The sequence below is a fragment of the Grammomys surdaster genome, unplaced genomic scaffold, assembly GCF_004785775.1.
Source record: "Grammomys surdaster isolate TR1022 unplaced genomic scaffold, NIH_TR_1.0 373, whole genome shotgun sequence".
NCBI lineage: Eukaryota > Metazoa > Chordata > Mammalia > Rodentia > Muridae > Grammomys > Grammomys surdaster.
Genome location: NW_021604792.1, coordinates 9,083,595 through 9,155,683, shown reverse-complemented (window position 1 = coordinate 9,155,683; position 72,089 = coordinate 9,083,595). Strand labels below are relative to the sequence as shown.

At 36.0% G+C, this 72,089-nt stretch overlaps 4 protein-coding genes and 4 pseudogenes across 4 annotated transcripts; 5 read left to right on the top strand and 3 right to left on the bottom strand.

The window, feature by feature from the left end:
• Positions 1-804: 804 nt before the first annotated feature.
• LOC114632337 (taste receptor type 2 member 117-like) lies at positions 805-1,764 on the top strand. The gene has a single exon (XM_028780873.1). The coding sequence runs from the start codon at positions 805-807 to the stop codon at positions 1,762-1,764; it is 960 nt and encodes a 319-aa protein (XP_028636706.1).
• An 8,173-nt stretch (positions 1,765-9,937) lies between these two features.
• Positions 9,938-10,909, top strand: LOC114632405 (taste receptor type 2 member 42-like). The gene has a single exon (XM_028780914.1). The coding sequence runs from the start codon at positions 9,938-9,940 to the stop codon at positions 10,907-10,909; it is 972 nt and encodes a 323-aa protein (XP_028636747.1).
• A 6,086-nt stretch (positions 10,910-16,995) lies between these two features.
• LOC114632361 lies at positions 16,996-17,932 on the bottom strand (annotated as a pseudogene).
• Positions 17,933-31,082: 13,150 nt separating this feature from the next.
• Positions 31,083-32,018, top strand: LOC114632430 (taste receptor type 2 member 42-like). Its single transcript, XM_028780933.1, has one exon. It carries the CDS (start codon positions 31,083-31,085, stop codon positions 32,016-32,018), a length of 936 nt encoding a protein of 311 aa, XP_028636766.1.
• A 4,854-nt stretch (positions 32,019-36,872) lies between these two features.
• On the bottom strand, positions 36,873-37,809 carry LOC114632360 (annotated as a pseudogene).
• Positions 37,810-44,428: 6,619 nt separating this feature from the next.
• LOC114632404 lies at positions 44,429-45,381 on the top strand (annotated as a pseudogene).
• A 12,017-nt stretch (positions 45,382-57,398) lies between these two features.
• Positions 57,399-58,334, top strand: LOC114632431 (taste receptor type 2 member 42-like). The gene has a single exon (XM_028780934.1). It carries the CDS (start codon positions 57,399-57,401, stop codon positions 58,332-58,334), a length of 936 nt encoding a protein of 311 aa, XP_028636767.1.
• A 6,325-nt stretch (positions 58,335-64,659) lies between these two features.
• On the bottom strand, positions 64,660-71,801 carry LOC114632402 (annotated as a pseudogene).
• Between the last annotated feature and the right edge of the window lie 288 nt (positions 71,802-72,089).

Here is a 72,089-nt window from a genome sequence, read left to right as displayed (position 1 = left end):
GAGAAGACCTATTACACCAGGTAACATGTAAAGCATACCAAAAGTATGAGCTGATCAACTTGTACAATACTAAGCATGATCTATATGCATAACAAATATTGACCAATGTAAATATGTTATAGAAAAAATTTAAAAATATTTGAATCTCAAAAAAATATGTCCTTATGTGTGAGCATCATACATACATATTGATGCATGTGAGATAAAAAGGCAATATGATATTTACTCCTTAATATTGGAAGATTAAAGATCCTCATGATATTGTTAATCAGATCAGATTGTGAGCATTAAGGACATCATATGGCAAAGTCTCTGAAATTTTCAGTACTTATAAATCCTTATAGCTAAGAAAGTCCCATATCTGTTAATATTTTGTTGTTTTCTTATATATTTGAGAATTTCTAAAAGTGTCTTGCACAGAACACAATCATAACATAATACGTAGATTGTAGCAAATATACATAAGAGATAGAAATAATGTACTTTCACTTTCATACATGCATGTGCATTTCCAACCTTTCCTTTATCATTGTCTAGAAAATACAACAGGAGCTGTGTGTGAGCAAAGAAGTTCTGATCTGGCACTCCTGAGCTGTGTGAGGAAACACACTTTCATGGAAAGATATTCAGACTCTGACACTGTCAAACCTGTATGTTTGTTCCTTTGTTTGTATGTGGAGGACAGTTACGAATAATCATGTTATGTAATCAAACTCAGAGATTGTTAAAAATCATCTAAACAGTATTTTTAAAAATTATATTTCAAATTGATACATGAGCAAATCTTTATAACTAATATATAAAATGCAGTATCTTTGGAAGATAATATTTATTATCTCAAAGAGAACACTTGCAATCATTTTCTTCATAGAATTAGTTATTGGAGTTACAGGAAATGGTTTCGTGGCCCTGATATACTGTATGGACTGGGTTAAGAGAAAGAGAATGTCATTAGTTAATCAAATTCTCATTGCTTTGTCAATCTTCAGAATTGTTTATCTATGTTCATTGTTTATAAGTTTATTCATCTCTTTTTCATATCTAGATTTAAGTACAACTTCAGGAGTGATACATGTCATTAATAATGTTTGGATTATAGTCAACCATTTCTGCATCTGGCTTGTTACATGCCTCAGTGTCCTTTATTTTCTCAAGATATCCAATTTTTCTAACTCTCTTTTTCTTTATCTAAAGTGGAGAGTAGAAAAAGTAGTTTCAGTTAAATTGCTAGTGTCACTGGTCCTCCTGATTTTAAATATTTTACTCATGAACTTGGAAATTAACATATGCATAAATGAATGTCAAAGAAACATTTCTTGCAGTTTTGTTTCTTATTACCAAGCAAGATGTCACAGGCAAGTGTTAAGCGTTCACATTTTTTTCCTGTCTGTCCCCTTTGTTTTGTCCCTGACAACTTTTCTCCTTCTCATTTTCTCCCTATGGACACATCACAAGAGGATGCAGCAGCATGTTCAAGGATGCAGAGATGCCAGAACCATGGCCCACTTCAAAGCCTTGAAAACTGTGATTGCCTTTCTCCTGCTACATTCCATTTTTATTCTGTCCATCTTAATTCAAATTTGGAACTATGAATTAGTAACGAAACCTCATTTTATTGTATTTTGTCTGGTTGTACATGCAGCTTTTCCTTCATTCCATTCATATGTCTTGATTGTGGGTGACATGAAGCTGAGACAGGCCTGTCTTTCTGTATTGTGGTGGCTAAAATGCAGGCAAAATTATACAGAAACTTCAGATGTCTAAAACACTATAGATTGTGTTGTATATTCTAGACAAAGATTAACCGATACAAATATTATTTGTATTTTTCATTTTTTACATTTTTAAGTGTCCTTTGACTTTGACTGCATAAATTTGATTTTTGTTTGCAGCTATCATTGATTAAATTTATTACTAATTTAGATAGTTGTTTAAAAGGTTATGTCTTAATATGCATATCAAAAAAGACTTTAACCTAAGTCATAAATGCATCAAAATTTTACTATTTTTCTATCAAATATTAATCACAGAGATTTTGACTTATGGGCTATGTCTTTTAATATCCATAACAAGCTGTCATAAAAGAATATAACTGAAATGCTCTGAAATATAATATAAAACATGTGAATAAAATTTTAGAGAAGAAATGTATACTATAACATGAAAGTATAGACTAATGGAAATAAAGGTATTTTATTAAATACTGCGTTCAATCTGGAATTATTTTTTGCCAATTCTTTGGTGTCATGAGTCTCCTAAATTGAGTTATGTATATTTTTTATTAGTTTCATTATCAACCATTCTAAAATACTTTCATGATTGTTAAGAAAATGTAATTTATATTTCCTGGTGCAATGTATGCTAATTTATGGAAGATAGTATAATCTATTTTATTTTAATGAATAATTATAAAAAATAAAAGTTAACAATAGTTATAACATAATATTTTGAAATATTATTTGTGATAGATTTACCATATCATGTGTAATCACTTATTGCTGACCGTCATACAGTCAACACCAAATTTTCTTACATGTACCTGTTCTTAATATCTATTTTACATTAAAAATTAAAAACCTTTAAAGTTAAATGAATTTATGAAATAATGTCAAATAGTTAGTTGTACGATAAGATACATAGGTAGTAGGTCTTGGTGAGATGCCCAGTGTTGTTTGCAGTGAAATTGTCATTATAATATGATTCTGAATTTTATGGAGATGAAATATTCTTTGCTCAGTCATAATTTCATTATAAAAATTTCTGCATCAAATTTATAATGTTCTTTTCCATACTCTGACAAAATATACACTCATTTATTGAAAAATATTTATAGTTAATGTCTATCCATTTTAACATTTGGTCATATTTTAATGAGAAACAGAAACTCTGAAATGAAGAAATTTAACGTCTCCTACAAGCAGTTCCAAGGAGGGTTTATTCTCCTATTTGGCATGTTTTCTTTTGTTAGGATTTGTATTACTATTCTAAAATTCTAACACTACTTATCCAGCTTTACAACTGATGGAATAATATTATTCCCACATAACACATACAAAACATACAAACATAATTGTGTCTGGTAAAGTAAACAAAGAGTTATGGAATGTGTTCAGTAGCTGTCAGGTGTGACAGAACATGTCTGTATCCAAACCCTTGAAAAGCAGAGATAATGAAAACCTACAATTCAAGGCCAATTTAACTGGACAGTGACCTCCATTTCACTTAAAGATCCTAAGAACCAGCATAAACCTAAACAATAATTAATATGTAACAGTAATTATTTCTGTGTGATATCTTCAATTAATGTCTGTATCCGTATTTAAGATTTTAGAATAATGTTCAACAATAAATAAAACTTTTGACAATATTAAGGAGAAATGAAATGTTAAAATATAATTGATAAGATTAATTTATTGAGCTTTAAGATTCTATATGATTCTTACTTTCATATGTTATGAAGTGTCTATTTCCTGACATCTGCAATCTTAATGGCATGAGGGAATTACAGACAGAGTTCAGAATCAGAATCTCTGATAAATTATCTTCTTGGCTTTCTAAAATATGTTAAAAGATCTTCACGTACTGTCACTTGTAGGGATCTCTTATGTAGAGAATTTTCATTTCATTCAGAAATTATAGAAAGTAACTCTAGTGGAGATTGTTCTGTTAGAGCAAACTGGAATTTACTACAAATTAAATAGAATACATATTTTTACATATATTTTGTGTTTTCCTCTTTACCTCATTTAATTTTTTATCATGGATTGGTGATGATTATTTTTATACTCTAGACAATAAAATAAAAAATGTTAAAAGAATAATAATTATGAAAATAAGGGTAGAATTTTAATTGTCAAAGAATACTGAATTTATATAAAGATGTGATTATGAAGGTGGACAAAATTTTACACTTCCAAATTTGATAGCTTCACAGGTCACACATAAGTATATAAGAGTGTAATCCACCCACCGTGAAAATGCTTTTGCACAATTAGCTTGTCATTACCAAACAACATTTGTAGAAGGACGTGTTGTGCTGTATTCCAGGGGAGACATTCATCCCAGATAAAACACTAATGACAAACCAAAGAAATGATTTCACTTATGTACATCTTATTGAACCATTGAGTTTATTTGAGTTCTTTATGAAAGGATTGGTATGGTTTTACTTACTTACAGAGTAATGGGTGTCTCAAGATAGCTACACCTATAAGAAATCTATCCCAGCAATAGTCAGCACTTTGGAAAGATGCACAACTTGCAGGTGTCTCAGAAGCAAAAATATTCTCCTCTCCCCAGTGTGTGTTGTTGCCTAAATAATCTTGGATAAGAGCCTTGTGCATTATTGGAGCATCCCTAACTTTTACATTCTTATTCCCCTGGTATCTTGAGCTTCTCTCATCCCTCTCAGTGAAACAACTTCAATCTAAAGGAGACAGCAGGCAGTAAGTCTGCCAATTTTCCACAGGTTTGGACTCAGCTCTTCTTGCATTAGGTTTAACAGGCTAAATAAAAGGAGTTATTAATGTTATAATTCCAAACCATACCACTCAACACACTCAAACAGATTTGTTTAAATAAGCATGAAAGCAGATAGAAGAGACAGGGTGGGGGAAGAAGATGAAGAGAGAGGAGGAGAAAGAGAGAGAGAGAGAGAGAGAGAGAGAGAGACAGAAATCCACAAAACTGCTGACATTTAGTTAATATTATTTAAAAAAAAAGTCTCATAACTTTTAACTTTGCTAAAATATTACTTGAAATGACCACTCTTTGTTCTCTTTGGGTTTTCATTTGAATTTATGATCCCTTGTTCTCCTTAACTTTATTCTGTCTATAAACCTAAAATCCATGCCCAGAATATCTTAATACACATTTAATTTTGAATGATGAAGACATTTAAAACTAGATTTTCAAATAAGAACCAATTCAGTTGTTTAAAGGTGTTGCAATATTGTCTCTGCATCATGGAATTGAAATAATGTAAAATCTAATTCCAAGTTAAACAGGAATTTCAAGAACTATGAATTGATCTCTGATTTCAGAGAGTTAAATGGAGATAATTTATCCTCCTAACCTGACTTTAAGAATATTACTGAGGTGAATTTCCTTAAGTCCTAGTCCAAAGATTGTTTTGACTTCTTCAGGACAACAAGTCATCAAGATCAACAGGAAAAAATATACATGTCCTCTAGCCTGTGATGTCCAACTCATGACAGGGATTAGTTTTCTGTTTTCTTCTGTTGCTAAGCTTGTATCTGACATTGATCAAATGTAGAGTCACTTGCAGAGAGTGTCGGGTTCATAAGTAAAATACATGAAGTTTCTATAACAAAAATGATTGGTTATGTTTCTGTTATTCTAATATCTATTATTTGAGTTTTAGTGATAAGAATACATCGTGATCTCTCTTTTCTGAAGTATTTATTATTTATGACTTTAAAACAAGCAACTCTCCCAACAGGATAGATATCTTTAAGCAACAAGAATGAGGTAAAGCTTAATTTAATTACAAATGCGTCTTTTTTACATATTTATAAACTTAAAATCTTCCTGTGATTACTTTGGGAAAAAATTTAAGCTAACCAGCTTTGAAGTTTTCTTAGGCTTTGTCATGATTCAGATTTACACTGGGAATGGTCCAGAGAAGCTATGCTTTGTAACATAGTCCATTCCTTTTAAAGGGTCTGAGTAAAATTGTGTTATATTTAGAGAAACTAAAATTTAGATAAATTTGATGATTTGAGACATTTTTGCCTGTAGAAAACAAAACAAGCACTCCCAGGAGTGACAACCCTATGCCATGGTTCTATTCTCTTTATTAGAAATGAATTAAATCAAGCTCACACTCAAGGGCACAGCATAGCTTACACAAATAAATGGAAAGCAAGAGGCAATCTCATTCCAGATCCTCTACTACACTCACTGAGTGAGAAAAAATATCATTCAGATGTTGACTTTCTGGTCTATTTTAGTGTTCTATATAAAAAATTTGCATTTTTTAAACAAAAGCCAAGAACAAGGAAACAGGGTGTATGCAGATTCTTGTTTGAAAGATGTTGCCTGTCATGCTCATGCAATTGGGATCCACTGTCTAATATGACATTCTATCATTATTTGGTTGTCAGTAATCTGTTAAAGTTCTTTTCTTTAATTATTTGACCCACTTCAAACAAAAAAGAACAGCACTGTGACATACAGTGCTTTCAATGCTAGCTTATTATTCCTAAAAGAGAACAAATTTGCCCCTCTTCATGAATATCATATTTTGTATTTTTCATCTTTCAAGGTTAAGGTTTCACTTGAAGCTAATAATCTCATTTACTCACATGCAGAAGAAGCAAATTTTCTTGCATTTTACTGTTGCATTTCTTTTTGCAAATCCATATATAGTTTTTGGATTTTTCATGTCACCTAGTAAAATTTTGAAACCCAGAACCTAGATCACAATAGAATAATTAAAATTTTCAGGAGGATCGTGATCATCTGAGATTTGCCTAAGTAAACTGCTATTACTGAGGTACCATGTTTTAAAACTATGTTCTTAGTGTTTGAGAATTTCATATATTATATTTTGATACATTTTACCCCTCACCCCAAGCCTTTCCAGATCCACTGATTTTCATATCTATCTAACTTTCTGTCATCCTTTCTCCTCAAACCTAACAATTCCATATTTTTTTGCCCATAAACTCTTTCAGTTCCCAACCATTTTCAGGTTGGATTTAAATACTATGATGTGAAAATACTCCTTTCTGGAAATGAAGAAGCATCTACTCACCCCTGTTTGGACCAGGTGACAAGTAAAAGTCTGAAATTTTAACTTAGGGACCAAATGAGTTTTATTGGTGTTACTAATGGAAATATGTATGAAAAGTTACTCACAGGAACATAAGTAACTCAAGGACAGTTACATTACTAAAATCTCACACTAGCATGGGTCCTTAAAGATTGAGACTTGGAGTGAATTGCATAACTTGCAAGGCTTGCAGACCAACATGTTGGAACATATGATCCTGGGGAAAGAATCTTTCTATACCAGTTGAGAGGTACATGTTGGAGGGTTTCCTTTCCTGGTGATTCAGGTGTCCTAAGCCGGGTGCAATTCACTCAGCTCGTCAGAGACTCTTCTAGTATCATAAAATAAATATTGATTGAAATATATACATCAAATTATAATTACTGGCATTCTTATTTTGGCATAGAGAAGTAAATAAAATTATAGTTGATTAAATTATTTGTTTATGAATTTTTGAATTTTGTGTAATCATTCTATCAAGCTGTCATAAATAAAAATTAAAATAATATACAATTAATTCTAGATAAAACAGATACATAAAAACTGTCTTTAGAATAGGTGAGGACACTTTGCTCTGAAGCACTCACTTTTGGGTTTTTTGTTTGTTTGTTTGTTTTTTGTTGTTGATGTTGTTTTTAGTTTTTTGAGACAAGGTTTCTCTGTGTAACCCTGGCTGTCCTCTGTAGAACATGCTGGCCTAGATCTCAGAAATCCTCCTGCCTCTGCCTCCCAAGTGCTGGGATTAAAGGCATGTGCCACCACTGCCTGGATGAGGCACTCACTTCTAAAGAAAATTCTGGAATATTGACTGATGAGTGACAAACAGTAAAGTATATCATTTCAAATGCACTGTATTCTGGATTTTGAATTCAAGCTGACTTTGTATTTTATTGTGTAGATAAAATTTTAAAATAATCCTGTGAGATGTTCTTAACTGGTATAGAAAGATTCTTTCCCTAGGAACTGTTGTGGTTCAGGAGGACACTATGACGATTCCACGCCAGAATGAAAGTTATCAGGATGTGATTCAAAATACTTCTTCCTTTAATGTCTTGGTTTAGTTACAAAGGACTATAGTAGTATTAAAGCCACGGGCCGGGGCAAATCACAAAATTTTCCCATTATTTACTTCTTTTTTAAAATAAATTTTCAGAAGTTCATAGCCTCTGGGGACATTTTTTTTACAAATAGTCTTTTTTTTTCTTTTCCGTTGACCTAGATAGTAAAGATATCTGGATTCAGTAGCCATCTGCCTCTGAGAAAATCACTCATAAAATCAATTGTAAAGCATTCTTCAGCAAAGGAAAGTTGCTGTGACATAGTAATGAGTTTCCCATTCATGAATTCAGAACTTCAATAATGGCATAATGCAGTAAGATAAATGATAGGAAAATTTCTATCACTTTTAGCAGCAAGATTCCAAACTCGACCCACTGCGCAAACTACAATGCCAATGCCACCTTTAATGTCTAAGTACACCTTTAATATGAGAACATTCATTTTCATGTTTCAGACAAGATTTTCTTTGAAGAGCAGCCCAGAAGATGATAGTATAATTTGGAATAAAAAAGGATTGATTTTAATAAAAATGCTTTTTGCTAAAATGTATATTATTTAAAGTGATTTTGGAACATCACATAGAAATTGTCAGATTCCATATTCTTTTCCTTCCAGGCTTTATTACTACTATAGTCCTTTGTAACTAAACCAAGACATTAAAGGAAGAAGTATTTTGAATCACATCCTGATAACTTTCATTCTGACGTGGAATCATCATAGTTTCCTCCTGAACCACAACAGATCCTAGGGAAAGAATCTTTCTATACCAGTTGAGAACATCTCACAAGATTATTTTAAAATTTTATCTACACAATAAAATACAAAGTCAGCTTGAATTCAAAATCCAGAATACAGTGCATTTGAAATGATATACTTTACTGTTTGTCACTCATCAGTCAATATTCCAGAATTTTCTTTAGAAGTGAGTGCCTCATCCAGGCAGTGGTGGCACATGCCTTTAATCCCAGCACTTGGGAGGCAGAGGCAGTCTTTAATTTTTTTCTAATTATTTCTTGGCCAAGTCATGATTGAGCAGAGCATTGTTTAGTTTCTATGTGTATGTTTTAAATCTAAATGTCCTCTGTTATGCCTCAGGCCAAAAACAAATGTAGCACAAGAAATGTTAGAGCTCAAAACTTGGGAATATATTTAATTGTGAAGACAAGTCAAACATACCCAAGAAACATCTATAAGGAAGCTATAAGAAATTACCAAAGATAAGGCTTTACTCTCAAAAAAATAGCTTTATTTTGGTAACTTTTTATAGTTTGCTTAGTTCATCCAAAATCTAACCTGTTAGTTCTCCATAAATTGTAAGTTTTTCCAAGATCCAATTATCACTCCTCTCCTTTCTCCTCTACAAAGATGCTTTAAGTACAGAGTTACTCCTTTTCTGTGTTTACACACAATTTTTTTTAAAAAGTGTTCACTCAATCTTCCTCTTATTGTTATTCTATGTGTTCCTTAATTTTATCTTTTTAAAAAGTTACTTTTATAAAATGTCATACACATAGCAAATACACTGCATATTAATGGAATCCATGACTAAATTATTGAGACTTCTCTTAGCACTTACTTTGAACAGTAACAAAGACATCTGGTTCCACAGAGTTTAGTGTTTCAGGTGAGGAGGAACATAGTACAATGAAAAAAATCTGATTCAAATTTGTATTTTAATATATTTGACTTTATTATTTCTGACATTACATCTATGTGAAATTTAAGGGTATATGAATGATGATATAGGCATAGAGACTATCTGGATTAGATTGTAATACTTCTTTTAAAACAACTTCAAATAAAAATATGGGGCTGTATTCATAGACAGATCTTTATAGATTTAGTGTGGGACTAAAGTTGAAAAAAGACAAAAACTTAGGTCTAAGAATTTACCTAAGTATATGTGAATATCTACTCAGTTGAAGGAGTTCCAATCAAAGCTAAAATTACAGTAGAAACAAGCAAGATAAATATGGAAAAGAGTCATTTTCTGTGAAAGTGTGTTTGAGAACTGATCAGCGAGGCAAATTGCTAGAAGTGTGGATTCCATTTTTCTATGTAACTGATTACAGGATTGATCAAATGTACCTGATACTGGTAATAGCAGTATTTATAACTGGAATGCTGGGGAATATGTTCATTGGACTGGTAAATTGCTCTGACTGGGTGAAGAACCAGAAAATCACCTTCATCAACTTCATCCTGCTCTGTCTGGCAGCTTCCAGAATCAGCTCTCTGTTGGTGGTATTTATTGATGTAACCATACTAGAACTAGCTCCTCATTTGTATTATTCTTACAGTCTAGCAAAGTGCTCTGACATATTCTGGATTATAACTGATCAACTGTCAACATGGCTTGCCACCTGCCTCAGCATTTTCTACTTATTCAAAATAGCCCTCTTCTCCCATCCTCTTTTCCTCTGGTTGAAGTGGAGATTGAGAGGAGTGCTTGTGGTTTTTCTTGTTTTTTCTTTGTTCTTATTGATCTTTTATTTTCTACTGGTTGAAATGTTTCCTATTTGGAGAGATATTTATGTGATACCTAAAAGCAATCTGACTTTCTTTTCAGACAAAACTGAGACCATTGGTTTTCAAAAGATAATTGTTTTTGATATGATGTATTTAGTCCCATTTCTTGTATCTCTAGCATCATTGCTTCTATTGTTTTTTTCCTTGGTGAATCGCTCCCGAAAACTTGTTTCGATTTCTACCACTTCTGAAGATTCCAGAACCAAGATCCATAAGAAGGCCTTGAAAATGCTGGTGTCTTTCCTCGTTCCCTTTATAATTCACATTTTTTGCATGCAGGTGGTACGGTGGTTATCAGTTTTGTTTCCATTGAACAGGCCAGTTAGTTTTGTCTGGTTAACATTAAACGTCTTTCCATTAACTCACTCAATTATTCTCATTCTGGGAAATAGCAAGCTTCGACAGAGAGCAATTCATGTCCTGCAACATCTTAAAAGACGGTTTCAAGAGCTGATCCTCTTCCTCCAGAGTCTCCAGTCTATACTAGGGGACAGATTAACAGGGATACTTGGATGGTCACGGTAAATTGTTCTTCTGCTCAGTTTTTTATGTACTTCTGAATATATATGGACTAGAGCATACTGCTTTTCATGAGAAAAACATAATATCACAGTCAGGTTATAACACACAAACCAATCTTTTTAGAATTCATTTACAAATTTTTGTTACTTTTAGGTTCAAATATTTTAAAGAGAATAGTTAATTTTATAGGCAAAAGATATGAAATTTCAATTTACAGGGAAGTTTTATGATTCATTAGATATCAAAGTTACTTGTAAGCCTCAATTGCGTAGAAGATGGGCAAAATGTTATATGAGATTAAGAAAATCTAAAGTTACAGAGAGAAAAATATCAACTCATATTTTAAATCATGTTAAAGCTGTTTCTCTCACGTTCTCTCTGTATTTATTTACTTTTTATATACAAATATTTTATTTGTGTCTATGTCTTTGAACCATATGTGTTTCTTGTATCTAGGGAGTTCACTAGAGGGAATCAGATTCTCTGGAAATACAGTTAAAAATTGCTGTGAATAACACTGTGGGTACTGGAAATGAACCTGAGTCCTCTGCCTGGACAAGCGCTCTTCCCTGCTGAGCCATCTTTTCAGTCTCCACAGCTCAGACCCATTGCTGTTTTGGTAATTGTGTAATGATGATGTTACAGTCTGAGGTTTGTATCATAAGGCGGATGGGCTGGTTATAATCATAGTCTAATGTTCTTATACAAACCCAAGTTTTGTTATTGATCGTATTCATTCATGAGTTTCTTCCCCCACAGCACTAATGTAGTATTTTTATCAATTATATGTGAATGTCCTACAATGCAATATGAAAATTCTTACTTTCTGCTTCTTGAAGGGCTATCCTCTCACCACTGCACAGCCCACACCACCCAAAAAGAGAGAAAACACCTAGTCCAATTTGGGTTTTCCACATATTCATTGGAGCATGTCCAAACTTCCAGTGGGCAGCCCCTTAAAGAAAACTGAGCCACCACCTCAACATAACCACCATAGGTCATCAAAGGCAAAAAACTTTAGGATTTTTATCACACTTTAAAGGGCAGTTTTCAATAGCTTCCTGCGTGGACTGTTTCTGTTTATTTTGTGGGATTGGGAGAATGTATCAAGAGGTTGTCACAGAAAATTTTGACACCTCTCATTCTCAGTTATGAATCTAAAGTCAAAATATTATAATACCACTGCAAAAGATATTTCCTGGCCTATACAAGCTTGCAGCAACATGGACCAGTGAGATCAACATTATGCCTAGCAACAAAGTGGACAACAAACATCATCAGGGACTCAGGTGGCCTTACAGACCATGGATATCAACATTACTTCTGGCAGCAAGAACCAGGGTATTTTCATGAGGCTTAATCCAGAAAATGAACTTTTTAAAATCTTAGATATCCAGATGTTGCTCAATCAGAGTGATAGTGTGGTTGGGCACCATATTTGGGGACAGACCTTCAAGAGTTCCAGGCTGCTGTATATAACCCTGTCTTTAGTGTCAGGTCCACTTAGTGTCAGGGCGTGGCCATCATGTGTGTAGCCTATGGGCAGCAATGCATCCTTGTATTTTCCAACCCCTAGCAGGTTAAGATGCAGTGAAGACCTCCGCAGAGGGGAGACCCTCACTCAAGTCTCAGAAAGTCGCGACCACCCAGTAATCTGCTCGAGACACCATGTACTGGAGCAATTGCAAGGTTGTTTATTAGGGCGTGTGACAACTAGCTGCCGGTCAATTCGTATGCCCACGCAGGAGCTGAATTGACCCCGACTGCCAGTTTGAAAGGGGTTTTAAAGGGAAAAACCACAAACCAAGGAAATGAGGAGGGGGTGAGGGGGTTGCTAGGGTGGTGTAACATGAAAATAGTGGAACATTCTAAAGGAACCCAACCTACGGGAGTCAGGGTCAGGTGAAAACTCTCTGTACGCTTATCTTTCTCAAGAATGTGGTCCTGCCCTGTTACTTCGGCCTTGCCCTGTCACTGCGGTTTCCAGCTTGGTTCCACCTAGTTTACTTACATTCTTTCCTAACTCTTTGCAGATAGGCCAGTTCCAGTAATGGTGACTGGTCTTTCCACATTCCTAAATTGTTTCATGCCTCAGTTTCTCCATGTCTTTATAAAGAAAGTTTAAAGAATACTTTATATGTCTAAAAAGAATTCTGTATATCCAGTATATATAATTTTTCACTCTACAGCAGCAGCATCAGTGGTTCCATAACTCTGGGCAGCCTATCAGGTATCACCTGGGCAAGGCAGGCTCAGTGGTGGACCAAGCTTCCATGTGGGATGAGGGCCAGCCCTACTTGGCAACAACATGTGACTTTGTCTGCACTCCCACATCTGTGGCTGCTATTCCTTTTCTAGTTCTGCTTCCCTCAGGTCTCACATGACTCCATTCCACCATCATTTCATCAAGTTCTACAAAATCAATTTTTTATAGCATGATCCTGAAGAATGAAAAACTATAAAGACCATTTTATAAAATATACATAGGTTCTTCTTTAGGTTTTTCTTTAAAGGTCATGGAAAATTTTCTCTGAAGCAGGCTAAGAATGTGGACAGGCTAGTTACGGGAACTGGCTAACCACAAAAAGAGAAGAAAAGAATGCAAGTCAGGTAGGTCTAACCAAGAAGCTGGTGACCACAATGACATGGCAAGGCCACAATGACATGGCAGGACCACATTTTTGAGAAGAATAGCTATACAGAGTGTTTTTCACATGACCCTGACTCATATAGGTTGGGTTCCTCTGGAATTTTCTGCTATTTTATGTTATGTCTCCTTAGCAACCCCCTTGCCCCCTCCTCACCCTGGTTTATGACATGTGTAAGATGTTTCCCACTCCCTACCTTGGTTTATGACTAACTACTGTCACTTCCTGGTTTCCCCCTTCAACCCCTGGTTTGCGATTTTCTCTTTTAAATATCCCTCGCTCCCCGAGCCTCGTGGTTGATGCTCCCCTTGTGAGCATCGGCCTCAGTTCGAAATCCGGAAATAAAGTCTTTTGTGGTTTGCATCCAGTTTTGGTGTCTTGCGAGTTATTAGATGATCATGACATCCCAAGACTTGAGTGAGGGTTTCCCCGGAGTGGGGGTCTTCAATCCTATAAGAACTGCCTTTTATAGTTTACTCTGGAGTTACTGCAGACTCTAAACTCTCATCCTCCGCTGCCTTCTTCTAAAAGGCTGTATGGACTTTCAGCCTTCCTGGAGTGGCCCCACAGCTTAAATTATTTCTCTCTCTCTCTCTCTCTCTCTCTCTCTCTCTCTCTCTCTCTCTCTGTGTGTGTGTTTTGTTCAGAAGCTAAATTTTAATAAACAGTCCATAAGATATTTCAACAAGGCTGCGTGAACCTCTCTATCTCTCTCTGTCTCTCTTTCTCTCTCTTCCTCCCTCTATTTTTTCCATCCCTCCCTCTCTTTTTTCGTCTTCTCTCCCTCACAAATGTTTTAAAATAAAATCCCAGGAGTCCTACTGAGAATCTGCCTCCCAGCCTCTGATTTTTATTTGTATTAAATCTGCTTTCTGCAACAATCAGGTGCACATATGGTGGAGTCACATGAACTAAATGGCTTCTTTTCTCAGCAAGCATTTGCATGAAGCTCATATAACATTTTAGTGAGTCAGAACAGAGGGAAAAGGCAATGCTGAGGTTTTATACATACCAAGTCTTTAGCTGTAAACTGTTCAGCCAAACTTTCCAAAAGACAAGTCTCAGTAATCTGAGGAAGTAGTAGTAACATTCCAACAAAATGAACTGAAAAAAAAAAAGTTAGTATTTTATCAAAGAAGGCAGGAAAAAAAGGCGAGCCTTTATTAATCCAATGAACATAACATAGAATCTAAATCTAATCTTACCCCATTTGTGAACGATATTATTTTTATTTTAACAGAGAAGAACACAGTTTAGAAAAGACAGAAATACATCCTTAAGGGAACTCTGTCCTTAAGCAGCAAGCAGCTTTTCTGAGCTAAGCCTTGTTATGCATAGTTAGCCAAGACTCTCTCAGTAATCAGCATACTGGACTCGAAAACTCAATTTTCATCCACTCAACTTTAACAGAGAGCCTTCCTTTTCTATTTTAAAAGAGTCACCAAGGTTCCAAATTAGTTGACACTGAGAGTCCTCCTGTGGAGTTCCTAGCCCCTTCAGGGCTCTCAATCCTTTCCCCAACTGTTTGTTTCATAATACTCCCTGAGTGCTGTGCTGATGTTTGGCTGTTGGGTCTCTGTATCTAGTTTAGTTATCTGCTGAGTAGAGCCACTCAGAGAACAGTCATGCTAGACTTTTGTAATGCAATTCCTTTCGGGTCTGGGACACCTCACTCAGGATGATAGTTTCTAGTTTCATCCATGAATTTGTAAAATTATGATGTTTTTGTATTTAATATCTATGTGGAATCCTATTTCTTTGTTCAAATAAACCACGATTTCTGTGTCCATTCTTTGGTTGAGGGAAATCTGGGTTACTTTCAGTTTTTGGCTATTAACAATAGAGCTGGTATAAATACAGTTCAGCAAGTGACTTTGTGGGATAATGGAACATTTTATTTATTTATTTATTTATTTATTTATTTATTTGGATATTTTATTTACATTTCAGATGTTCTCTTCTTGATCAGGGAACATTTTTTAGGTATATTCCCAGAAGTAGTATAGGTGGGTCTTGAGGTACCACTACTCCTAATTTTCTGAGAAACTGACAGATGGATTTCCAGAGTGGTTGTAGAACTTTGCACTCCCACCAAAAGAGGAATATTTTCTTTACTCCCTTACCAGCATGTGCAGTCACTTGAATTTTTGATCTTAGTCATTCTGGTTAGAGTATGGTGAAATCTCATGATCAGTTTGATTTTGACTTCCTTGATGACTAAGGACTTTCAACATTTCTTTAAGTTCTTCTTGGGCATTTTAAATTTCTCTGTTGTAAATTCCCTGTTTAGATCTGTACCTCATTTTATCTCCTTTTTAATTTTTAATTTTAATTTTATTTTTTACGTATTCACTTTAAATCTAGATTACTCCACCATTTAAGGTCCCCCCCGACTCTCACAGTCCTTCGTCCAAGCCTCCTTCTCCTTCTTTTCTGAGGGGAAGAAAAAACTTTAATTATAAAATAAGTACAATTATATGATACTGAACACAATATTTAACACCCTAAATAGAGGCGCAAATTGTGTTTCCCTCTGTTTCATATTTTAGAACATTTGAAACTTTTAAAATATATTTTGCACATTTATTTAATTTCTGCTGTTTATAATATTATAACAACATGTAAAATTAGATGAGTTAGGGATGATGAGCGAGAAACATTTCTTGCTGCCAAGACTAATGACACTTACTTGATCTTTAGAACCTACGTGGTGAAAAGAACCAAATTCACACTGTCTTCTAACTTTCATCTGTGTGTTTTATCATTTAAATGTATACACACACACACACACACCCCACTGTTTATATAACAAATGAATGATTTTAAAAGTTTGTGCTGATTATGTGTTGACCCACTCACAAAATATTGCAAATTTCTATTTCTTTGACAGTCAGTGGACTCTCAGCCCTGGTACATGATGACAAAAAGAAGCATCAATGTGTGTGTAATTAGCTCATCTCTCATGAGCTCTACTCATTTTACATTTTTAAAATTTAAACATAGTTATAGCACATGGCTGAAAAATGATATAAACATATAATGTATTTGCAAATATACATTATATAGTACTAAAATTATAATTTTATTTAAGAAAATTAAATTCTGAAACAAGTACTTTGGGTATCATAGTTATAATTAAGTAGCTCATGATTCTCAGCATCTTCCAAACTCTTTCTCAATTAAACATAAAACAAAAAATCATTTTAGTTAACCTGATATCTAAAATATGCTATATCTTATCTAACTTTATAATTTTAAATTATACGTGTATTGTGCTTCTCATGTGAAATATTTGCATATAACTTTTATCAAATATAACAAACAAAACTGATAAAGCAATGCAAAACAATTTCTTAAAGAAAATTAATAATCATGGAGAATTTCTTATCAGAAATTTCTCATCAGAATTTCTTATCAGGTTTTTTTTTAGAATATGCAAGATCATCTGCAATAAGTTTTAGGGACCCATGATGTGTACCTGTGCTTCAGCCACCATAGCACAGAGAGGTCCCTCTCAGGTTTGTGTTTCCCAAGATCAAGACACAAGAGTGTCCTGAAGGAAAAACTGGTGCAACAATCTCGTAGGAACAGATCAAAAGAATATTCTTCAATAATTCACTCCTCCAAATTTGCATGAAAAGAGCTAGACAAAAATGGCACAGAGAAGGACATAGGTGATCATTGTTTGCAAGATGTTGATGTGGGCCTTGGCCAGGGCATCTCTGCATCTTTGTGAATGCTGTTGCACCTTCTTGTAATGTCTCCATATGAGCAGGAGAAAAGTTGACTGGGAATGTGTAAAGGGTATGGAGGTGAAAATATAGTTTATGGCTATAATAATACTGTAAAGTGATGAAGTGTTATTCAAAGTGAAATCATATAGCAGAGGTCCTCTGTTGTCACGCATCTGGGTATCAATGTATGAGTTTATCAGAAAAGTGTTTAGAAACAAGAGGGCCAAAAACATGAGCCAAATCCCTGAAACAACCTGGTTAATTCTCATCTTTAAGTAAACAAAAATAGAGTTAGAAAAATTAGCTATATTAAGAAAATAAAAAGGGCAAGGCATGCAGCATGCCACATGCTAAAATGATTGCTGAAAATCAAATAGAAATTAATCAATTTAAGCACTCTTTTAGTTAAAAAGACATATAAGTACTATGTAGACACTGAAATATCAGTCAACACTGTCATAAGAATTCTGTCATAAGATTCTGGAGAAAGCCAAGGCTGTGAGTATTTGATTCAGTGCAGAGATCTTTCTTCTCTTGACCCAGTGCATGCAGTTCACCAGAGATACGAATCCATTTCCAATCTATCCTATTATTATTTCTACAATTACAATGAATATAAACATGCTCTGTATGATTCCATCCATTGTCTGTACTGTGGGACTGTGTAAGGGTATCCTGGGTCATGGCTGAGCAGGGTGCCTAGAACCCCGAGACTCTGATTGAGAACCGGCAGGAGTTCGGTGCTCCCCAGAATCCAGGGTCCTGAAAAGCAGTCACATCTCCATAGAATTACATTGTTCAGTCACATAGGCTAGAGGGTAGGCATCAGGGCCTAGGGATTTACATACTAATGAAGGCCAGAGGGCAGACCAAATTAAGCATGCCTCCCCAGATCCTCCCCCTTTCTCCCTCCCTATATAACTCAGGACTGCCCTGAGAGCACACCACCTTTCAAACTCATTGCCATGTCAATAAATCTAAATGCCTTCAGCTCCACTTGTCTCTTGAAATTCTGGACTCATTGTGTAAGTGGAAAACCCACTTGGCGGGGAGAGGGGGAGAGAAGCTTTTTCCGCCCGCCCCTGTGCTCTCTGTACTCTAGCGTCCACGGGACACTTTTTCTTGACAACAACAGCCTGTGTACTGTCTTCGTGGGGCCCCTGGCCAGCGCCATGTCCTGCACCCGGCGGCGTGCCTGCTCCCGGGACCCTGTGGTTGTCGGGGGCAGCATGTCGGATGTTTAGGCCTCACCGAGTGGGCAAGCCCCAAACCATCAAGAGAGAGTGTTGAGTGCCTCGGTTCCCGAGACGCCCCTGCCCGTGCCGTATCATGTCCGCACCACCGCCCGCGAACCCCGGGCGCGAGCTTTGACCCTTCACTGTAAGGCAAGTTATGATTGATGAGGTCACTGTAGAAAATTTAAAGAGTTCTACCTGAGTCTTGAATCCTCATAATATATTCAATTTTAAAAATGCTCTGTGTAGAAACAAATAGCAAAAATCAAGCTTTGACAATATTTGGCTCACAGTATATCTCTTCTGTGACAGCAACTTTTTTTTCCCATTCATTTTAACAAAGCTCCATCCAGAATACACTAATTCGACCAAGTGGTATGGAGTATTTTTGAGTTATAGTTTTAAATCTTCGGTGAACCTGTGGAGCTAGACAGGTGATAGATGTTTAGTCAGATAATTACTCCTAATGAATATGCATGTAAACATTCTTTGTTGTAAACTTCTATTTCAATTTATGATTTGAATTTTGGTGTGAACTTGTGATGAACCTTGTAACATTTGACCATGTACTCTGAAAGATGCATAAGTTCTGAAGACAAAGACAAAGAAGCAGTAGTCATAGCAGTAGTCATGGTAGTAGTAGAATAGAGTAGTCTTAAATGTAGAAGTTCATTAGGAGCCGCCCTTTCTCCCCTTTCTTTTTTCCTTGCTTAGAATTTCTCCACTTAGAATTTTTTCTTTGTTAGAATTTTTCCCTTTCCCCACCTAGGACCTTTCCACCTTTTCTCTTAGATAGCTTTCATGGGAAACTTTTTACACTTAATAATAAACTATAATGACTTATCTAAGTGTCTTTTCTTCCTGTGACCTCAAATTATCAGACCTGAGTTAGAGGCTAGCAGTGCCTGCCAAGAGAGAGTACAAAGGCTACTTGCCTAATTCTCTGCTGTCCCTGGGCTGAGGTAATAAGTGCTCACAGAAACTGCACTTTCTGGACAGAGAAGATACCAGAGGGCAGGCCAGCTAAAGTAGCCTAACCCTAGGTCTTATCCCCTGCCAATGATGCTCTTCACACCCCCCTTGGCTGCCTCAAGAAGAACCGAGGAGGAGAAAAAACAAGAGACCCCTTCCTTCTCCTCCCACCAAGCCCAGGCTGGCTCCTGGCAGGAAATGAAGCTGAGAATTGTTCTTTTCATGTCTGTGATGATTTGTGGTGGAAATTTTAAGGGAATTGGATTGAATCTGTAAATTGCTGATTGTAAGATGACTATTTTCACTATGATAATCCTATCTATCCATGAGCATGGGAGATCCTTTTCATCTTCTGAGGTCTTTTTCAATTTCTTTTTTCATGGATTGGAAGTTCTGGTTCAACAGATCTTACATTTGCTTGGTAAGAGTTATACCAAGATTCTTTATACTTTTTGTGGCTATTGTGAAGACTAATCTTTGTCTCAATCTGTTTACCATTTATATAAAGAAAGGCAGCTTATTTGCTTTAGTTAATTTATATCCTGCCACTTGGCTGAAGTTGTTTATCAGATGTAGGAGTTCTCTGGTGGAATTTTGGGGGTCACTTATGTATACTATCATATCATCTTCAAATAGTGGTACTTTGACCCCTTCCTTTCCAGTTTATATAACCTGTATATCCTTTTGTTGACTAATTGCTCTAGCTAGAACTTCAAGTACTATAGAGAACAGATAGGGAGAGTGTGGGCAACCTTGTCTCATAAAATATTTTAGTGGGATTGCTTCAAGTTTCTTTCCATTTAATTTGAGGTTGGCTGTTGATTTGCAATATATTACATTTTAAATTAATTTTTATTGGATATTTTATTTGTATTTCAGATGATATCACCTTTCTCCATTTCCCCCCACCCAGAAACTCCCTATCTCATTGCCCCTCCTCCTGCTTCTATGAGGATGTACCCCCACCCAACTTCCCACTCCCAACTCCAATGTCCATGCCCTTGAATTTCCCCATACTGGGGCATCCAGCCTTAATAGGACCAAGGATATCCTCTCCAACCTATGCCCTTTAGAGGGTAATACTTAAAAATATTAAGCTTGGCCTAGGCTTATTCTTAAGCAGCCATCATTTTCTTGACTAGAAGTGGCCAGAGGCCAAGAGCAGGTCTGAGATCCCACTCCTGGTTGGCTCAGATCTCAGCCCTTGCCAGCCAGAAGCACCAGCCCTGGCACCCAAGAATCGCCAGATCAGTGGTTGGCTCTGCCAATCAACCAGGCTGTCTCTACAATCTTTGACTGAACCCCTGATAATACCTGCCATACACAAGGTTCCCTGTAGAAATGAGACTCTAAACTTAATATTATCTAAAGGCTTTATTTATTTGGAAATGTTCAATTAACCAGATGCCCACACGATTAACATTGTTACCCAATACCTAACCTAGATATTATAACTGCCTTCGACTGATAGAAACATGCAGACATCCTCAGCCATCTTCTCCTCCTCTCCCTGTTCTCTCTCTCGATCCTCCTCTTTCTCTTCCTCTTCCTTCCTTCACTCCTCCCACATCGCTGAGCTATTGCAAATAATGTAGCAGTAGCAGGAAAGTATTCTGCTACATATCACCCTTCTTGTTTGAAAAGAAAAAACAACTTTTGCTCAAAATAGAAATAAAGCACAACTATACCAATTTTTAACAGTAAGGTATGAGATAGACCTAAAACCCAGTCCAATATATTATCAATAAAAAACCTTTGTCATATATCTTAACTTAAAAGACTATAGTTCTGTACCTGGCTTGTGTTTTGGCTTTAGAATGTATGCCATCTGCAAACCATCTCCTCAAATCCGTTCTCTCAAACTAAATATCCTGGGTTGGCTATGAGACTATAAATCTTCAATCCTGTCAGAAATCCAGAATGACTGAATTAACTGAAAATATGGGAAACACAAAGCATAGCTTCTAAAACTTAGCTCCCAGCTGCAGCTCTGGGATGTAGGGTTTTGGGAGAGGGTATTTACCCACTGCTCTGAGTTCAGTAGTTCCTCTAGGATGGGTCAGGATATGGTGTCTTCACAGGAGGAGACCAGCTAGGAGTCTTCCCCAGCAAAAATGCAATACGAAATTTTATTATGTTTAGGCATGTGGTTTGAATTTCTGATATCTCCATGACTTTAGGCATGAAGGAGTGTTGAGATGATCATGTCCTCTACTGCCTAGAGTTTATTTGTCTAGTGTATTACCTTGGGGGAATTTCATATATTGAAATATACCCGAATCCCTGGAATGAACCCTATAAAAAAAAAAAAAAACAAGAGAAAGCCCTCATATTCATGTAAACTTAAAGTGGTCAGGTAAGAAATAAAGAACAAAACCAAAGATTTCATAGAATTCTATGAAAATGAATACACATTATATCCATACTTACAAGAAAAAGTGAAAGCAGTGTTAAGAGGAAAAGTTATAGCACTAAGTGTCTTAGTAAAACAAATTGGATGGAGAGACCCCTTCCAGGAAACTTAATGGCACATCTGAACATTCTAAAACAGAAAAAACAAAGCCAAGTGAAGTAGACAGCAGGAAATAGTCAAAATCAGGGCTAAAATCAACCAGTTAAAAATGAAGAGAATGATACAAAGAATCAACAAAACCAAGAGCTAGTTCTTTGAGAAAATAAATAAGATTAACACTTACCCAGACTAACTAAAGGGCACAGAGACAGTATCCAACTTAACAAAATCAGAAATGAAAAGGGAGACATAAAAAACGATAATGAGGAGATTTTAAAAATCATCAGAACCTACTACAAAAGTCTATGTTCTACAAGACTGGAAAATCTAGAAGAAATGGATGATTTTCTAGACAGATACCATGTACCAACATTAAATCAAGATCAGGTAAATTATCTATACAGTTCAACAACCCTTAAGCAAATAGAAATTGTCATCAAAAACCTCACAGCCACAAAAAGCCCAGAGCCACATAGTTTTAGTGCAGAATTCTACTGGAACATCAAAGAAGAGATAATACTAATATTCTTCAAACTATTCTCAAAAATAGAACAGAGGGAACACTACAGAATTGGTTCTATGAAGCTAGTTACTCTGATACCTAAACCACACAAAGGTGCAATGAAGAAAGAGAACTTCAAACCAATCTCACTCATGAATATCAGTGCAAAAATACTAAATAAAAATTTCACAAACCAAATGCAAGAACACATCAAAACATTCCTTCACCTTGTTTTGGTTCTTTTATTCTTCTTCTATTTTTCTTGCCTTGCTAGAATGAGTAAAACATTGCAAAATAGAAAACAGTATATATGGGACGACAATTCATAAAACACTTTGTCTCAAAATCAAGAACAATGAATTCAGTGAGAGGTAAGCATCATATTTATTCTCAGCTTTTGTTGACAACTTTTTAATAAAGAAGAATTTATTTCTACTCTCCAGTTTTTAAGACTGTTATAATGTACATTGTACACTTAATCAACATTTATTTTCCATTATAGATTCTTTCATGAATCATTGTTTTCTTGAAATTTCACCTTTAATATATTACTATGTTTCATACTGTTCAGTTTCTTTATTGGGGCATCACTTACTCCTAAATTATAGCATATGGCTGCTAATAAACTAAACTGCTTAAACTAAATTAGACATCTGTTACTCGATGATCTGGTTTGTATATGGCCTGGCCTAATACCACATTTGTCACAAAGATTCATTGATTCTTCATCTCAGAGGTTGTCATCATTATGACTTTTTTCCCATCTTTATTTTTTTTATTGGATATTTTATTTACATTTCATATGTTATCCCCTTAACCCATCCCCCACCCACCCGGGAACCCCCCATCCCCTTACCCCTCCTCCTTCTTCTCTGTGGATGTAACCCCCACCTACCACTCGCACTCCCACTTCCCCAACCTCAAAATTCCCACCCCCTGGGGCGTCCAGCCTTCATGAGGTCAAGGATCTCATCTTCCACCTGTGCCCTGCAGGGCCCTCTACTCTTACATATTCAGGTGAAGCCCTGGATCCCTCCATAAGTGCTCCCAGGCTGGTGGTTAGGACCCTGGGAGCTGTGGTTGGTTGGTATTGTTGCTCTCCTCATGGTGCCACAAACACTTTCAGCTCCTTCAGTCCTCAATCTAACTCCTCCATTGAGAACCTCATGATCAGTTCAATGGCTAGTTGTGAGCATCTGCCTCTGAATATGTCAGACTCTTGAAGGCCTCTGAGGAGACATCCATATCAGGCCCTTATCGGCATGCACTTCATGACTTCCACATCAGCATCTACCTTTGGTGACTGCATATGGGGTGGATACTCAGGTGGAAAGGTCTTCAAATGGCCCCTCCTTCAGTTTCTGTCCCTCACTTTGTCTCCATGTTTGCTCCCTTGAGTATTTTGTTGCTCCTTCTAAGAAGAACTGAATCACCTCCACTTGGTCTTCCTTTATTATGAGCTTCATGTGGTCTGTGAGTTGCATCTTGGGCATTTCAAGGTTCTGGGCTAATATCCAATAATCAGTGAGTGAATACCATGAGTGTTCTTTTGTGATTGGCTTAATTCAATCAGGATGATAATTTCTAGTTCCGTCCATTTACCTAGGAACCTCTCGAATTCATTGTTTTTAATAGCTGAGTAGTACTCCATTGTGTAAATATACCACATTTTTTGAATCCATTCCTCAGTTGAAGGACATCTGGGTTCTTTCCAGCTCCTGGCTATTATAAATAAGGCTGCTATGAACATAGTTGAGCATATGTCCTTGTTATATGTTCGAGCATCTTCTGGGTATATGCCTAGGAGTGGTATAGCTGGATCCTCAGGTAATGCTATGTCCAATTTTCTGAGGAACTGCCACACTGATTTCCAAAGTGGTTGCACCATCTTGCAGTCCCACCAACAATGGAGGAGTGTTCCTCTTTCTCCACACCCTCGCCAGCATCTACTATCACCTGAGTTCTTAATCTTAGCCATTCTGACTGGTGTGAGATGGAATCTCAGAGTTGTTTTGATTTGCATTTCCCTGATGACTAAGGACATTGTACATTTCTTTAGGTGCTTCTCGGCCATTCGAGTTTCTTCCATTGAAAATTCTTTGTTAAGCTCTATACCCCATTTTTTAGTAGGGTAATTTGGTTGTCTGGAGTCTACTTTCTTGAGTTCTTTGTATATATTGGATATTAGCCCTCTATCAGATGTAGGATTGGTAAAGATCTTTTCCCAATTTGTTGGTTGTCGTTTTGTCCTATTGACAGTGTCCTTTGCCTTACAGAAACTTTGCAATTTTATGAAGTCCCATTTGTCAATACTTGATCTTAGAGCATATGCCATTGGTGTTCTGTTCAGGAACTTTTCCCCTGTGCCCAAGTATTCGAGGGTCTTCCCCACCTTCTCTTCTATTAGTTTCAGTGTATCTGGTTTTATGTGGAGGTCCTTTATCCACTTAGACTTGAGCTTTGTACAAGGAGATAAGAATGGATCAATTTTCATTCTTCTGCATGTTGTCCTCCAGTTGAACCAGCACCATTTGTTGAAAATGCTGTCCTTTTTCCACTGGACAGTTTTAGCTCCTTTGTCAAAGATCAAGTGACCATAGGAGTGTGGGTTCATTTCTGGGTCTTCAATTCTATTCCATTGATCTTCCTGCCTGTCTCTGTACCAATACCAGGTAGTTTTTATCACTATTGCTCTGTAGTACAGCTTGAGGTCAGGAATGGTGATTCCTCCATAAGTTCTTTTATAGTTGAGAATAGTTTTCGCTATCATGGGTTTTTTGTTATTCCATATGAATTTGAGAATTTCCTTTTCTAACTCTGTGAAGAATTGAGTTGGGATTTTAATGGGGATTGCATTGAATCTGTAGATTGCTTTTGGCAAGATGGCCATTTTTATTATATTATTCCTGCCAATCCATGAGCATGGGAGATCTTTCGATCTTCTGAGATCTTCTTCAATTTCTTTCTTCAGGGACTTGAAGTTCTTGTCATACAGGTCTTTCACTTGCTTGGTTAGATTCACACCAAGGTATTTTATACTATTTGCAACTATTGTGAAGGGTGTCATTTCCCTAATTTCATTTTCAGTCTGTTTATCTTTCATGTAGAGGAAGGCTACTGATTTGTTTGAGTTGATTTTATAACCAGCCACTTTGCTGAAGTTGTTTATCAGGTTTAGGAGTTCTCTGGTGGAAGTTTGGGGGTCAGTTAAGTATACTATCATATCATCTGCAAATACCGATATTTTGACTTCTTCCTTTCCTATTTGTATCTCTTTGACTTCTTTTTGTTGTCTAATTGCTCTGGCTAGGACTTCCAGTACTATATTGAATAGGTAGGGGGAGAGTGGGCAGCCTTGTCTAGTCCCTGATCTTAGTGGGATTGCTTTAAGTTTCTCTCCATTTAGCTTGATGTTGGCTACTGGTTTGCTGTAAATCGCTTTTACTATGTTTAGGTATGGGCCTTGAATTCCTGATCTTTCCAAGACTTTTATCATGAAGGTATGTTGAATTTTATCAAATGCTTTCTCAGCATCTAGTTAGATGGTCATGTGGTTTTTTTCTTTGAGTTTGTTTATATAGTGGATTACATTGATGGATTTCCGAATATTGAACCATCCCTGCATTCCTGGGATAAAACCTACTTGATCATGATGGATGATTGTTTTGATGTGTTCTTGGATTCGGTTTGCTAGAATTTTATTGAGTATTTTTGCATTGATGTTCATAAGGGAGATTGGTCTGAAGTTCTCTTTCTTTGTCGGGTCTTTGTGGGGTTTGGGTATGAGTGTAATTGTAGCTTCATAGAATGAATTTGGTAGTGTTCCTTCTGTTTCTATTTTGTGGAATAGTTTGAAGAGAATTGGTATTAGGTCTTCCTTGAAGGTCTGATAAAATTCAGCACTAAAACCATCTGGTCCTGGGCTTTTTTTAGTGGGGAGACTTTTAATGTCTGCTGCTATTTCCCTAGGGGTTATGGGACTATTTAGATGGTTTATCTGCTCCTGGTTAACTTTGGGACCTGGTATCTGTCTAGGAAATTGTCCATTTCTTCCAGGTTTTTCAGTTTTGTTGAGTATAGGCCTTTGTAGTAGGATCTGATGATTTTTTGAATTTCTTCAGTTTCTGTTGTTATGTCTCCCTTTTCAGTTCTGATTTTATTAATTTGGATACTGTCTCTGTGCCCTCTGGTTAATCTGGCTAATGGTTTATCTATCTTATTGATTTTCTCAAAGAACCAACTCCTGGTTTTATTGATATTTTATATTGTTCTTTTTGTTTCTATTTGGTTGATTTCCCTGAGTTTGATTATTTCCTGCCTTCTACTCCTCCTGCGTGTATTTGCTTCCTTTTGTTCTAGAGCTTTTAGTTGTGCAGTCAGCTTGTTAGTGTGTGCTCTTTCCAGTTTCTTTTTGTAGGCACTTAGAGCTATGAGCTTTCCGCTTAGCACTGCCTTCATGGAGTCCCACAAGTTTTGGTATGATGTGTCCTCATTTTCATTGAATTCTAAAAAGTCTTTTATTTCTTTCTTTATTTCTTCCTTGACCAAGTCATCATTGAGTAGAGAGTTGTTCAGTTTCCATGTGCATGTGGGTTTTCCATTGGTTTTGTCATTATTAAAGACCAGTCTTATTCCGTGGTGATCTGATAAGATGCAAGGGATTATTTCAATCTTTTTGTATCTGTAGAGGCTTGTTTTGTGACCAATTATATGGTCTATTTTGGAGAAGGTACCATGAGGTGCTGAGAAAAAGGTATATTCTTTTGTTTTAGGATGAAATGTTCTATAGATGTCTGTGAAGTCCATTTGTTTCATAACTTCTGTTAATGTCAAAGTGTCTCGGTTTAGTTTCTGTTTCCATGATCTGTCCATTGCTGAGAGTGGGGTGTTGAAATCCCCCACTATTATTGTATGAGGTGTAATGTGTGTTTTGAGCTTTAGTAAAGTTTCTTTTATGTATGTAGGTGCCCTTGCATTTGGAGCATAGATGTTCAGAATTGAGAGTTCACCTTGGTAGATTTTTCCTTTGATGAGTATGAAGTGTCCTTCCTTATCTTTTTTGATTAATTTTGGATGAAAGTTGATTTTATTTGATATTAGAATGGTTACTCCAGCTTGTTTCTTGGGACCATTGGCTTGGAAAATTGTTTTCCAACCTTTTATTCTGAGGTAGTGTCTGTCTTTGTCACTGAGATGTGTTTCTTATATGCAGCAAAATTCTGGGTCTTGTTTGTGTATCCAGTCTGATAGTCTGCGTCTTTTTATTGGGGAATTGAGACCATTGATGTTAAGAGATATTAAGGAAAAATGATTGTGGCTTCCTGTTATTTTTGCTATTAGAGGTAAAGTTATGTTTGTATAGTTATCTTCTTTTGGGGTTGTTGGAAGATTACTTCCTTGCTTTTTCTAGGTTGTAGTTTCCCTCCTTGTGTTGGCGTTTTCCATCAATTATCCTTTGAAGTGCTGGGTTTGTGGGAAGATATTGTGCAAATTTGGTTTTGTCATGGAATATCTTGGTTTTACCATCTATAGTGATTGAGAGTTTTGCTGGGTATAGTAATCTGGGCTGGCAATTGTGTTCTCTTAGGGTCTGTATGATGTCCGTCCAGGCTCTTCTGGCTTTTAGAGTCTCTGGTGAGAAGTCTGGTGTAATTCTTATAGGTCTGCCTTTGTATGTTACTTTACCTTTTTCCCTTACTGCTTTTAGTATTTTTTCTTTGTTTTGTGCATCTGATGTTTTGATTATTATGTGACGGGAGGTATTTCTTTTCTGGTCTATTCTATTTGGTGTTCTGTAGGCTTCTTGTATGTTTATGGGCATCTTGTTCTTTAGGTTAGGTAAGTTCTCCTCAATAATTTTGTTGAAGATATTTACTGTCCCTTTAAGTTGGGAATCTTCATTCTCATCTATACCTATTATCCTTAGATTTGGTCTTCTCATTGTGTCCTGGATTTCTTCGATGTTTTGAGTTAGGAGTTTTTAGCATTTTGCATTTTCTTTGACAACTGTCTCAATATTTTCCACCGTATCTTCTGCATTTGAGATTCTCTCTTCTATCTCTTGTATTCGGTTGGTGATGCTTGCATCTATGACTCCTGATCTCTTTCTTAAGTTTTCTATTTCCATGGTTGTCTCCCTTTGAGCTTTCTTTATTGTTTCTATTTCCATTTTCAGATCCTGAATGTTTTTGTTTAATTCCTTCTTTGTGTTTTCTTGCATTTCCTTAAGGGATTTATGTGATTCCTCTTTAAGGGCATCTATCTGTTTACTTGTACTTTCCTGTATTTCTTTAAGGGAGTTACTAAATTCCTTCTTATAATCCTCTATCATCATCATGAGAAGTGATTTTAATTCTGAATCCTGCTTTTCAGGTGTGATGGGGTGTTCAGCGCTTGCTATATTGGGAGAACTGGGTACTGATGATGCCAAGAAACTTTGGTTTCTGTTGCTTATGTTCTTGTGCTTGCCTTTCGCCATCTGGTTAACTCTAGTGTTGCCTGTCCTCACTGTGTAAGACTGGAGTCTGTATTTCCAATTATCTTGCTTGTTGCAGAGCTCCTCAGAGTCCAGATGTGTCTGTAGTCTTATGATTCTAATCTTGGTGTCTGCTGCTCTGATTGCAGTGGCTCCTCTTCTGCTCTGAGTGCAGTGGCTCCTCTAGGATGACTCAGGAGTCAGTATCTCCAGAGGACAGGAGTAGATCAAGTCAGTGTCAGCTGCTCTGAGTACAGTGGCTCCTCCGCTGCTCTGAGTGCAGTGGCTCCTCTAGGATGACTCAGGAGTCAGTATTTCCACAGGACAGGAGCAGACCAACTCTGTGTCTGCCCCAGCCCACAGGACCAGGCAGGGGAGGAAGGGAAGTGGAATTCCGGTGGAGCGGGGTTTGGGTAGCTGCTGTGTCCTGAATCGCCCTGGCTCCCAGATGTGTCTCTGGGTCTTAGGGAGTGAGATGGAGTTCTTACCGGCTGCTCTGAGTGCAGTGGCTCCCCTAGGATGACTCAGGAGTCAGTATCTCCACAGGACAGGAGCAGACCAATTCTGTGTCTGCCCCAGCCCACAGGACCAGGCAGAGTAGGAAGGGAAGTGGAATTCCGGAGGGGCGGGGTTTGGGTAGCTGCTGTGCCCTGAATGTCCCTGGCTCCCAGATGTGTCTCTGGGGCTTAGGGTGTGAGATGGAGTTCTTACCGGCTGCTCTGAGTGCAGTGGCTCCTCTAGGATGACTCAGGAGTCAGTATCTCCACAGGACAGGAGCAGACCAACTCTATTCTGCCCCAGCCTACAGGACCAGGCAGGGGAGGACTTTTCCCATCTTTATAGATGAATGTAACTGAAACTATTTTTTGTACTTAAAAAGTAAAAGTATAAAATTTCCTTACTTTCTTCTAGTTTTGCTCTAATATCATCACATACACAGACACATACACACACATGCAGACATACATATACACACACACACACACACACACCAACACCCACACCGACACACACACAATCACACACACAAGTGTGTCTCTCCTTTCCTTTAAAAAGTCTCACTTGAAGCAATTTTCTAGCTGTCTTTTAAATCAAAACTGCCACTGTAATGCCTCAAGCCAAAACAAATGTAACACAGAAAATGTTAGAGTTCAAAACTTGAGAACATATTTAATTGTGAAGACCACTCAAACATACCCAAGAAACATCTAGAAGGAAGCTATAAGAAATTATGAAAGAGAAGGGTTTATGCTCCGAAGAATAGCTTTTTGGGTATCTTTTTTAGGTTTTTAGATCATCTAAAATCTAACTGGTTAGTTCTCCATAAATTCTAAGTCTCTCCAAGATACAATTATCAATTCTCTCGTTTCTCTTCTAGAAAGATTTTTTAAGTACATACCTATTCATTTTCTGTATTTATACGCTATTTTTTATAAATAGTTCTCTCATTCATCCTCTTGTTGTTATTATATGTGTTCCTTAATTTTATCTTTTTAAAAACTTGCTTTTTATAAAATGCCATACACATGAGAAATACACTGCATATTTATGGGATCCATAACCAAGTTATTGAGAATTCTCTTAGCAGTAACTTTGAACACTAACAAAGACATCTGGTTCAACAGAGTTTAGTGTTTCAGGTGAGGAGGAACATATTACAAAGAAAAAAATCTGATTCAAATTTGTATTTTAATATATTTGACTTAATCATTTCAGACATCACATCAATGAAAAATTTAAGGGCATGTGGATGATGATGTAGGCATAGAGACTATATGTATTAGAATATAATATTTCTTTTAAAACAGCTTTAAGTAAAAATATGGGGCTGTTTTCATAAACAGATCTTTATAAATTAAGTGTGGGACAAACTTGAAAAGTGACAAAAAAGTAGGACTAAGATTTTTCTTGAGTATTTTTGAATATCTACTCAGTTGAAGGAGTTTTTAATCAAAGCTGAAATTACAGTAGAAACAAGCAAGATAAATATGGAAAAGAGTGATTTTCTGTGGAAGGTTGTTTGAGAACTGATCAGCGAGGCAAATTGCTAGAAGTGTGGATTCCATTTTTCTATGTAACTGATTACAGGATTGATCAAATGTATCTGATACTGGTAATAGCAGTATTTATAACTGGAATGCTGGGGAATATGTTCACTGTACTGGTAAACTGCTCTGACTGGGTCAAGAACCAGAAAATCACCTTCATCAACTTTATCCTGCTCTGTTTGTCAGCTTCCAGAATCAGCTCTCTGTTGGTGGTATTTATTAATGCAACTATACTAGAACTAGCTCCTCATTTGTATTATTCTTACAATGTAGCAAAGTACACTGATATATTCTGGTTTATAACTGATCAACTGTCAACATGGCTTGCCACCTGCCTCAGCATTTTCTACCTATTTCAAATCGCCCACTACTCCCATCCCCTTTTCCTCTGGTTGAAATGGAGATTGAGAGGAATACTGGTCATTTTTCTTGTATTTTATCTCCTCTTCTTGATTTTTTATTTTCTACTGCATGAAATACTTCCTCTTTGGAGAGATATTTATGTGATACCTAAAAGTAATCTGACTTCATTTTCAGATATAATTAAGAACATTGCTATTCAAAACATAATTGTTTTTGATATTATGTATTTAGTCCCATTTCTTGTGTCTCTAGCATCATTGCTCCTATTATTTTTTTCCTTGGTGAAGAGCTCCCAAAACCTTGTTCGGATTTCTACCAACTCTGAAGATTCCAGAACCAAGATCCACAAGAAAGCCATGAAAATGCTGGTGTCTTTCCTTGTTCTTTTTATAATTCACATTTTTTGCATGCATGTGGCACTGTGGTTAACATTTTTGTTTCCATTGAACAGGTCAATTAGTTTTGTCTGGTTAACATTAAACATCTTTCCATTAACTCACTCAATTATTCTCATCCTGGGAAATAGCAAGCTTCGACAGAGAGCAATTCATGTCCTGCAACATCTTAAAAGACAGCTTCAAGAGCTGATCCTTTCCCTCCACAGAGTCTCCAGTCTACACTAGGGGAACAGCTTAACAGGGAGACTTGGAAGGCATTGGTGAATTGTTGTTCTGCTTAGTTATTTTAAGTATTGCTGAACATGTATGGACTAGAGCATACTGCTTTCCCTGAGAAAAACACCATCTCACAGTCATATTATGACACACAAACCAATGTTTTTAAAATTCATTTACAATTTTTGTTACTTATAGACTCAAATATTTTTAAAAGATTTTTAATTTTTACAGGCAAAAGGTATGAAATTACAATTTACAAGGAAGCTTTATGATTCTTTATATATCAAAGTTACTTGTAAGCCTCAATAAGTAGAAGATGGGTAGAATGTTTATAGGAGATTAAGAAAATCTAAAGTTACAGAAAGAAAAAAAATCAACTCATGTTTTACATTATGTTAAATCTCTATCTATCTATCTATCTATATATTTATCTATCTCTATCTCTCGTTCTGTATTTATTTACTTTATATTTATAAATGTTTTGTCTGCATGTATGCCATTGCATGTATGTCTAGTATCCAGGGAGTTCACTAGAGGGAATCAGATTCTCTGGAAATAAGTTACAAATTGCTGTGAGTAACACTGTGGGTACTGGGAACTAACCTAAGTCCTCTGCCTGGACAAGTGCTCTTCCCTGCTGAGCCATCTTTTCAGTCTCCACAGCTCAGACCTATTGCTGTTTTGGTCATTGCATAATGATGAGGTTAGTCTGAGTTTGTATCATAAGGCAGATGTGCTGTCTGTAATCATATTCTAATGTTCTCATACAAACCCAAGTTTTGTTATTGATTGTATTCTCTCATGGGGCTCTTCCCCCACAGCACTAACGTAACATTTTTATAAATTATTTAGGAATGTCCCACAATGCATCCCAAAAATTCTTGCTTTGGACTCCTTGAAGGTCTATCCTCTCACCACTGCGCAGCCTGCTTGCCAAATAGAGAGAGAAAACACCTAGTCCAATTTGTGTTATCCACATATTCATTGGAGCATGGCCAACCTACCAGAGGAGGGCCTCTTAAAGAGAACTGAGCCACCTCCTCACCAGCACAAACATAGGGCATCAACAGTGAAGAGCTACACTTTAGCATTTTTATCACAACTTTAAAGGCAGTCTTTAATAGCTTCCTGTGTGGACTGTTTCTGTTATTTTGTGGGGTTAGGAGAAGGTATCAAGAGGTTGTCACAAAAACCTTTGATATTTCTTATTCTCAGTAATGAGTCTGAAGTCATGATAGTACAATACCTCTGCAAAAGAAATTTCCTTGCCTTTACAAGCTTGCAGCAGCATGGACCAGTGATATCAACATGATATCTGGCAACAACGTGGAACATAAACATCATCATGGTATCAGGTGGCCTTACAGACAATGGATATCAACATTATTTCTGGTAGCAAGAACCAGGATATTTTGAGGAGGCTTAATCCAGAAAATAAACTGTTCTACATCTTAGATATCCAGATGTTGCTGAATCTCGGTGAAAGTGTGATTGGCCATTATATTTGGGGACAGGACCTTCAAGAGTTCCAGGCTGCTGTATACCACCCTGTCTTTATTGTCAGGTCCACTTAGTGTCAGAGCATGATCATCATGTGTGTAGGCTGTGGGCAGCAATTCATAATTATACTTTCCTACCCCTAGCTGGGTGAGCAGCAGGAGGAGCAACTTCAGTGGTTCCATACCACTGGGAAGCCTATCAGGTATCACCTGAGCAAGGCAGGCCCAGTGGTGGACCAAGCTTCCAGGTGGCATGAGTGCCAGCCCTATTTGGCAACATGTATCTTTGTATGCACTTCTATATCTGTGGTTGCTACCCTTTCTCTAGTTCTTCTCTCATGTCTCATATGACTCCATTCCACCATCTTTTTATCCAGATCTACAAAACCAATTTTTAAAATCATCATCTCTCAAGACCTGCATTTATAGCTTTTTCTTGGGTTATTGCAGACTCTGAAAGGTCATCCTCTCCTGCCTTCTTCTAAAAGGCTGTATGGACTTCTCAGCCCTCCTGCAGTGGCCCCACAGCTTAAATTGTTTTTCTTTTTATTTATTGCTCTCTCTGTCTCTCTGTCTCTGTCTCTGTCTCCATTTCTCTTTGTCTCTCTGTCTCTCTGTCTCTCTGTCTCTCTCTCTCTCTCTCTCTCTCTCTCTCTTTCCCCCTCCCCTCTTTTGTTCAGAAGCTGAATTTTATTAGAAAGCCCATAAGAGTTTTGAACAAGGCTACGTGAACACCCCCCCTCTTTCCCTCTCTCTCTTCCTCACTCTAACTTTTCCCATCCCTTCCTTTCTTTATTCTTCCCTCCCTAACAAATGTTTAAAACAAAATGCCAGGAGTCCTATTGGGAATCTGACTCCCAGCTTCTGATTTTTGTTTTAAATCTGCTTTCTGAAACAATCATGGGCACATTTCATATGTTGGACACAAATGAACTAAATAGCTTCCTTCTTTCTCAATAATCATTTGCATGTAGCTCACGTAACATTTTAGTGAGTCAGAACAGAGGGAAAAGGGAGTGCAGTGGTTTTACATATACTAAATCCTTAGCTATAAACTCTTAAGCCATACTTTCCAAAAGACAAGTCTCAATAATCTAAGGAAGTAGTAACATTCAAACAGAGTGAACTGAAAAAACATTCGAGTTTTTTATCAAAGAAGGCAGAAAATAAAGGCAAGCCTTTATTAGTCCAATGAACATAACATAGAATCTAAATCTAACATTAAACCACTTGTAAATGATATTGTATTTATTTTAACAGAGCAGAACACAGTTTAGAAAAAACAGAAATAAATTCTTAAGGAAAATCTATTCTTAAGCAGCAAGCAGGTTTTCTGAGCTAAGCTTTGGTATGCATAGATAGCAAAGACTCTCAGTAATTAGCATACTGGACTGGCAAACTCAACTTTCATCCACTCAACTTTAAGAGACAACTTTCTTTTTCTATTTTAATACAGCTATCAAGGATCCAGATTAGTTGTCCCAAGTGGTCTCCCTGTGGAGTTCCTATCCCCTTCAGGTCTCTTGATCCTTTCCCCAACTTTTCTATAACACTCCCTGAGCTGCTGTGCTGATGTTTGGCTGTGGGTCTCTGCTTCTGTTTCAGTCATCTGCTTAGTGGAGCCTCTCAGAGAACAGTCATGCTAGACTTCAATGATGCTTGTTTTTTTGGGCCTGGGTTACCTCACTCAGGATGATATTTTCTAGTTCCATCTATGAATTTGTAAAATTTATGATGTTTTTGTCTTTAATATCTAAGTGGAATCCTATTTCATTGTGCAAATAAACCACAACTTGTGTCCATTCTTTGGTTGAGGGGCATCTGGATTACTTTCAGTTTCTGGCTATTAACAATAGAGCTGGCATAAATACAGTTCAGCAAGTGACTTTCTGGGATCATGGAACATTTTTTGAATAGATGCCCAGGAGTTGTATAGATGGGTCTTGAGGTAGCACTATTCATAATTTTCTGTGAAACTGATAGATGGATTTCCAGAGTGGTTGTCCAGCTTTGCACTCCCACCAAAAGAGAAGTGTTTCCTGTGCTCCCTCACTAGTATGTGAAGTCACCTGAGTTTTTGCACTTAGCTATTCTAATTAGAGTAAGGTGAAATTTCATGGTCATTTTGATTTTGATTTCTTTGATGACTAAGGACTTTCAACATTTCTTTAAGTGTGTCTTGATCATTTTACATTTCTCCTTTGTAAATTCCCTATTTAGATCTGCACCTCATTTCTTCTCCTTTTTAATTTTTAATTTTAATTTTAATTTTTACTTATTCACTTTAAATCCAGCTCATGCCACCATTCCAGGTCACCCCCTTCCACAGTCCTTCCTCCAAGCTTCCTTCCCCTTCTTCTCTGAGAGGGAGAAAAAAATCTTTAATTCTAAAACAAGTACAATTATATGATACTGAACACAATATTTAACACCCTGAATAGAGGCACAAATTTTGTTTCCCTCTGTTTCATATCTTAGAGCATTTGCACCTATTAAAATAAATTTTGCACATTTATTTATTTTCTACTATTTACAATATTATAATAACATGCAAGATTAGATGAGTTAGGGATGATGAGTTGGTAACACTTCTTGCTGCCAAGTCTGATGACACTTACTTGATCTTTAGAACCTACGTGGTGAAAAGAAACAAATTCTTCAGGCTGTCTTCTAACTTTTATCTCTGTGTTTTATCATTTAAATGTACATACATACACACACACACACATACACTCACACACACACACCACTGTATATATAATAATTAAATGATTTTAAAAGAATTTGTGCTGATTATGTGTTGACTGACCCACAAAATATTGCAAGTTTCTATTTCTTTGATAGTCAGTGGAATATCAGCCTTGGTACATGATGACAAAAAGAAGCATAAATTTGTAATTAGAATCTCATGAAATTATCATGAGCTCTACTTATTTTACATTTTAAAAATTTAGACAGAATTATAGCACATGGGTTAAAGATCATGTAGTTACATAATATATTTGTAAATATATATATAGTCATAAAATTATGTTTATTTAAGATTGTTAAATTCTGAAACTAGTACTTTGGGTATCATAGTTATAATTAAGTAGCTCATGATTCTCAGCATCTTCCAAACTCTTTCTCAATTAAACTTAAAGCTAGAAATCATTTTAGTTAACTTGATATCTGAAATATACTGTATTTTTTCTATCGTGACTTTATAATTTTAAATTATATATGTGTATTGAGCTTCTCATATGAAATATTTGCAAAGATCTTTTATCAGATATGACACACAAAAATGATAAAGCAATGTAAAACAATTTCTTAAAGAAAACTAAGAATCTTGGAGAATTCCTTATGAACTCAGTTTCTTTCAGAATATACAAGATGATCTTCAATATGTTTTAGGGACCCATGATGTGAACCTGTGCTTTAGCCCCCATAGCACAGAAAGAGATGTCCCTCTCAGGTTTTTGTCTCCCCAGATCAAGGAACACGAGTGTCCCGATAGAAAAAGTGCTGCAAGAGTCTCACAGAACCTGATATAAAGAATGTTCTTCAACATCTCACTACTCCAAACTTGCATGGAAAATGGCACAGAGAAGGACATAGGTAATCATGGTTTTCAAGACTTTGATGTGGGCACTGGCGAAGGCATCTCTGCATCTTTGTGAATGCTGCTACATCTTCTTGTAATGTCTCCACAGTGAGAAGATGAGCAGGAGAAAAGTTGACTGTGAAAGTGTAAAGGGTATGGATGTGAAAATACAGTTTATGGCTGTAATAACCCTGTAAAATGATGAAGTGTTATTCGAAGTGAAATCATACCGCAGACATCTTCTGTAGTCAGCCATCTGGGTATCAATGTATGAGTTTATCAACAGTGTTTAGAAACAAGAGGGCCAAAGACATGAGCATAGTCCCTGAATCAACCTGGGTAATTCTTATCTTTAAGTAAACAAAAATAGAGTTAGAAAAATTAGCAATTTTAAGAAAACAAAAAAGGCCAAGGCATGAAGCAAGCCACATGCTGCTGAAAATCAAATGGAAATTAAAATTAATCAACTTTACCACTCTTCTAGTTAAAAAGTCATGTGAGTACTATGTAGACACTGATATATCAGTGAACACTGTCATAAGAATGTAGATCCTAGAGAAAGCCAAGGATGTATTTGATTCACTGCAGAGATCTTTCTTCTCTTGACCCAGTATATGCAGTTCTCCAGAGCTGTGAATCCATTTCCAATCCATCCTACTATTATTTCTACAATTACAATGAATATAAACATGCTTTGTGTGATTTCATCCATTGTCTGTAAGGCAAGTTATGATACCTGACGTCACTGTAGAAAATTTAAAGTGCTCTGAGTCTTGAATTTTCATTATATACTCATTTTTAAAAATGCTCTGTGTAGTAACAAAAAGAAAAAATCAAGCTTTGACAATATTTGGCTCATACTACATCTCTTTTCTGTCAGAGCAACATTTTTTTCCCATTAATTTTAACCAAGCTGCATCCAGAACACTAATTAGACCAAGTCGTATGAAATATTTTTGAGTGAATCCTAAAGGTAATACTAAGTCTTCATGTTGTAAGACAAAAACAAATAGATATTATTTGTATTGCTTCCATGACTCTGCCATAATAACATTTTAATCTAGCTACTGTAGTTATGAGCAAGTAATTTCATATATTCTAATGTGTAGTGGGCAATCAGAACCTAGACTTGTGTAAGGAGCTTTCTGAGTACAAGGGGTGACAGAGCTAGTGTTTTGAAAATGCTATTAAAGCAGACATTTGGATTTGTCTGATAATGCCACAGACATTAAAATTCATTGAAACTTTAGCATAGATCGATAATTGTACATGAATACTATTTTACATTTGAGACACATGCAAAAACAGCCAAAAATGTATCTAATTCAGTTGCAATGTTTTTGTTTCACATTCAGTCATTTACAAATGATCTCAACTTTTAGTATCCATCCAGAAATAGTCCTGTTTCAGTTGTTCTGACACTTTTTAAAATGTTTTACTTTATAAAAGCCTCAGAATTAATGTAAAATTCCACTAATTTAGAAATTTTTAGCCATCCATGTAGAGTATTATTAACATTACTGTTGTATTATGAAACAGAACTGAACAGGGATGAATTCATGGACTCAGCCAGAATTCTCACCACTCTCTACCTTCCCCTTGCCCTTTTTATTTCTTCATTAATACCAAGTTACTAACAAATGAGGATCCCTAACTTCTCACACCTTCCTCCAACATATATTCAGTCATTATCACTCACAGAAACACAGACAAACAAAACAGGTTGTTTAAGTTTTTAAAATGAGCTTCAAGACACAATCATTGATCAATAACTAGAGATAATGAAGTGACCAAGAAGTAAATTTAGAAATAAATGCTGAAAGTAAAAGGAAAATACATATTGTTAGTTTTAGAAATCAAAACGAAACACATGTAGAATTTCACTACAAAGATTCAATACCATCCCCAGTCTTCTATATCATCTTCCAAACACTGAATATCTACTAAAAGTTCTCAGTTTTATGATATTTACATAAAAGACATAAAAAGAAGGGGAAAAGAATAGAATGGGAGATTTATTCATTCCTAATAGTTGAATAATACACCTACGTTCAGGGGCAGAAACACTCTGCTGGTTCTTTGGGGGGCAAAGATGAGCTCAAATATGAGGACCAACAAGAATGCAAACACCTTGTGATGTGTAAAGTACTTAGAGATGTTACTGTTTAATGGGCTATGATTTTTACACTGGCAAATTGCTATATACTGTTAGAGTTCACTGGGAATATGGCTATGGGAGTGAGGCTTCCTTCTTTTTTCCTAAGCATGTTTATTTTAAAATGACTTCCAAAGTCTTTTCTAGGGATGGGTTTCCAATATAACTCAGAGTTACGCAAGGACAAACAGCCCAACAATGTGCCCTTGAGAACAGCAAAAGGCTAACATGCCTGGGGAGAAATTTCAACTGGGATTTCAGCTGACAATTTTAACCTCTTCAGTCCATTTTGAGGTGCAAGCTGTGAGCTCCCTGTTCCAAAATCTCTGTCTTGTCTCTTGCTATCCTTTTTTGTCTTCAGATGCCTCAGCAAAGTGAACATTCTGCATCATCTAAACTCATGACAGGGGATTAGTTTTATATATATATATATGTTACTTATACACACACACACACACACACACACACACACACACACACACACATTCCTAAGCATATTTCTGACATTGATCAAATGTAGAGCCACTTGCAGAGAATATCAAGGCCATAACTGAAACACTTACATAAAGTTTCTATAATAAAAATGATTGGTTATGTTTCTGTTATTTTTTATCTCTTATTTGAGGTTTATTGATAAGAATATATCATGAGCTCACATTTCTGAAGCATTTATTATTTATGGCTTTAATACAAACCACTACACCATCAGGATAGTTTTAAGCAACAAGATTGAGGTAAAGCTTAATTTAATTACAACTTCTTTTTTTATATATATATTTACATACTTAAAATCTCTCTGCGGTTACTTTCATAAAAAAGTGGAGGATAACCAACTTAGGAGATTTTTTGGGCATTTTCTGGATTCAGATTTACACTGGGATTTGTCTAAATAAGCTATGCTTTGTAACATAGTCAATTCCTTTTAAAGTGTCTGAGAAGAAAAGTGATCATATTTAGAGAAACTAAAATTTAGATAAATTTTATGATGTGAGATTTTTTTGCCTATAGGAAACTAACAAAACAAGAACTGCCAGAAGTAACATCCCTATGCCATGGTTCTATTCTCGTTATTAGATGTGAGTTAAGTCATTCTCACAGTCAAGGGCATGGCTTACATAAATAAATGGAAAACAGGAGGTAATCTTTTTCCAGATCTTCTAGTATACTCACAGAAAGACAAAAATTACCATTCAGATGTTGACTTTCTGGTCTATTTTAGTGTTATATATAAAAATATTGCCATGGTTATTTTTCAAACAGAAGCTAAGAACAAAAAAACAGAGTGTATGCAGATTCTTGTTTGAAAGAAAAAGAATGCTCATGTAATCGGGGTCCACTGTCAGACATGAAATTCTATCATCATTTGGTTGCTAGTCATGTGTTAAAGTTCTTTTCTTTAATTATTTGACACACATTAAACAATAAAGGACTACACTGTGACATACAATGATCTCAATGCTGGCTTATTATTCCTGAAAGAGAACAAATTTCCTCCTCTTCATGAATTTCATATTTTGTCTTCTTCATCTTCCAAGGTTAAGGTTGCACTTGAAGCTAATTATCTCATTTACTCACACGCAGAAGAAGCATATTATCTTGCATTTTACTGCTGCATTTCATTTTGCAAATCCTTGTATAGTTTTTGGTTTTTTCAAATCAGCTAGTAAAATTTTGAAACTCAGTACCTAGATCATAATAAAAAGATTAAAATTTTCAGGAGGATTGTCATCATCTGAGATTTGCCTAAGTAATCTGCTATCATTGAAGTACCATGTTTTAAAATTATTTTCTAAGTTTTTGAGAATTTCATACTTTATATTTTGATATGTTTTACTTCTCATCCCAAGTCTTCCCAGATCCACCTATTTTCATATTTATCTAACCTTGTGTCATCCTTATTTTATTTTAAACCTTTCAAATCAATATTATTTTGCTCATAAACTCTTCGGAGTACCAAATCACTTTCAGATTGGATTTAAATACTGTGATATGAAAATACTCCTTCAGCGAAATTAAGAAGCTTCTACTCACCCATATTTGGAACTTAAGACAGATCAATGTCTGAAAGTTTAACTTGGGGACCTAATGAGTTTTATTGCTGTTATTAATGGAAATATGTACGAAGGTTTACTGATAGGAACATAGGTAACTCAAAGACAGTTACATCATGAAAAACCTACCCTTCGAGTGTATTGCATAACAAGGAAGGCCCACAAATCAAGAAGTTGGACAATTTCCTTTACAGATGATTTAGTTGTACTAAGCTTGTTGCAAATGGCTTAGCTGGTCAGAGATTCTTTAAATGTAAAAAAATAAATATTGATTGAAATATATACATTATATTATAACTACTGGCTTACCTATTTTGCCATGGAAAAATAAATAAAAAAGTAGTTGATTAAACTTTTTGTCAATATTTAAATTTTGTCCAATCAGTCTATCAAGTAATCATGAATAAAAATTAAAATGATATACAATTAACTATAGATAAAACAAATGCACTAACACTGTCTTTAGAATAGGTGAGGGCAATTAGCTCTGAGGAACTCACTTTTTGGAATATTTGAAATTTTGGAATATTTACAGAAGATTAACAAACAATATACTGTATCATTTCTAGTTGACTGTATTCTGAATCTAGAATTCAAGCTGACTTTTAAATTTATTTTTACATGAAATGTTAGAATAATTCTGTGTGCCATTTTCAACTTGTATGGAAATACTCTGACCGCAGGATCTCTGTTGGTCAGGAGGAAACTATGGTGATTCCAATTCAGAATGAAAGTTATTAAGATGTGATTCAAAATACTTCTTTCTTTAATGTCTTCATTTACTTACAAAGGCCTATAGAAGTGTTAGTGACTGGAAGGGAAAGAATGTGGACCTTCTCAATTTCTATGTGATGCTCCAAAAGGACTTTAAATAACATACACTTTAGCAAAAAGCATTTTTATTAAAATCAGTCTTTTTTTGACTCCAAATTTTACTATCATTCTCTGAGCTGCTCATCAAAGAAAATCTTATCTAAAACATGAAAATGAATGTTATCATATTTAAGGTGTATGCACACAATAAAGGTGGCATTGACATGGTAATTTGCAAAGTGGGTGGAGTTTTGAATCTTGCTGCTAAAAGGGATAGAAATTTTCCTATCTTGTTTTTTACTGCATTATACCGTTATTGAAGTTCAGAATTCATGAATGGGAAACTCTTTACTAAGTCACAGCAACTTTTCTTTTCTGAACAATGCTTTACAATTTACTTTATGAGTGATTTTCCTCAGAGGCAGTTGGCTACTGGATCAGTGTCCTTTATTATTTTGTTCAACAGGAAAGAAAGAACAAAGACTATTTGGAAAAAAAAATGTCCCTAGAGGCTATGAACTGCTTAAAATTTATTTTAAAAAAGATGTAAAACAATGAGAAAGTATGTATTATTGGTGTGATTAGAACAGAATGCCAATAAGTGAAATAAAAGGAAAAAATACTGTGTATTTGCAGTAGTGTGTGCACATGAGGGCAATGATTAAAACCATGCTTAAATCTTACAAAGATATTCTGGTTTTTTGTTTACAAATGAATGGGAAGAAAACCCACAGTTGTCTTTTAAATATCAATAAATTATCCATTAAAAAGTTGAAAAACCTAGTTATTGTGGAGTGTAGTTCTTGTTGAAAATCCAAGTCCTGATGCTTTCCCGAAAGCCCATGAAGACTCACTATCAGTACCCACTCTACTCAGCTCCACCCCTTGTCCTGTTTCTATGTGTTTCTCTTCATACTTGACCTCATTTGTTACTTGGAAGGATCTAAGTCGTAGGAAACAATCTGCCTCTACAATGAAGGTATGTGTGTTTTTCCATTCTTAGATGTTTTTCTGATATGTCCCACACTTGTCTGTCATGCCTTCTTCATAGAACATACTACCAAAAGATGGTCTTCAAATTGCTTATGTTCTTTCCACATTATTGCTACAGGGACTGATAGTAGTATTATTCAGAGACTTTAAATCATTGCATCTTATTCTTTGTCATCATCACTATATTTGACAATCATCCCTTAATATGTCAAATTATGTTCTATATTGCTCTTTAGATACTGATTTATGACTATATCAAATTGTATTTTCTTTATGTTTCCCAGCATGTCTGAGATCTTTCTTCCACATTGGTGACAAGCAGTTATGATTACAGAGTAGATACTAAAAGGACTTTTTAAGGGAGAGGTGGCTATAGTCAGATGGTGTTTGCCGCTAATGGAAGAATCTGTTGTAACATTCAAAGGAGGGGCCAGGAATAAGGAGGTGTCTTATGTTATAGATATGCTTATCTTCTTTGTTGACTGGTCACAGCAAAAGTAGAGTTTCCTCTAGTACATTTGTTGATGGAGTAGCCCTATTTCATCAGGAAACATGGAAAGCTCATAATTAACCTGACCTCAGAAACTTGGACAATGCTGAGCATGATCTATGTGCACATAATATCGGCCAATGGAGATACATCGTAGAAAAATTTAAAAATTATTTGAATCTTAATACATACTTACAGGTGAGCGTTGTATAGATGTATATATGCATATGAGATAATGAGGAAATATTTTTTTGCTACTTAGCATTGGAAGATTAAAGATCCTCATGACACTGTTACAGAGATAAGAATATAAGAGATAAGGATATTGTATCTTAAGATCTGTGAAATTTGCTTTACCTATAAAGCTTTACAGATAAGTGAGACCCATATCTTTAAATTTTATTGTTTTTATATACTTGATAATCTCTAAAAGTGTCTTCCACAGAAGAGAAGAAGCCATATGAAAATACATAGATTGATGCAAATATAAGTAAATGATGAAACTCATGTGTTTTCCCTTACACAAGAGCATGGAAGTTTCTAATCACTTCTTCATCTTTGCCTAGAAAATACTACAGGATCTGTGTGAGCAAACCTCTTCTGGTCTGACTCTCCTGACCTGTATGAAAAGACACGTTTTCATGGAAAGAACTTCAGACTCCATAAGTGTAATATCTCCATGTTTGCTTCTCTATTAGTGTGTGTGGGAGAGTTAACCATAAGTATTTTATGAAAATCAACTCAGAAACTGTCTGAAATCTTAAAAATTGCATAATACAAACAGCACTTCAAATGATTATGCTTATAAATCTTTAGAACTAATACATAAATGGGGTATTTTTTGAAGAGAATATTTGATATCTCCTAGAGCACACTTCAAATTATTTGATTCATTGAATTAATTGCTGGAATTATAGGAAATGGATATGTGGCCTTGGAGCAATGCACGGATTGGGTTAAGAGAAAAAAAATGTCATGAGTTGACCAAATCCTCACCGCTTTGCGACATCCAGAATTTGTCTGCCCTGGTTTGTACTAACAGGTTCCCTAATTACCTTGCTGGATGCAGGATTTCGCTACTATTAGAGCAATGGGAGAGTTTGCTAGTAATCTATGGGCTACAGCTAACCATATCAACATCTGGCTTGCTATATGCCTCGGTGCCTTTTATTTTTTCAAGATAGCCATTTTTTTAATTCTCCTTTTCTTTACTTAAACTGGAGAGTTAAAAAAGTAGTTTCAGTTACATTACTGGTGTCTCTGGTCTCCTTGTTTTCAAATATTTTACTAGTTTACTTGGGAATTAACATGTGTATAAATGAGTATCATCAAATAAACATGTCATACAGCTTTGTTTCTTATTACCATGAAAAATGTCAAAGGCATTTGTTATGGCTTGACATAATTTTCCTGTCTGTCCCCTTTGTTTTGTCCCTGTCAACTATTCTCCTGCTCATCTTTTTCTCCCTATGGACACATCACAAGAAGATGCTTGAGCATGGTCAAAGATGCAGAGATGCCATCACAATGGCCCACTTCAAAGCCTTGGAAACTGTAATTGCCTTTCTCTTATTATACTCCACTTTTGTCCTGTCTCTCTTACTACAACTTTGGGAACATGAATTACTGAAGAAATGTCTTTTTATTTTATTTTTTCATATTGTATGGATAGCTTTTCCTTCATTCCATACATGTGTCTTGATTCCAGGAGACAGGAAGCTGAGACAGGCCTGTCTCTCTGTGTTGTAGTGTCTGACATGCAGGTCAAGTTATGTGGCATAAAATTTCTATGTTTTTTCATTTTCAATTTTTAAATATTATTTGACCTTGACTACATGAATTTGATACTTTATTTGCAACATCCACTAATTAAAGCTATTATTAATTTAGAAAATTGTGTACAAGTTTATTTCATAATACCTCTATCAAAAACGTCCTGTTTATATTTCATTCAAACATGAATATGTCAAAATTATATAAGATTTGTATCAAACATTAATCACAGAGATTTTTATTTATGACCTCTATTATATATGTTGATATCTATAACAAACTGTAACAAAAGCATATGACTAAAACCATATAATAAATATAATAATATAATGTAATATAATATAATATAGAACATATGAATAAAACTTAAAAGGAGAAATATGTAGTATAATATAGAATTTAAACATGTGGAAATAAATGTAGTTTATTAAATACAGAGTTTAATTTGGAATTAGTTTTGCCAATTCTTTGGAGCCATGAAGCTACTCTATGTGATTTACTACATACTTGTTACTACTTTCATTACCAACCATTCTAAAATATTTTCATAATTATAAAGACAATGTCATTTACATTTCTAGGTGCAAAGTATATTATTTAAGGAAAAGTAATATAATCTATTTTATTTTAACATATAATTATAAGAAATACAAGATTATTATCGTTCTAAAATATTAATTTGAAATTGTTATTTTTAAACTTTTAATATTACAGAGCATTATTATCATGTGAAAAATGTTATTGATGACCCCCACACAATCAATTGAAAACTTCAAATATATACCATTTCTTACTATTTATTGTTCATTAGTTTTAAAAAATCTATAAAATTGTATAATTTTCTGAAGTGGTTTCAAAGAATTAGCTGTATAATAAGGTACATATGCAATAGATCTTGGAGAAATGCCCAATGTTTTATGCAGTTAAATCTTCAGTATAACATGTTTCTGAAATTAGTAGAGATGAAGGGTTCTTTGTTTATGTATATGTTTATCATTAATTTTTCCAAATTTCTGGGTCAAAGTTTTAATATATTTACCCATATTCCCACAAAATGTTCAAACATTCATTAAAACAAGTGTATAGACAACATCCATTTATTGCACCATTTGAATATGTTTTCATGAGAAACAAGCTCTGAAATAAAGAAACTGAACATCTCTACAAGTAGTTCCTAAGATAAGAACCTCTTACATTTCTAGGTCTTGGGAATTAAATGCATAACCCTGGTAATTAAATGCATGGTGGAATACTACTGAGGTACATCTCTAAGAGTAATTTTATGTGTCTCTGCATTTCTATCCATCTGTGTTCTCATACATGAATACTGCTAGTTTTCAAATGGTTGCTCCAAGATACAGCAGAACATAAGGAGTCATTAAAAGGTTAGAGTAACATCTTTCAATACAGGGAACATACCACACAAATTCAGACAAAATGCAAAAAGATATAGCCTGTTAGAGGTGGTGGTAGATAAACATTGCATAGACTGTGTATTTGTTGCTTAAAGCAAATGTTCTTGCCTACCAAATGCAAAACAGTTTCAAGATAATATTATAAAGTAAGAGATTTCCTCTTATTCTCAATGTGTGTATGCAATATACCTATCAATGACATTTAATAGAAAATATGGCTCTTAATTATTTAATGTCTACAGTGAAGGAAAAAATTTAAGAGCCTTCTTTTTATTCCTGGTAAAATATGATTTACAATATACACCGAGAGATACATTGGAATCTTGTAAACTAAGTTCTATGTACTTGAATTATTGAGCTATAATTCCTAGAGTTAGACACATCTATATTAAATTTCCTTCAAGGTCAGGTGACTGGTGGATAAAGAAGAGTCTGAATAAAGACTCCATGATAGTGGAGAGTTGGAATGTTGTAAATTCAGAGCAAAATTATCTTGATCTGTCGTTAGTTCTCTTAGTAGCCATCGAATATTGTCACTTTGTCCCTGATATGAAAATTTTATTATTTTCATGTAAAAATGTTTGAACATAAATATCAGATATGTATGCATGTATATGTGTTTGTAATGATTTACAGAACAATTTTGCAATTGTAAAAATCGCATTACTGTAGAAGCATTTATATTAGCCATTTTCTTGCTCATTTAATTAGACATCATGGCAATATTATGGAAAAAGAGATACTGATGAAGGACATATAACTGCCAGCATAGGGAGGAGGAAACTGAGAAGTCACATTTACTTCTGCAAACACAAATCAGAAAGAGTAAATGGAATTAAGATGTGAATTCTCAAAACCAATTCTGTGAGCTACTCCTTCAGTGAGGCTACACCTCATCCCTTAAAAGTCCTACAGACCAGGACAATTGTAATACCTGAGGCTACTCAATTCTCATTCAAACCACCACACTACCCTCTCTGACATCCATGAACCTACGGCCATATCAGAATGCAAAATGCATTTACTCCAACACCCCACACGCATTCATCCTTAATATTTTAACTGTTGTTTAAAAGCCTAAAGTACTTTCTGAGACTCAAATGGCTGTAGTCTATTAATTGTGGCTTCTATAAAATCGAAAAGCAAATTACATGCTTCCAACATACAATGGTACACAAAAGACCCTTTCATTTCCAAGAGAGAAATTCAGGCTTAGTGGAGAAAAGCAGGTATAAAGCAAATGTGAAACCAAATGTAAAAATAAAAGGTCCTAAAGCATCATACCAAGTACATAAAACTTCAGTTTTACTTTACCTTTTACAACATACATCTTTCTCTTGGACTGTCTTCCACTACTTGTGTGCAGTTCTCCTTGAGAGAGACAGAAAAATGGGCAGTGTGCTAATGAAAGAGAAAAAGTCAACTACTATTTTTAAATACAATATAAGTTATTCTTCAGAAAAGACAGTTTAGAACATAGAATTTAATATTCTGTAATGACAAAATCCTTTCTTGCTAATAAAAATGTAAATGAGCAGAATAATATATCTTCTGTACATAATTCAGAGCTAGAAAGGAGCAATTATTGCTTTTGAAAAGGACATGCTTTGTGATTTTAGTTCTCGATATCCAGGCTATGGCTCTCAACCCTCTGTAAACCTGCTTCCTTAGAATCCAACAACTCTCTGGAACTTGAAAGTCTCCCATATGTATGCATTACACATAAGTATACTCATTTGCACAATGCATACACAAAAAGAGAATTAAATTAAAACAGCATACTTTATTAAGGTAGTTTCTTCTTTTAGAGAAAGAATCTATTTCCAAAATAACCAACATAATTTTAGCACAGATTCTAAGCTAGCTCAGTGAGACCCAGTCCTGAAATTACCATTTCGATCACACCTGGGCTTAACCCTTCTCTGTCCCAGGCTGTTTCTGAACTTAGGAATTTGTCTACCTTTGTAAGATTAAATACAAAAACAGCTGGGAGGGATCTTTTGCAATCATAACTCCCTAAATCCCTATCTTCTTCCTTAGTTTCTGACAAATTGGCTCATAGTATAGCTGCCTCTGTTCCTTTAGCTTCATGAAGCATCTCATGTAATTAACATATCATCTCTACATTTTGCGTGGTTGAGAAAGTACATATTTTGACCTCATGTTTTAAGAGTTCTTTTCCACAGCCTTCAGGGCTGTCCTGAATGTCCAACACTTATCATTTTGGTTAGACATTAGTCAGAGCTTTGCCCCCTCCACTCTTATTATTACTCCTGGATTCTTATTATTACTCCTGCGGTCTGATTATCATGGAGTCATTAACATTAACCAGGAGGACATTCCTTAAAGTAGGAATGTAAAATACGTACATTATTATACAAAAATCCTTCTGACCATGGCAGCCATCTGCACTGCTGGAAGCCCAAGTCTTCTGACTCTGTCCTAAGGACAGGAACCATGTCATTGTATCCACAACAAGGTCATCCTGGACCCAGCAAGAATTAGTAAACTACACTGGATGAATAGTCAGCCCAAGAGATCCTTTTGACTCTAACTAGTTACACAGTGCATCATCACGTGCATATACCATCATGCCTTACCTTTACATAAAACCTATGGACTGAGCTCTGGTCTTCACTTCTCGGCAGTAAGCACATTACAAACCTTTACAAAGCAGTGGTCTACTCAATCCTTTGTGTTCTCATTCATTTAGTATGTAGCTTAATTTTCAGCCAAGATGCCAACAAAATAGAAGCTACTAGAACAATATTAGTATCAAATAAAATACATTAGAATATAAAATGTATAAGTATTGAAAAACATTTATCTAATGAAAAAAAGTTTAACAAATAAACTAGTAGTTCTTTCAAAATCGTGGTCTAAAGTATGTGAAATATTTTCCCAAAACTACAATAATATTGAGATACTATACACCAATAATTTTATTATAAATAATAAATTAACAAATTATGAATAGCTATTAATACAAAATCATCTAAAATATAAAGCCGTTTTTTAGCAACAAATTCAGCAAATCATTATTCTAATAATATATTTAATTTTTGAAAGCACAGTTTTTAAATAAACCAGAAACCACAATATGTGTCAAGGAATTACTGATAAAAATAAGTATTTTTATGTTACTGAGATTTTGTTATATGTTGATGAAATGATAGTACCAATTCTATGACTATTTTATTTGGAATGCAAATTATGTGGCATTCAGTCATAGGTAAAAATGAAAAGATCTCGGAATTACATCAGGCTTCACAATAAAACAGGCAAAGAATGGTGCACTCAAAAGGAGATATTTGAAAACTACAGCCAAATAATTTGCATTCATATCTATGAGCATATTCCTTGGAAAACGTGTTTAGCAGATTAACTGATCAAATATAAAGTAAATCAGGTTGAGTCATAGATGTATTTACAAAATAAAAGTAGGACAGAACACGAATATTTTGCTGTATGAAGAAAATTACTCTCAGTGATTAGCATATATTAACATGGTCAATACTGAAGATGATGATGCCTCTCTAGGAACATATAGTAAAGGTAAAAGAGATTATATAGCATCATCAGTTCCCATAGTGAGAAAATGAGAACAATTAAAATGTCAACATTTGTCTTCTTCTCCATCATCTGAGTTAGTCATTTCTTGGTGTCTGAGAGGATTGATCTCAGTACCCTCCATAGATAGAAATGCCCATAGATGTTTAAGTAGCTTGATATGAAATGACAATATTCACATGTCACCCAAGAATATTCTCTCATATACTTTCAATTGGTTATTGATCACTTCTCATATATAATATGCTATAAATATTGTGTAAATATCTGTTATTTTCTACTGTTTAAAGAACTGTGACAAGAAAATATTAGAGATCATTACAAACATGTTTTAGAGATCCAATCATTCCACATTATTGTGCCTGAATCTCAACCACAGCAGTACAGAAAGAGAAGACTGCCTCAGTTTATTGTTTCTCAGAACCTGGACAGAAGAGTGGGTAGAAGGAAAAGATACTACAGGATCTTGGGAGAACATAACAGTGACTTTATTTTCAGCATTTCACAAATCCAAAGTTGTACAAAAAGATGCAGGAAGAACATGGAATGCACAAGAACAAAAGCAAACATGCTGTGAAGGCTTTAATGTGACTTACAGTACTAGTGTCTCAATATCCTAAGGCACTGATGTACAATTTCTTGTGATGTTTCCTCAGGGAGAATATGAGCAGAAAAAAGGTGATTAAACACAGGATGAAAGGTCCAAAAAGTAAAACTGTCTAGGATTCAGAGAAACTTCTTTAGTCTCATTCAGACTAGAACTGTAAAATGCATTTTCGCCATATATCCAACATCCAAAACAAAATTATGTATATGCATTTGTAATGTACTTTTAAAAATATAGTACCAGAACTGCCAAAAGAATCACTCAAATCATTCTTTTAACTCTCCATTTTAGATGACAAATTATGGTTACAAATTATGGTTATAGCCAAATTATGGCTATCTTGAAATACAAAATATATTGATGTAGCAAGCCAGAGACTAGAATGGTTGCCCACAGTTCAGGAGACATAGGTTCTTCTAATAATTTTTCCAACCATAAGTAAAGCTGAGTATAACATACAGATCAGTATACTTACGAATATTGAATATAGCAAAGAATTTGGAGGATGGCAAGGATAGTAAGGGTCTAATCTACTGTAGTAATCCTTTTCTTGTCCTAACCTGTACAGTAAACAAAGCCACAAATGCATTATAAGATTTTCTGTTATGAATTACACAATTAAAATCATCATTAATATTCTCAAAAGAGTGTCATCCATTGTCTCTCATAATGACTCAGTTTTTAAAATCCTTGAAGAAAATTTGAGATGGTTACATCATACACTTATCACATTTTTGCTTCTCCATCTTTCATCTTAAATAACTATAAGCAGACAGCAAAATTTGCTAAGCCAAGGATTGGGTCCATGGCTTCCTCCACATGTGTGTACTTTCCCTTATGGTTAAGATGCATAACAGTGCTCTGCACAGATAATAGCCTTAGATGTTTTCTAACCAATGACATGTGATATGTTGAGTTGTCATGTGCTAAGATGCAAACATTGCATTATTTTGCTGTTTATATCTCCTGTGTATACTATAACCTAAGTACTTAAATTTGGAATAAAATTTATTAGAAAATTAGAAAAATGGATATACAAATCAGACGGATTTATGGAACTTTCTAAGCTCAGAGATTCTCAGCAATGTATAAAAATAGCTCAATATTTTTCTAAGGTTCTTCTTACAATATTTAGATATCTAATAATATCACAGGCCAAGTATTCTATTCTTGAAGTATTTAGGACCAAAAATGGGATTTTCTTATTTGATTTTTCTAAACAATGTCATTGATGAATGCACAGGCAAATACACTCAAATAAACTCACTTTTTAGAAGAAATTTCCCTTTTCTACATTTTCATTTATAAATTTTACAATATTGTTAATAGTCTAATTCATGGGTGTACTGTGCCAATTGATCATACAGTATTTAATGATGCTTTTGAATAACTGATGCAAAAATGATGTAAATACTCACTATATTTGTGGCTACTTTACATAGGCATGTAGAGTGGGATCAGCTTTCCCGTTTGGCTATGAACCAGACACTGGTTAGAAATGAATTTATCTACCCAGTATTCTTATTATTCCACATTTTTATTGCTCGTTTGACCTGATTTTTTTCATTAGCACAAAAGACCATCCCTCCTATTCAGATATCTTTAATGATCATAACTCACACCTGTCATTAAAGATGAAGGATGGAATGCAAACAGGGAAAGAGGGGAAATGGGTAGTAGGAAAGGGTGAAAGCTTAGTTGCTAGGGTTCTAAACAAATAAACTTTTTAGTTAAGACATATACAAATATACTGGAAATCAAGTTTTAAAAACTTCACCAATGACACATAGGGGCATAACGGCTTCAAAGTAAATGAGTTACATTGTGTTTCTTTCAGAGGCCTGAAGGATTAATGGACAAAGAAAGAAAATCCATAGTATCTTTAAAATGCTCACTTGCATACAACATTCATTTGATAGACATACAAGTAATGTATAAAAAAATAAGAATGTAAAAAAGAAATAATGAATACTGTAGAAAAATTTAATTCAGCAATCCCTCTCTCTGGAATACAGAGATATCTGTAATAAAAAACAATGAAGGTAAGGTTAGATCATAGAAGGAAACAGTAATGATTGAAAACAACTCATATTTCAGGGGCAGACAAAGTGATGAATCAAAGAAAGATTTAACAGAATAAGTCAGAGATAGAATGTACTCAATTCTCATGAAAACATCACAGGAAAGAAAACCTATTTAACATCAGTTCAGGAAGAGAAAGTGAATTTAGTATCAGTCAAGTGAATTAAGTGAAGTGGAATTGAGTTGATTTGTGAGTTCATACAATACAGTACAGGTCAGCAGAGGCAGTTAAAGTCAGAAAATAATGGGGAGACAGAAGATTAGAACAAATTGCCCAAGTAGGATTGAGGAGAAGCAGAGAAACTCATTGAGAATCTTAGAGAAGCCAGATTGAATAAGATATCTTGAGCCAGAACAGATGAATTGAATGAGCTAGCCAGAGTCTAGAAAGAATTAGAAAGGGTGAATTTAATCAGCAGTAAGTTCCAGAGGCTGAAAACATTCTAGGTCAAGGTTAGCAGACAAAAGATGGAAGCTTATTGTTAGCTGTGGTTTGGTAAGCTTAGGTAGAACTCAGTCCTCCTCATACACACAAAGAGACCTGTTCCCTGAGCGTCACTTTTAGTCATGGCTCAGCAGAATGAGCGTCCTCAGTACTGTGAAAAGGTGACCAAGATAGCTATGGTGATTGCTGGGAGAGATATACTTCCTTGTAAGAGAACATTATTTCTGTGCTTGAATATGAGAATTTAATTAATAAAGAAATTTCTGAAAAGTGTTTTATATCACTTTAGAGACTTTATCAAAAGGTAACATTAAAGTTTGTTGAATTATATTCTTTAACAAATTTCATAAATCAGTGCTGCTAATACTAAATCCATTTCCCACTGATTAAGGAATTTGAACATTTTTTTTTAAGTGATTCTCAGCCACTTGAGATACTTCTGTTGTGAATTCTCTGTTTGGCTCTATATCCATTTTTTAAAATGGGTAATTTGGGTTTTCCTTTTTGACTTCTTGAGCTCTTTATATGTTTTGGAAATTAGTTCTCTGTTAGATGTAGGGTGAGTGAAGATTTTTATTCCAATCTGTAGATTGCCAATTTGTACTATAGATGGTGTCTTTTGCTACACAGAAGCTTTTCAGTTTCATGAGGTCCCATTTATCAATTGCTATTTTAAAGCCTGAGCCATTAATGTTCTGTTCAGAAAATTTTCCCTTGTCCCAATGAGTTCGAGACTCTTTCTCACTTTATCTTCTATTAGATTCAGTGTGTCTGGTTTTATGTTGAGGTCCTTGATCCACTTGGACTTGAACTTTGTACAAGGTGACAAATACAGATCTATTTTCATTTTCTACATTCTGACTGCCAGTTAGACCAGAATCAATTCTTGAAGATGCTTTCTTTTCTCCACTGTATGTTTTTGGCTTCTTGGTCAAGATCAAGTGTCCTTAGGTATAGCAATTTACTTCTGGGTCTTCGGTTATATTCCACTGATTCAACTATTTGTCTATGTACAAGTGACATAATTTTTTCTCATTATTGCTTTATAGTACATCTTGAAGTCAGGAATGGTGATTCCAATGGAAATTATTTGATTATTAGAAAAATTTTTGGCTATCCCGGGACTTCTTGTTTTTCGAAATTGTCAGGAGCCATAATGGGACAAGCTAATTATTAGCAGGTGATCATCCTGAAATGCATGCCTTGGATTATAATATAATCTGTGACTAGTGTGTACTCATCCGGCAAGGCTGTGGGGAACTTATTTTAGGAAAGATTCCTGCTATTAATATGCCTTTCCTATTTTTATTATTAAACATATGTAACAATCACTAAACAATAGCACTCCCCTTTGGAGCAGATCTGTGTAGATTCCCGAAGATGTACTGTCTTAAACAGATGCTATATAGACAAATAGACAACTTCTTTTCTTAATGATAATTCTACAAGAATTCCTAAAATTATATCAATGATTATTAAGCTCTTTTATAGTAGGACTGGTATTAAGCCCCTTTCTGATAATCAAAACTTCAATAAGAACTCTGCCAGTCTCCTGAGTTTCATCAGCTAATTGCCCTTAGATTGTAACCAGACTTTCTCCTACTCAGAGCACATTCCAATGTGGTTGTAAACAATTAATCAAAGGTCACTAAAAGGGAACTCACGATTTATAATAGGTGCTAGGACAGAAGAAAAAATATTGTCTGGGTTTATCTATACAAAACTTCACTAATTTCTTAGTTATAATTTTAAATCTTCGGTGAACCTGTGGAGCTAGACAGGTGATGGATGTTTAGTCAGATAATTACTCCTAATGAATATGCATGTAAACATTCTCTGTTGTAAACTTCTATTTCAATTTATGATTTGAATTTTGGTGTGAACTTGTGATGAACTTCGTAACATATGACGATGTACTCTGAATGATGTATAAGTTCTGAAGACAAAGACAAAGAAGTGGGAGTCATAGCAGTAGTCATGGTAGTAGTAGAATAGAGTAGTCATAAATGTAGAAGTTCATTAGGAGCCGCCCTTTCTCCCCTTTCTTTATTCCTTGCTTAGAATTTCTCCACTTAGAATTTTTCCTTTGTTAAAATTTTTTTCTCTTTCCCCACTTAGGACCGTTCCACCTTTTCTCTTAGATAGTTTTCATAGGAACCTTTTTACACTTAATAATAAACTATAATAACTTATCTAAGTGTCTTTTCTTCCTGTGACCTCAAATTAACAGACCTAAGTTAGAGCCTAGCAGTGCCTGCCAAGTGAGAGTACAAAGGCTATTTGCCTAATTCTATGCTGTCCTTGGGCTGAAGTAGAAAGTGCTCACAGAAACTGCAATTTCTGGACAGAGAAGATACCAGAGGGCAGGCCAGCTAAGTAGCCTAATTCTATGTCTTATCCCCTGATGATGATGCTCTTCCCACCCCCTTTCCTGCCTCAAGAAGAACCGAGGAGGAGAAGAAAGAAGAGACCCCCTTCCTTCTCCTCCCACCAAGCCAGGGCTGGCTCCTGGCAGGAAATGAAGTTGAAAATTGTTCCTTCCGTGTCTGTGATGATTTGTGGTAGAAATTTTAAGGGAATTGGATTGAATCTGTAGATTGCTGATTGTAAGATGACTATTTTCACTATGATAATCCTATCTATCCATGAGCATGGGAGATCCTTTTCATCTTCTGAGGTCTTTTTCAATTTCTTTTTTTATGGATTGGAAGTTCTGGTTCAACAGGTCCTACATTTGTTTAGTAAGAGTTATACCAAGATATTTTATATTCTTTGTGGCTATTGTGAAGCCTAATTTCTGTCTCAACCTGTTTATTGTTTATATAAAGAAAGGCTACTTATTTGTTTTAGTTAATTTTATATCCTGCCACTTGGCTGAAGTTGTTTATCAGATGTAGGAGTTCTCTGGTGGAATTTTGGGGGTCATTTATGTATACTATCATACCATCTGCAAATAGTGGTACTTTGACCCCTTCCTTTCCAGTTTGTATAACCTGAATATCCTTTTGTTGACTAATTGCTCTAGCTAGAACTTAAAGTACTATAGAGAACAGATAGGGAGAGTGTGGGCAACCTTGTCTCATAAAAGATTTTAGTGGGATTGCTTCAAGTTTCTCTCCATTTAATTTGAGGTTGGCTGTTGATTTGCAATATATTATTTTTTAAAACTAATTTGTATTGGATATTTTATTTGCATTTCAGATGTTATCACTTTTCCCCATTTCCTCCCACCCAGAAACTCCCTATCTCATCGCCCCTCCTCCTGCTTCTATGAGGATGTGCCCTTACCCAACTTACCACTCCCAACTCCACACTGGGGCATCTAGCCTTCATAGGACCAAGGATATCCTCTCTACCCTATGCCCTGTAGAGGTTAACACTTGAGAATTCTCTTACCACCAACTTTGAACACTAACAAAGACATCTGGTTCCACAGAGTTTAATGTTTCAGGTGAGGAGGAACATATTACAATGAAAAAAATCTGATTCAAATTTGTATTTTAATATATTTGACTTAATCACTTCAGACATTGCATCAATGGGAAATTTAAGGGCATGTGGATGATGATGTAGGCATAGAGACTATCTGTATTAGAATATATTTCTTTTAAAATAGCTTTAAGTAAAAATGTAGGGCTGTATTCATAAACAGATCTTGATGGATTAATTGTGGGACTAAACTTGAAAAGTGACAAAAAAGTAGGGCTAAGATTTTTCTTAAGTATTTTTGAATATCTACTCAGTTGAAGGAGTTTTTAATCAAAGCTGAAATTACAGTAGAAAGGAGAAAGATAAATATGGAAAAGAGTGATTTTCTGTGGAAGGTTGTTTGAGAACTGATCAGTGAGGGAAATTACTAGAAGTGTGGATTCCCTTTTCCTATGTAACTGCATACAGGATTGATCAAATGTATCTGATACTGGTAATAGCAGTATTTATAACTGGAATGCTGGGGAATGTGTTCATTGGACTAGTAAACTGCTCTGACTGGGTCAAGAACCAGAAAATCTCCTTCATCAACTTCATCCTGCTCTGTTTGGCAGCTTCCAGAATCAGCTCTCTGTTGGTGGTATTTATTAATGCAACTATACTAGAACTAGCTCCTCATTTGTATTATTCTTACAATCTAGCAAAGTACACTGATATATTCTGGTTTATAACTGATCAACTGTCAACGTGGCTTGCCACCTGCCTCAGCATTTTCTACTTATTCCAAATCGTCCACTTCTCCTATCGCCTTTTCCTCTGGTTGAAGTGGAGATTGAGAGGAGCACTGGTCATTTTTCTTGTATTTTATTTCCTCTTCTTGATTTTTTATTTTCTACTGCTTGAAATACTTCATCTTTGGAGAGATATTTATGTGATACCTAAAAGTAATCTGACTTCATTTTCAGATATAATTAAGAACATTGCTATTCAAAACATAATTGTTTTTGATATTATGTATTTAGTCCCATTTCTTGTGTCTCTAGCATCATTGCTCCTATTATTCTTTTCCTTGGTGAAGAGCTCCCAAAACCTTGTTCGGATTTCTACCACCACTGAAGATTCCAGAACCAAGATCCACAAGAAAGCCATGAAAATGCTGGTGTCTTTCCTTGTTCTTTTTATAATTCACATTTTTTGTATGCATGTGGCACTGTGGTTAGCATATTTGTTTCCATTGAACAGGTCAATTAGTTTTGTCTGGTTAACATTAAACATCTTTCCCCTAACTCACTCATTTATTCTCATCCTGGGAAATAGCAAGCTTCGACAGAGAGCAATGAGTGTCCTGCAACATCTTCAAAGACAGTTTCAAGAGCTGATCCTCTCCCTCCACAGAGTCTTCAGTCTATACTAGGAGAACAGCTTAACAGGGAGACTTGGAAGGTCATTGTTGAACTGTTCTTCTGCTTAGTTCTTTTAAGTACTGCTGAACATATATGGACTAGAGCATACTGCTTTTATGAGAAGAAAATCATCTCACAGTCAGGTTATGACACACAAACCAATGTTTGTATAATTTAATTAAAATTTTTGTTACTTATATTCTCAAATATTTTTAAAAGATTTTTAATTTTTACAGGCAAAAGGTATGAAATTACAATTTACAGTAAAGGTTTATGATTCATTAGATATCAAAGTTACTTGTAAGCCTCAATAAGTAGAAGATGGGCAGAATGTTGATAGGAGATTAAGAAAATCTAAAGTTACAGAAAGAAAAACAGCAACTCATGTTTTACATTATGTTAATTCTCTATCTATCTATCTATCTATCTATCTATCTATCTTTATCTCTAGTTCTGTATAGTTCTGTATTTATTTGCTTTACTTTTATAAATGTTTTGTCTGCATGTATGCCATTGCATATATGTCTTGTATCCAGGGAGTTCACTAGAGGGAATCAGATTGTCTGGAAATACAATTACAGGTTGCTGTGAGTAACACTGTGGGTACTGGGAACTAACTTGAGTCCTCTGCCTGGACAAGTGCTCTTCCCTGCTGAGCCATCTTTTCAGTCTCCACAGCTCAGACCTATTGCTGTTTTGGTCATTGCATAATGATGAGGTTACAGTCTGAGTTTGTGTCATAAGGCAGATGTGCTGTCTGTAATCATATTTTAATGTTCTCATACAAATGCAAGTTTTGTTATTGATTGTCTTCTTTTATGAGGCTCTTCCCCCACAGCACTAATGTAATATTTTTATAAATTATTTGGAAATGTCCTACAATGCACCACAAAAATTCTTGCTTTGGACTACACGAAGGTCTATCCTCTCACCGCTGCACAGCCTGCTCACCAAAAAGACAGAAAACACCTAGTCCAATTTGTATTATCCACATATTCATTGGAGCATGGGCAACCTACCAGAGGAGGGCCTCTTAAAGAGAACTGAGCTACCTCCTCACCAGCACAACCATAGGGTGTGGGACTGTATAAGGGTATCCTGGGTCATGGTTGAGCAGGTACTTAGAACCCCGAGATTCTCCGTGGAATTCTGCGTGAGAACCGGCAGGAGTTCGGTACCTCCCATCATCTAGGATCCTGAAAACAGCCACGTTTCCATAGAGTCACATAGGCCAGGCTTTAGGCCTCAAGCCCTAGAGATTTACATACTAATGAAGACCAGAGGGCAGAGCAAATTAAACATTCCTCCCCCAGATCCTCCCCTAATCCTCCCCCTTTCTCCCTCCCTATATAACTCGGGACTGCCCTGAGTTTTTGGGGGTACGCCTAGATCCATCTATTATCCGTCATGACAATAAACCTTTTTGGAACCAAGGACTTCCTCGTGTTACTGGGGCCCGCCGCCGCCAAGGCCCTCAGGCAGCTGGAACCGTAGGATCTTCTTCCCTGATGTGGGACCTGCCACAGCGGCGCAAGCTTGCCCCGCTGTGGCGGCCTTTTTTTAATTTTCCCCACAATAGGGCATCAACAATGAAGAGCTACACTTTAGCATTTTTATCACAATGTTAAAGGCAGTCTTCAATAGCTTCCTGTGTGGACTGTTCCCCCGTTATTTTGTGGGGTTAGGAGAAGGTATCAAGAGGTTGTCACAAAAACCTTTGATTTTTCTTATTCTCAGTAATGAGTCTGAAGTCATGATACTACAATACCTCTGCAGAAGAAATTTCTTTGCCTAAACAAGCTTGCAGCAGCATGGACCAGTGAGATCAACATGATATCTAGGAACAACGTGGACCACAAACATCTTCATGGTATCACGTGGCCTTACAGACTATGGATATCAACATTATCTCTCGCAGCATGAACCAGGATAGTTTGAAGAGGCCTAATCCAGAAAAAAAAAACTGTTCCTCATCATAGATATCCAGATGTTGCTCAATCAGGGTGATAGTGTGATTGGCCATCATATTTGGGGACAGGACCTCCAAGAGTTCCAGGCTGCTGCATACCTCCCCGTCTTTACTGTCAGGTGCACTTAGTGTCAGAGCATGACCATCATGTGTGTAGGCCGTGGGCAGCAATGCATTCTTGTACTTTCCTACCCTTTGCAGGGTGAGCAGCAGGAGGAACAACTTCAGTGGTTCCATACCTCTTGAAAGCCTATCAGGTAACACCTGGGCAAGGCAGGCCCAGTGGTGGACCAAGCTTCCAGGTGGCATGAGGGCCAGCCCTATTTGGCAACATGTGCCTTTGTATGTACTCCCATATCTGTGGCTGCTACCGTTTCTCTAGTTCTTGTCTCAGGTCTGACATGATTCTATTCTACCATCTTTTTATCCAGATCTACAAAACCAATTTTTAAAATCATTATTGCTCAAACCTGCATTTATAGCTTTTTCTTGAGTTATTGCAGACTCTGAAAGCTCATCCTACCCTGCCTTCTTCTCAAAGGCTCTATAGACTTCTCAGCCTTCCTGTAGTGGCCCCACAGCTTAAATTGTTTTTCTTTTTATTTGTTTGTTTTTCTCTCTCTGTCTCTCTGTCTCTCTCTGTCTGTCTCTGTCTTTGTCTCTGTCTCTGTCTCTCTGTCTCTCTCTCTCCCTCCCTCTCTCCTCTCTCTCCTCTCTCTTTTGTTCAGAAGCAGAATTTTATTAGAAAGTCCATAAGAGATTTGAACAAGGCTACGTGAACACCCCCCTTCCTTGCTCTCTCTTCCTCCCTCTCTCTTTTTCCATCCCTTCCTTTCTTTCTTCTTCCCTCCCTTGCAAATGTTTTAAAACAAAATGCCAGGAGTCCTATTGGGAATCTGACTCCCAGCTTCTGATTTTTATTTGTTTTAAATCTGCTTTCTGAAACAATCATGGGCACATTTCATAAAGTGGACACACATGAACTAAACAACTTCCTCCTTTCTCAATAATCATTTGCATGTAGCTCATGTAACATTTTAGTGAGTCAGAACAGAAGGAATAGGCAGTGCAGTGGTTTTACATATACTAAGTCCTTAGCTTTAAACTTTTAAGCCAAACTTTCCAAAAGGGAAGTCTCAATAATCTGAGGAAGTAGTAACATTCAAACAAAGTGAACTGAAAAGAAATTCTAGTCTTTTATCAAAGAGGCAGGAAATAAAGGCAAGCCTTTATTAGTCCAATGAACGTAACATAGAATCTAAATCTAACATTACATCATTTGTAAATGATATTGTATTTATTTTAACAGAGCAGAAAACAGTTTACAAAAAAATGGAAATAAATTCTTAAGGAAAATCTGTTCTTAAGCAGCAAGCAGGTTTTCTGAGCTAAGCTTTGGTATGCATAGATAGCAAAGACTCTCAGTAATCAGCATACTGGACTGGCAAACTCAACTTTCATCCACTCAACTTTAAGAGACAACTTTCTTTTTCTATTTTAATACAGCTATCAAGGATCCAGATTAGTTGTCCCAAGTGGTCTCCCTGTGGAGTTCCTATCCCCTTCAGGTCTCTTGATCCTTTCCCCAACTTTTCTATAACACTCCCTGAGCTGCTGTGCTGATGTTTGGCTGTGGGTCTCTGCTTCTGTTTCAGTCATCTGCTTAGTGGAGCCTCTCAGAGAACAGTCATGCTAGACTTCAATGATGCTTGTTTTTTTGGGCCTGGGTTACCTCACTCAGGATGATATTTTCTAGTTCCATCTATGAATTTGTAAAATTTATGATGTTTTGTCTTTAATATATAATATCATATATTGTATATTAATATATAAATAGTGAATCCTATTGAAATAGTGTAATCCTATTTCATTGTGCAAATAAACCACAACTTGTGTCCATTCTTTGGTTGAGGGGCATCTGGGTTACTTTCAGTTTCTGGCTATTAACAATAGAGCTGGCATAAATACAGTTCAGCAAGTGAATTTCTGGGATCATGGAACATTTTTTGGATAGATGCCCAGGAGTTGTATAGATGGGTCTTGAGGAAGCACTATTCATAATTTTTTGTAATACTGATAGATGGATTTCCAGAGAGGTTGTCCAGCTTTGCACTCCCACCAAAAGAAAAGTGTTTCCTGTGCTACCTCACTAGTATGTGCAGTCAGTTGAGTTTTTGATCTTAGCTATTCTAATTAGAGTAAGGTGAAATTTCATGATCATCTTGATTTTGATTTCTTTGATGACTAAGGACTTTCAACATTTCTTTAAGTGTGTCTTGATCATTTTACATTTCTCCTTTGTAAATTCCCTGTTTAGATCTGTACCTCATTTCTCCTCCTTTTTAATTTTTAATTTTAATTTTATTTTTACTTATTCACTTTAAATCCAGCTCATGCCACCATTCCAGGTCACCTACTTCCACAGTCCTTCCTCCAATCTTCCTTCCCTTTTTTCTCTGAGAGGGATAAAAAATTCTTAAATTCCAAAACAAGTTCAATTATATGATACTGAACACAGTATTTAACACCCTAAATAGAGGCACAAATTGTGTTTCCCTCTGTTTCATATCTCAGAGCATTTGCACCTATTAAAATATATTTTGCTCATTTAATTTCTACTATTTACAATATTATAACAACATGTAAAATTAGATGAGTTAGGGATGATGAGTTGGTAACACTTCTTGCTGCCAAGTCTGATGATACGTACTTGATCTTCAGAACTTACGTGGTGAAAAGGACCAAATTCTTCAGGCTGTCTTCTAACTTTCATCTGTGTGTTTTATCATTTAAATGTACACACACACACACACACACACACACTCCACTGTATATATAATAATTAAATGATTTTAAAAGAATTTGTGCTGATTATGTGTTGACTGACCCACAAAATATTGCAATTTTCTATTTCTTTGACAGCCAGTAGAATGACAGTCCTGCTAGGATGGCTGTGAGTTAGCCCAATGATGGGATTATTGTAGGTCCACTTCCCAGGGGCCCACCCAATGCAGCCGAAAAGGAGTGTGTGGTGCTGGGAGTGGGTGCAGCCTACATGGCCTAAGACAGGGCTCTCACCCTCCTTTCACCCACATCGAAGTCCCTAGACATTGCCCATCGTAGACAGCCTAAAGCCTTCGACCATCGATGTGACTCGTCTCACATCAGTGTTTTGGGGTTGTGAACTTGTCTAAGACCCCCCATAATTAGACATCCAAATTCAAAATTCACATAGTTGGGATTGATCATAAGACACCTTCTCTAACTAAACAGAGAAGGGGGAGATGCCAGAAGCCAGGACCCTCGCCCTTACCCTCACTCCCTACCTTTCCTCACATGCACAATGTCCTTTGAAGCTTGGCAACTGCAAGATTCTGCTTAGCAACTGCAGATAGACTCAAAGCAGAGTACCATATCTTCTTAAGAATAGCAGGGAGACCATAACTCAAGCAGTGTACCATATCATCTGAAGAACAGCAGGTAGATCATAATTCAAGGCAGTGTACCGTATAGACTATGACATGTTTCAAGGCACAGGCCAAGAAGATTCTGTACTTTTCCACCACCTGGCCCCTCTTACCCCTCCCCTTGTAAAACATGCTATAAAAAAGCATTTCATGTTCAAAAAAAATTAAATAAAAAAAAGTTAGCAAAAAAAAATTAAATAAATGAATTGTACCAATGTAAAAAAAAAAAAAGAATGTCAGTCCTGGTACATGATGACAAAAAGAAGCATAACTATGTAATTAGCATCTCATGAAATTATCATGAGCTCTACATATTTTACATTTTTGAAATTTAGACAGAATTATAGCACACGGTTTAAAGATCATGTAGGTAAATAATATATTTGTAAATATACATTACATAGTCCTAAAATTATGTTTACTTAAGCTTGTTAAATTCTGAAACTAGTACTTTGGGTATCATAGTTATAATTAAGTAGCTCATGACTCTCAGCATCTTCCAAACTCTTTCTCAATTAAACTTAAAGCAAGAAATCATTTTAGTTAACTTGATATCTGAAGTATACTGCATTTTATCTATTATAACTTTATAATTTTAAATTATACATGTGTATTGTGCTCCTCATATGAAATATTCGCATATAACTTTTTTTTTTTTTTTAAAGATTTATTTATTTTATGTATGTGAGTACACTGTCACTCTCTTCAGACATACTAGAAGAGGGACTCAGATCCCATTACAGATGGTTGTGAGCCACCATGTGGTTGCTGGGAATTGAACTCAGGACCTCTGGAAGAACAGTCAGTGTTCTTAACACCTGAGCCATCTTTCCAGCCCCCCGCATATAACTTTTATCAGATATGATGCACAAAAATGATAAAGCAATGCAAAACTATTTCTTAAAGAAAACTAATAATCTTGGAGAATTCCTGTGAACTCAGTGTCTTTAAGAATATGCAAGCTGATCTGTAATATGCTTTAGGGACCCATGATGTGAACCTGTGCTTCAGCCACCATAGCACAGAAAGAGAGGTCCCTCTCAGGTTTGTATCTCCCCAGATCAAGACACACAAGTGTCCTGAAGGAAAAACTGGTGCAACAATCTTGCAGAATCTGATATAAAGAATGTTTTTCTTTTCTTTTTTTTTTGAGAATCATTTTTTATTTATTTATTTTTTTTTTAATTTATTTTTTTATTGGATATTTTATTTACATTTCATATGTTATCCCCTTACCCCATCCCCCACCCACCTGAGAACCCCCCCATCCTCTTATCCCTCCTCCTTCTTCTCCGTGGATGTAACCCCCACCTACCCCCCCCAATCCAACTTCCCCACCCTCAAAATTCCCACCCCCTGGGGCGTCCAGCCTTCATGAGGTCAAGGATCTCTTCTTCCACCTGTGCCCGGCAGGGCCCTCCACTCTTACATATTCAGCTGAAGCCCTGGATCCCTCCATAAGTGCTCCCAGGCTGGTGGTTAGGACCCTGGGAGCTGTGGTTGGTTGGTATTGTTGCTCTCCTCATGGTGCCACAAACCCTTTCAGCTCCTTCGGTCCTCACTCTAACTCCTCCATTGAGAACCTCATGATCAGTTCAATGGCTAGTTGTGAGCATCTGCCTCTGAATATGTCAGACTCTTGAAGGCCTCTGAGGAGACATCCATATCAGGCTCTTATCGGCATGCACTTCATGACTTCCACATCAGCATCTACCTTTGGTGACTGCACATGGGATGGATACTCAGGTGGAAAGGTCTTCAAATGGCCCCTCCTTCAGTTTCTGTCCCTCACTTTGTCTCCATGTTTGCTCCCTTGAGTATTTTGTTGCTCCTTCTAAGAAGAACTGAATCACCCCCACTTGGTCTTCCTTTTTTATGAGCTTCATGTGGCCTGTGAGTTGCATCTTGGGCATTTCAAGGTTCTGGGCTAATATCCAATAATCAGTGAGTGAATACCATGTGTGTTCTTTTGTGATTGGCTTACTACACTCAGGATGATAATTTCTAGTTCCATCCATTTACCTAGGAACCTCTCGAATTCATTGTTTTTAATAGCTGAGTAATACTCCATTGTGTAAATATACCACATTTTTGAATCCATTCCTCAGTTGAAGGACATCTGGGTTCTTTCCAGCTCCTGGCTATTATAAACAAGGCTGCTATGAACATAGTTGAGCATATGTCCTTGTTATATGTTTGAGCATCTTCTGGGTATATGCCTAGGGGTGGTATAGCTGGATCCTCAGGTAATGCTATGTCCAATTTTCTGAGGAACCGCCACACTGATTTCCAAAGTGGTTGCACCATCTTGCAGTCCCACCAACAATGGAGGAGTGTTCCTCTTTCTCCACACCCTCGCCAGCATCTACTATCACCTGAGTTCTTAATCTTAGCCATTCTGACAGGAGTGAGATGGAATCTCAGGGTTGTTTTGATTTGCATTTCCCTGATGACTAAGGACACTGAACATTTCTTTAGGTGCTTCTCGGCCATTCGAGTTTCTTCCATTGAAAATTCTTTGTTAAGCTCTATACCCCATTTTTTATAGGGTAATTTGGTTGTCTGGAGTCTACTTTCTTGAGTTCTTTGTATATATTGGATATTAGCCCTCTATCAGATGTAGGATTGGTAAAGATCTTTTCCCAATTTGTTGGTTGTCGTTTTGTCCTATTGACAGTGTCCTTTGCCTTACAGAAACTTTGCAATTTTATGAAGTCCCATTTGTCAATTCTTGATCTTAGAGCATATGCCATTGGTATTCTGTTCAGGAACTTTTCCCCTGTGCCCAAGTATTCGAGGGTCTTCCCCACCTTCTCTTCTATTAGTTTCAATGTATCTGGTTTTATGTGGAGGTCCTTTATCCACTTAGACTTGAGCTTTGTACAAGGAGATAAGAATGGATCAATTTTCATTCTTTTACATGTTGTCCTCCAGTTGAACCAGCACCATTTGTTGAAAATCCTGTCCTTTTTCCACTGGACAGTTTTAGCTCTTTTGTCAAAGATCAAGTGACCATAGGAGTGTAGGTTCATTTCTGGGTCTTCAATTCTATTCCATTGATCTTCCTGCCTTTCTCTGTACCAATACCAGGTAGTTTTTATCACTATTGCTCTGTAGTATAGCTTGAGGTCAGGGATGGTGATTCCTCCGGAAGTTCTTTCATTGTTGAGAATAGTTTTCGCTATCCTGGGTTTTTTGTTATTCCATATGAATTTGAGAATTTCCTTTTCTAACTCTGTGAAGAATTGAGTTGGGATTTTAATGGGGATTACATTGAATCTGTAGATTGCTTTTGGCAAGATGGCCATTTTTATTATATTAATCCTGCCAATCCATGAGCATGGGAGATCATTCCATCTTCTGAGATCTTCTTCAATTTCTTTCTTCAGGGACTTGAAGTTCTTGTCGTACAGGTCTTTCACATGCTTGGTTAGATTCACACCAAGGTATTTCATATTATTTGCAACTGTTGTGAAGGGTGTCATTTCCCTAATTTCTTTTTCAGTCTGTTTATCTTTCATGTAGAAGAAGGCTACTGATTTGTTTGAGTTGATTTTATAACCAGCCACTTTGCTGAAGTTGTTTATCAGGTTTAGGAGTTCTCTGGTAGAAGTTTGGGGGCCACTTAAGTATATTATCATATCATCTGCAAATAGTGATATTTTGACTTCTTCCTTTCCTATTTGTATCCCTTTGACTTCTTTTTGTTGTCTAATTGCTCTGGCTAGGACTTCCAGAGCTATATTGAATAGGTAGGGGAGAGTGGGCAGCTTTGTCTAGTCCCTGATCTTAGTGGGATTGCTTCAAGTTTCTTTCCACTTAGCTTGATGTTGGCTACTGGTTTGCTGTAAATTGCTTTTACTATGTTTAGGTATGGGCCTTGAATTCCTGATCTTTCCAAGACTTTTATCATGAAGGGATGTTGAATTTTATCAATGCTTTCTCAGCATCTAGTGAGATGATCATGTGTTTTTTTTCGTTCAGTTTGTTTATATAGTGGTTTACATTGATGGATTTCCGAATATTGAACCATCCCTGCATTCCTGGGATAAAACTTACTTGATCATGATGGATGATTATTTTGATGTGTTCTTGGATTCGGTTTGCTACAATTTTATTGAGTATTTTTGTATCGATGTTCATAATGGAGATTGGTCTGAAGTTCTCTTTCTTTGTTGGGTCTTTGTGGGGTTTGGGTATGGGTGTAATTGTAGCTTCATAGAACGAATTTGGTAGTGTTCCTTCTGTTTCTATTTTGTGGAATAGTTTGAAGAGAATTGGTATTAGGTCTTCCTTGAAGGTCTGATAAAATTCAGCACTAAAACCATCTGGTCCTGGGCTTTTTTTTTAGTGGGGAGACTTTTAATGACTGCTGCTATTTCCCTAGAGGTTATGGGACTACTTAGATGGTTTATCTGCTCCTGGTTTAACTTTGGGACCTGGTATCTGTCTAGGAAATTGTCCATTTCTTCCAGTTTTTCCAGTTTTGTTGAGTATAGGCCTTTTTAGTAGGATCTGATGATTTTTTGAATTTCTTCAGTTTCTGTTGTTATGTCTCCCTTTTCCGTTCTGATTTTATTAATTTGGATACTGTCTCTGTGCCCTCTGGTTAATCTGGCTAATGGTTTATCTATCTTATTGATTTTCTCAAAGAACCAACTCCTGGTTTTATTGATATTTTGTATTGTTCTTTCTGTTTCTATTTGGTTGATTTCAGCACTGAGTTTGATTATTTCCTGCCTTCTACTCCTCCTGGGTGTATTTGCTTCTTTTTGTTCTAGAGCTTTTAGTTGTGCAGTCAACTTGTTAGTGTGTGTTCTTTCCAGTTTCTTTTTGTAGGCACTTATAGCTATGAGTTTTCCTCTTAGCACTGCCTTCATGGAGTCCCACAATTTTTGGTATGATGTGTCCTCATTTTCATTGAATTCTAAAAACTCTTTAATTTCTTTCTTTATTTCTTCCTTGAGCAAGTCATCATTGAGTGGAGAGTTGTTTAGTTTCCATCTGCACATAGGCTTTCCATTGGTTTTGTCATTATTAAAGACCAGTCTTATTCCGTGGTGATCTGATAAGATGCAAGGGATTATTTCAATCTTTTTGTATCTGTAGAGGCTTGTTTTGTGACCAATTATATGGTCTATTTTGGAGAAGGTACCATGAGGTGCTGAGAAAAAGGTATATTCTTTTGTTTTAGGATGAAATGTTCTATAGATGTCTGTTAAGTCCATTTGTTTCATAACTTCTGTTAATGTCAAAGTGTCTCGGTTTAGTTTCTGTTTCCATGATCTGTCCATTGCTGAGAGTGGGGTGTTGAAATCCCCCACTATTATTGTATGAGGTGTAATGTGTGTTTTGAGCTTTAGTAAAGTTTCTATTATGTATGTAGGTGCCCTTGCATTTGGAGCATAGATGTGCAGAATTGAGAGCTCACCTTGGTAGATTTTTCCTTTGATGAGTACAAAGTGTCCTTCCTTATCTTTTTTGATTAATTTTGGATGAAAGTCGATTTTATTTGACATTAGAATGGCTACTCCAGCTTGTTTCTTGGGACCACTGGCTTGGAAAATTGTTTTCCACCCTTTTATTCTGAGGTAGTGTCTGTCTTTGTCACTGAGGTGCGTTCCTTGTATGCAGCAAAATTCTGGGTCTTGTTGTGTATCCAGTCTGATAGTCTGCGTCTTTTTATTGGGGAATTGAGACCATTGATGTTAAGAGATATTAAGGAAAAATGATTGTGGCTTCCTGTTATTTTTGCTATTAGAGTTAAAGTTATGTTTGTATAGTTATCTTCTTTTGGGGTTGTTGGAAGATTACTTCCTTGCTTTTTCTAGGTTGTAGTTTCCCTCCTTGTGTTGGCATTTTCCATTAATTATCCTTTGAAGTGCTGGGTTTGTGAGAAAATACTGTGCAAATTTGGTTTTGTCATGGAGTATCTTGGTTTCACCATCTATAGTGATTGAGAATTTTGCTGGGTATAGTAATCTGGGCTGGCAATTGTGTTCTCTTAGGGTCTGTATGATGTCTGTCCAGGCTCTTCTGGCTTTTATAGTCTCTGGTGAGAAGTCTGGTGTAATTCTTATAGGTCTGCCTTTGTATGTTACTTGACCTTTTTCCCTTACTGCTTTTAGTATTTTTTCTTTGTTTTGTGCATCTGATGTTTTGATTATTATGTGACGGGAGGTATTTCTTTTCTGGTCTATTCTATTTGGTGTTCTGTAGGCTTCTTGTATGTTTATGGGCATCTTGTTCTTTAGGTTAGGGAAGTTCTCCTCAATAATTTTGTTGAAGATATTTACTGTCCCTTTAAGTTGGGAATCTTCATTCTCATCTATACCTAATATCCTTAGGTTTGGTCTTCTCATTGTGTCCTGGATTTCCTGGATGTTTTGAGTTAGGAGTTTTTTACATTTTGCATTTTCTTTGACAACTGTGTCAATATTTTCTACAGTATCTTCTGCATTTGAGATTCTCTCTTCTATATCTTGTATTCGGTTGGTGATGCTTGCGTCTATGGCTCCTGATCTCTTTCTTAAGTTTTCTATTTCCATGGTTGTCTCCCTTTGAGCTTTCTTTACTGTTTCTATTTCCATTTTCAGATCCTGAATGTTTTTGTTTAATTCCTTCTTTGTGTTTTCTTGCATTTCCTTAAGGGATTTCTGTGATTCCTCTTTCAGGGCTTCTATCTGTTTACTTGTACTCTCCTGTATTTCTTTAAGGGAGTAACTTAATTCCTTCTTATAATCCTCTATCATCATCATGAGAAGTGATTTTAATTCTGAATCCTGCTTTTCAGGTGTGATGGGGTGTTCAGGGCTTGCTATATTGGGAGAACTGGGTACTGATGATGCCAAGAAATTTTGGTTTCTGTTGCTTATGTTCTTGTGCTTGCCTTTCACCCTCTGGTTAACTCTAGTGTTGCCTGCCCTCACTGTGTAAGACTGGAGTCTGTATTTTCAGTTATCTTGCTTGTTGCAGAGCTCCTCAGAGTCCAGATGTCTCTGTAGTCTTATGATCCTAATCTTGGTGTCTGCTGCTCTGAGTGCAGTGGCTCCTCAGCTGCTCTGAGTGCAGTGGCTCCTCTAGGATGACCCAGGAATCAGTATCTCCACAGGACAGGAGTAGATCAACTCAGTGTCAGCTGCTCTGAGTACAGTGGCTCCTCGGCTGCTGTGAGTGCAGTGACTCCTCTAGGATGACTCAGGAGTCAGTATCTCCACAGGACAGGATCAGACCAACTCTGTGTCTGCCCCAGCCCACAGGACCAGGCAGGGGAGGAACGGAAGTGGAAGAATGTTTTTCAACAACTCACTACTACAAATTTGTGCGGAAAGAGCCAGACTTTGAAGTTTTTCAAGACCTTAATGTGGGTACTGGCGAGAGCATCCCTGCATCTTTGTGCATGCTGTTGCATCTCCTTGTAATGTCTACACTGGGAGAATTTGAGCAGGAGTAAAGTGGACTTCGAAAGAGTAAAGGGTATGGATGTGTAAATACAGTTGTTTATGATTAAAATGACCCTGTAAATGATACAGTGTTATTTAAAGTCAAATCATACAGCAGACATCCTCTGTAGTCAGCCATCTTTGTATCAATGTGTGAGTTTATCGGCAGAGTGTTTAGAAACAAGAGGGCCAAAGACAAAAGCAAAGTCTCTGAAACAACCTGGCTAATTCTTATCTTTAAATAAACAAAAATAGAGTTAGAAAAATTAGCTATTTTAAGAAAATAAAAAAGGCCAAGTCATGCAGCAAGCCACATGCTGCTGAAAATCAAATGGAAATTAAAATTAATCAAATTTACCACTTTTTTAGTTAAAAATCATGAGAGTACAGTGCAGACACTGATATATCAGTGAACACTATCATAAGAAGGTAGATTCTGGAGAAAGCCAAGGCTGTGAGTATTTGATTCACTGCAGAGATTTTTCTTCTCTTGACCCATTGCATGCAGTTCTCCAGAGCTATGAATCCATTTCCAATCCATCCTATTATTATTTCTACAATTACAATGAATGTGAACCTGCTCTGTGTGATTCCATCCATGGTCTGTAAGGCAAGTTATGATTCATGAGGTCACTGTAGAAAATTTAAAGACTCTGCCTGAGTCTTGAGTCCTCATAACATACTCAATTTTAAATATGCTCTGTGTAGTAACAAATAGCAAATGTCAAGCTTTGACAATATTAGGTTCATAATACATCTCTTTTCTGTGAGAACGACTTTTTTCCCCATTCAGTTCAACGAAGCTTCATCCAGAATATACTCTTTAGACTAAGTGGTGTGAGCATTTTTGAGTGGATCCTAAAGGTAATACTAAGTCTTCATGTTCTA

Excerpts from the sequence above, each read along its gene's own strand:
- LOC114632431 (XM_028780934.1), top strand. The coding sequence starts at position 57,399 with ATGTATCTGATACTGGTAATAGCAGTATTTATAACTGGAATGCTGGGG.
- LOC114632337 (XM_028780873.1), top strand. The coding sequence starts at position 805 with ATGCAGTATCTTTGGAAGATAATATTTATTATCTCAAAGAGAACACTT.
- LOC114632405 (XM_028780914.1), top strand. The coding sequence starts at position 9,938 with ATGTACCTGATACTGGTAATAGCAGTATTTATAACTGGAATGCTGGGG.
- LOC114632430 (XM_028780933.1), top strand. The coding sequence starts at position 31,083 with ATGTATCTGATACTGGTAATAGCAGTATTTATAACTGGAATGCTGGGG.